Source organism: Microchirus variegatus (assembly GCF_963457635.1).
Source record: "Microchirus variegatus genome assembly, chromosome: 19".
Classification (NCBI taxonomy): domain Eukaryota; kingdom Metazoa; phylum Chordata; class Actinopteri; order Pleuronectiformes; family Soleidae; genus Microchirus; species Microchirus variegatus.
Window position 1 is genome coordinate 8,599,447 of NC_139820.1, and position 72,089 is coordinate 8,671,535.

The following is a 72,089-nucleotide window of genomic DNA, read 5'->3' on the forward strand; positions in this document are numbered from 1 at the left end:
AATGAAACACGAATGCCTGAATTTCCACGGTTTTCCTGGAACGAAAACACGGAGCATTTGAAATTCATGATGTCGCTAAGTGATATGGAACAGTTTTAGCAAGCACTTTATTTGCAATTTACGCCGAGCTACATGGAGAAGAAGGTGAATCACTGATGCTCCCAGAACCTGCAGCTGCTCAGTAAACAACAGTATGAGACGGGTTTATAATGGACTCTTCCTCTGCAAATGTGTCTCCCCTAGGCCTTTGCGCTACATAATGGGGTGTTCTTTGCCAGTGTGCCTTCTTAAACAAAGGCCATTAAGTCCTATGATGCTATAGGTGCGCAATCAGCATGGTAATTAATTGCGTTAATCTCCTCTTAGAGACCACGCATAATTGTCTGAAAATGCATTGACGAGCCACAGCAGGGACATGCCTCAACAACAAATACTGCATATAACAAGAACACGGCTTTTAACTGCTCTGAGGTAGAGAGTACATGTATTTACAGTACATGTTATATTAAATGATGCCCACTCTGATTTTCCCATGAAGAAAATACTGGCGTTTAATTTACGATTAAACACAGACTAGTTCAGTTAATAATGTACAATTCCCTGCTTAAGTTAAGTCGAGTTACGCTGTTCACTCCTGCCCTGGTCTGAGAATACAATCATTTGTTGGGAATCAATGTATTGAATGAAGTGTGTCCGCCTCTGCTCCCCGAGAGGGTGAAACTTCCCCCTTTCAGCTTATTAGTTTTAGGCTGATTCTAGTTTGGCATCATTCAGAGTCTCCACCATCCCTTAGCCTAAAAATATCCAATTCTTTAAGCTATTAGAGCATAAAATCAATCTTTTTCGTCAGTCCAGAATTTGTACTGGCCTGTACTTTTGCCACGCTTTTGCTGCTGAGCCCAGGCAATCTCATGTCGGACGATTGCAGTAGTAGTCTGAAATTGTACTAATTCAAATTTCTCAAAGTCTCATTTTCTAATGCAGTGTTAAAATTATTTACACACATTATTTAAACATTAGAGATGGCTTCTATCTCCGTTTCTTTCCACCATTTCCATCTGAATTGTATTGCTGACTGGTTACTGTGAAATCATACCACATGGATCATTTGTGTTTAAATATTCATCTCAAGCATTCATGGCCACAACTTTAGCAACTTTGCATTGATTTTATATGTAATCTCCATCCATCCATCCATCCATCCATCCATCCATCCATCTTCTGCCACTTTATCCTGAGAGTCATGGGGGACGCTGGTGCAAACTCACACTCACACCTACGGTCAATTCAGAGTGTCCAATTTACCCAATCCCCCAATCTACAGAACATGCAGAAAGACCCTTGCAAAAAAATCACTTCACATTGAATCTTAATGCACCATTAAACCAGATCGTCTCTCCATTACCGCAAACGTGACTTGATTGGTTGTGTGGCCTGGTTTGCTCAGACCCCTCGAATGTGCGCCAGTTTCCAGCCCTCGCTAGCCCTATTGGTGGAAGAAACAGGGATTGAGGTTAGGTTTTGTAGATCACTGACCATTCTCGGCTGAGCCCACCACAAACCAGTGGACACCGTCTACTATATAATACAGAAATATAGACAGTCAGGTCAGGTTGGCGGATTTGGCAGGACGAATGTGATTAGATCCTGCTAGATTGATTACAGGCTGCAATATTCTTAATGTGTTATATCTGGCACTGTTCCCTCAAACATCGTTAAAAATGCTGTAGTTATACAATTACTTCAGCATCCAAATCCTGAATCCTTCATTCTTTTCAAAAGGAACTAGAAAGAGTTGTTTGTCTGCAGCTTTCAGCCCCAACAGTAATCATTTAGGACATATTCCCGCCTGCTGTCAGAGCCTGTCACTCCACTGAAACTACTCTTGCTAAAGTGGTAAATGATCTCCTGCTTTATAGTCCGATTTGTTTCTCTTACTCTGTGTCAGTGCAGCGTTTGATGCCATAGATCACTGCATTTTTACCCAGAATGATTGGAAAACGACTGCGTTGTTAATAATCAAGATGTGAAATATGCACGACACCAGGCTTTTTTCCTCTTTATACTGTATTGACTGTATGAAGTCAAGAAATTCAAGAAATATGCACAATTATGCTGACGATAATCTGTTGTATCTTCCAGTAAGAGTTGATGGGTTCTCGCTCAAATTAAGAGGCCTGCGTGTCTGCTTTGTTAGAATAAACTGACACGCTGGTCACTGGCCCAGCTCAACATAGATACAAGTAACAAACAACAGTGTCTCACAGCAATTTGTGTGAAATTTCTCAGCGTTTGGCAGCCAAGAACTTGTGTTTCAACATGTGCTACTTGTAGTAAGTACTATTACTATTACCATTTACCTCACCAATACTGGGTTGTCTCTTCTGTACCAGATACCAATCAAATCAATGTTTTTGTCATGCAGACATTCTATTTACACAGGATGTCTTCCTCCATTTCATTTTCCCTATCCTCTCTTTTCACTCAGAGGCACTCTGATAAAAATCGGCTTCTGGTTGTTCTTTATCCAGGACTCTCAGCCGCCTCCCCCTCCCCCTCCTCCTCCTCCTCATCCTTCTCCTCTATTGGTCTCATTTAAGGGAAGTGTTTCTTTTGTCTTTTGTCACTTCAAGGGTCTCAGGTCAGATGATGCTGTGCAAACTGATAAGCAGCAATACTGGGTTGCTGTTCTATGTCAGATTCTGTGATCACTGGCATTTGGATTGGAATGATGGGACTGAACGTTGCTCTTAAATATCAGCAAACTGTCAATGAGTTTACGTCTTGAATAAGCCTGGCATTATAGATCTTATTCACAGCAGATATTTTTCGGCATGAAATAGTAGGACAAACAGGTTTAACCAATAAAATGAATAAAGGGTTTTCATGGCGCGTCATCAAACAGGAAGTCGCCATTTTGGAGGTACTCCGCAGGTAAACTAGGCGCACTCAAGCAGATCCCGAATGTCAAACGAATGGAAATGGTGAATTATTGCCGTGTTTTTGGCTGTACCCATCGGTCAGACCGCGACTACCAAAAGTTATCACAAATCAGGGAGAACAATGTCAAAAGTTATCAGAGGAAAGAAGGCGCTTGTGGTTAGCGAAGCTAAACCAGAATATACGAGGCCAAAATCTGGACAACATCCGAATTTGTTCGGCCCATTTCTTGTCAGGTAAGTGAGATGTTGATAGCAGCGGCTCCTAACTAATTTTCTAGTGTGATGATAATAATATAATTCATATAGTGTACAGTGTATAGAAATATAGACTGTGGTCTGTGGACTAATGCATATCCAACTGTGGGTCCTTGAAATGAAAAACTCTTGGCTAACGTTACACCTTGGGTATTCATGATATCATGCAGTTAAGGCTAGGTTGAATAAAGACGTTATTGCATAAACCAGGTAGTTGACGATATCAGGATACGCAATAGACGGAAGACTCTCCGGGTCGTCATTGATCCAAGACGAGGGTGCCAACTCGTATGGATCTGCACCAACAATAAACAGTAACTTTTCCAAATATCGAGCCATTTCATGCGGACCAAGTCCTTCCCTGTATGCCTTTGCATCTATACCGCATTTTGAGGAGCTTTTTCTGTGGTTTCGGACATTTATCAATAGCGGTTTTTACCTCCAATATAGCCGTGCAACCGGATTACTGCCCTGAACGTGACGTAGGTGAAAACCCGCTATAAGGTCGAGGAGAGCCAGAGATCATCAAATACTCAACATTTAACCAATAGAAGCTGTCCTTTTTGTAAAATTAAAACTTCATACATGTTTCCCGTACTTTCTGGATGTGTTCCAAAAAACACCTTGATTTTCCTCTCTGAGATTTAAAACTCGTTTTTCTTTGCTGCTTTGTTGCCTTTTCATCTCTGAGCCACAATGAAAATTGCAAACGGATAAAATGGCCTCTTATTCCATTAAAGGAACACGCTGCTCTGAGTAAAGCTGTGGGAGGATTGGTTTACTCTTGTTCTCCGTGCGTCATGACAACTTTTTTCATTTGGCAGGAAACAATTGGAGTGACTCACGTCGGTGTTGTTGTTTCATTTTTTTATTTTTTTTTAACATAACAAGGTATTTTATTATTATCTCCCGTGTGCACCTCTGGAGATTAAGTGGGGTTGGAGAGGGGATGCCAACACTAGGAGCAAACACTAACTAACAAAAGTGGTGGGGTGGGGGTGTAGTTTAATGAAACACAATGCCTCAAATGGCAAGCGGATATTGCAAAGGCCAAAGCTTTACAATAGATGAATCCATTTCTGAGAATCAGCTATTTAGTCACAAAACGGGGGAGAGGATGGAGGTAGCGGCTGATGTAACGCGGATTCACAGCACAGAGCAGACAGCGTTTAATGATAATGTCTAAATTCAGAACAGGCCCTGGGGTTTGTGCTGCATTAAACAAAAGTGTGTTTGTGGATTGTAAGCATTACAACCATAACCAACAATTTGCCACGACCAATAAAGTGAATTATAGCACAACGTGTCCGCGCCAGTTCAGAACACAGAGTACTGCTGCCACTCTTGCATTCGCTTTATTTGATCGTTTTACAGATGCATATACTAGAGACGAGGATGCTGTTGTGTGGCACGTAGAATATTAATGTCAGGCAGTTCAGGTTGACAGGTTAGCCCAAACTGATAATATGGGACACACAAAGTGATGCATTCAACTTTAAAGGGGACACTTTTAGAGCAGAATAGTCTCATGCAAACTGATTAGATATAACTTGTTAAGTGGCTGTAATTATGAAGACAAGACTAAGACTATTTCAAAATAAAATGCTGTTAATGTGAAGTTGTCAATCGGTCATCACAACTGCTAATATCACATGTTCAGCTGAGCAGGAGTCAAGTTAACAGTGACCTATGAGGACGTCGCGGAGTACTAGCACAGAGCTTTTTCTTATCCAGATCTTGTGCATACACCGATTCCTCCATGTCAAAAAGCAAGAGCAGCAAGAATGTCTTCATAAAACATTTAAAAAAATGAGCTGGCATCTAAAATTGTGCACCCTTCTTCTGTGCAGACTCTAGTGGCGTCTTTTAGCACTAAGTTAATTACAAAAATATCTGTGTTTTTATGACGTGTTAAGTTGTATAAAAAGTACAGCTTTGAAATAGTTGAGTCAAGTACTTGGGTAGAACATTATTCCTTCCTTTTCTAAAGTGCAGCTATGAATCATGTCTTCTCACTATACTATACGTTGCCTTTCATTTAAAAGGAACTGCCGCAGTTCATCTGCATCTCTTTTCACCCGTGTCCCCTGCCTTTTGTTACTCCTTTAATGGAATTTCGGCATGCAGAGTAAAAATAGACCTTGTGTGAATACTCAATTCAGTACTTCAGTGACTTTCTTAACACAATTCAGTGGCCGTGGAGATTAATAACATTAGGGCAAAGACCACACAGTAGAGCAAAATTAACCATTTGTAATTGTAACTGTCATTTGTAAAGCACACATGGGTCCACGCAGCTGCATTTATTTCCCACCGCAGCAGATTAAGCACGACAAAGCACTACAATATTAATTGTAGTGTTTGTGAATGTTCCTGTCGCTACTGCATTTCCCCAGCGTCTCATCATGATGAGGAGTGAAAGTTCATCATCCCCCTGCAAAATGAATCCGTAATCAGAGTGGAGATGCGGCACCTTTTGAGACGCCGCCGAAATTACGTACGCGCTCGCCGCAATCGAGTCACACTCCTGTCCACTGAAATGTAGGAGTGATTACCTGCCCGCTAACCTATGTACAGGAGACGGGGTGTTTGTGTTTGCATGTGTGTACGTGTGTGAGTGAAGAGGCAGCTGGTGTCTTATCTCGTGGCAGCAGTCACATCCACTGCCTTGTGTCTGGCCTGTTTTGTTTTCATGTTTCTGCTACATGTTCCCACTTAGTGAAATGGTCGCAAGGGAGAAGAGGTCACCAGATGGAAAAGGAGGAGGAGAGAGGAGCGAAGAGAAAGAGTAGAAAAGCAAATGGGGGCAGAAAGGAGGGGAGAGGAAGTGGAGTGACAGGGAAAAGAAAGGGAGGTGTAAATGAACGGGCAGAGATGAGACAACAAAAATGGAAGGAATGGAGGAGGAGGAGAAGAAAAAAAAAGTGGCCAGAACCAAGTGGTGGACAGAAGTGGAGTGCAATGATAAGCAAAAAAAAAATTTAAATGACAAAGAGATGGATAAGAAAAAGGGGAGAGGAGAGGAGGAAGTACAAGGAAGGAAAGGAAGTAAGGGTAGATAGGGGGTGGAGAGGGGTTCGATGGTACCAGAATAAGCTTGGCTGTTTATCACTTAATCCTCGGAGGAGAATTGAAATCCTGTGAGAACTGACTACTGTTGAACCGTGGACAGACTCCATGTGGAGACACACACACACACACACACACACTCTGTGGAGCCAGCTATGATCATAACTCGGCAGCAAGTGTTCCGCACTATTACACAGAAACTTAGCACCTGCTCAATCAACGTCCACTCCGACAGCGGGGGGACATTCAATTATGTTCAGAAACCGTTTTGTCAAGGCTTAAAGACTGATTTCTCCGCCTGTCAGCATTCTGATGATGACTAACAATGACTGATAGCCAGACTGTAAACATCCGCTCGCTGCTCGACTTTTGACACGTTTCATAAAACAGGAAGGGGTTTGTCGCCCGTTTCCCATGCATCCGTACGGTAAGGACATGCATGTTATGCATCACATCACATAGTTCTTGCCTAATGCTCGACAAAGAGCAGCAATTACAACTTTGATGTGTTTCTATTTCTCCTGCATGTTATGGGAGATTGATGACTGTATTTCCCTCGGATAACTCCCCCATGGCCCGGGTAAACTCCCAGAGAAACAAACAAAAAAAAAACATGAGGAGGAGAGAGCGAGCGACCATGCCAGATGTTGTCCTCGCACAAGCCCCCACCCCGTCCCCTTCCCTTCCCAGACTGATCAACACTGACTAGCTTTTTCATGCACAATCGAATCTCAAATGATTATCCCATCAGTATTCACGGCCTGGCTCTTTCCCCACTGCCGCCTACCGATTTGCCGCCCGTGCATAACCATTTCTTTCGGTCTCATTTTTCACTCGCTGCATCTCTTTTTCAGCCCAACGTCCACCTCCACCGCCACCGCCCCCCACCTGAAAGCCACGGTAAACTGAAGAACGACAGAATGTGATGAATCAACGCAGGCGTCTGACATGAAGTCTGTGGCTCACGTACGTCTGGGTACTTCGGAATCTCGGCACAAATATATCCACATGGGATGTGACGGGAAGAGACAGATGGAGGAGAGGTTAAAGGGGAAACAATGTGGAGCCTTCAGAGCAGAGCTGATCTGGGAAGCTTCACTCGCTGCCGAGATGAAAAAGTGTGGAAGCTACAGTTTAAACCTACATATTCTTTAACAGCACCCTGTGTGAGTACACTTATACATACATCCTAATGCATTCCCTAGCCCCTTACCCTAAAACCCAACTGTTAACCTTCAGGACCAGCCAAAAATATCCTCACTAGATCAAATTGTCCTAAAAAAAAATAGGCCTGAATCAACAATGTGTGCTCACAGGCTACACTACATACACAGACAAACACACACGGACGGATGGATGTACAAACATAAAAGGCGTGATGCGGTGTTGACAGTGCTTAGTTAAACCAACAGCTCTTTACACCAAAGTTAGCAGGTACACATGCGTTCTCAAATTAGTGAAAACACTTTGAATAGGCAAATGGGCTCCTCCTATTTGCCAGTAGGAGTTACTCACTGTTTATTTACCCACTCATGAGTCATGTTTAACATCACAAACCAGTATGTCAGAAGCGGAAAACGCAACGCAAAACTGAATGTGACGTTGGCCTTGGTCTTTTACCTTTTTATTTTTTTAACTCAGCGGCGAGTGAATGGTTTTGAGATTGCTGCTTAAACAGAGCAGCGATGTCGTAATATTAGGCCTGACAAAATGAAGTAGAAGAATGAAGAGAAAATTGCCAAAAGCCTTTTGCAGAGTCATTTGACCTCGGGGTGAATGCAGATTGCATCAATTCAAATACCAGATGTTAGCGAGCGTTAGCGGGTTCATTGACCTATAAAGAAAATAACTTGGAGCTGCCGACATGAATGTAATATTTTGGCTAACTTGCGGTCTGTTGCAGCCATTAGCATTCCCCTCCCACCCTGATGTCATGTCATATATGTGTGTTGGTGAGGGGGGGGGGGGGGCATTTATTCTGATTGGATAGTGAGTTTTTGGAATAATGTGACTCACGTCACTGACCAAAGAAACTACAGCCAGAGCTGGAAAGAATAATGCAATATTCTACTCAAGTAGCACTATTTTGATAACATTTTACTTAAGTACAAGTAAAAGTACTGGTCTAAAAATGTACTCAAGGTAAAGTAAAAAAAAAAGTAACATTACTCAGAGTAAAAGTTACTTAGTTGTTTTTTTTTTTTTTTTACAAGGTTTGGGTTCTTTCTTGTGTCATGCAAAAGGACACAAATCTCACAATTCGGCCAATTCACACATCCTCATCATTCACATGTCCTCATTGCTCACCTGTCCTCATCGTTCACCTGTCCTCGTTGTTTACATGTCCTCATCGCTCACAAGTCCTGGCCGTTTATCTGTCTTCATCGGCCACATGTCCCCATCGTTCACCTTTCCTCATCGTTCATGATCTCATCCTTCCCATGTCCTCATTGTTCACGTCCTCATCGTAACCTGCCAAAGTTTCCAGTGTGTGAATTATTATTGAAATATTACTATATATTTTTACTCAGTAACGGATGTGATTTAAAACGTAGAAAACAAAGTACAGTACTTATGTAAAAGTAAAATAAAATTTAAAAAAAAATTATTACAGTAAACGAGCAAATGTAATTCATTATATTTCACCTCTGACAATAGGTCCTTTAAAACTGTAGTTTTAAATTTCACAAATTTGCTACTTTAAAATAACAATTTATCATAGTTTGTACACTTGTGATTATCTCATCCATGTGAACCTGTGATGTCACAGGTGGTTCCTCATCCTCATCCTCCTCTTCCTCAGACACGATTCAGATTGATGGTGAGGGGGAGACAAGTGATACAAGAGAGATAAGGTGACGCTACAGATTTTTTCTATTTAATATGCTTGTTTCACACTCTGGCCAACATCTCTCCACACTGTGCTCTGCCCACATGACCTCAACCTTTGTTGGGAAGGAGACGTGATTAATGCATTGGCAATTTGTGGAATATAACCTGAGCAAACAATCGGCAGGGAGAGGTTACACAGAGTTCACAGGATTTCTCTCTGTGCTCCTGTTGTAAAACAATGCTTTTTGTTCGTTTCAATGGAATCTAATGTGCTGCAAAGACTGTGTAATCAGCTTATTTGAAGGAACAATGCTGACAAGGTCACAAAATCCACCTTTCGCTAGCACGTTTTTTTTTTTTAATCCAACAAAGCCTTATATTTGTCTGTCGCCTGATTTCTGTTGAGCAATTGTGTTTCATTCCAGCTCAAATATTTACAAATTCATGCCCGAAGGTGAGAGTTAAACTCAATTTGTGGGTCAATGCTTATTTGGGAGAAGCCATGCTGCAGGGGAAAAGAAAGAAGGTGTTGTAGTCAATGTTCATTCCTTTTCCTTTAAAAATCCACCCATCCATTTTCTATCAATTTATCCTGCATATGAGGGTCGTGGGGGGTGCTGTACCAATCTCAGCTGACATAGGCAGGGTACACCGTGGACAGTTTGCCAGTCCATCGCAGCGCCACATAGAGAAAAACAACCATTGGCCAATTAAGAGTATCCAATTTAACATAATCCCCATATTGCATGTTTGTGGACTGTGGGAGAACCCGGAGAAAGCCCACACACACACACACACACGGGGTGAAGATGCAAACTCCATGCAGAAAGGCCCTTGTTGGGAGTACATGCATTTACATTCATCTAACCTCCCACAAAAAATACACCACATCCTTACTAAAGACGGTCCATCCAGGACACGTAACACAGCAGTCTCATTTCACACAGTGGGCTGTTAGGAAATAATAAAAGAAAGAAAGAAAGACATTTTCTCAGTGTTCAGACATTAGTCCTTGTTCTGGGAAATACCTTCCAAACTGTGGCCTTCTCAACAGGAGGCAGAAATCCAATTCTCTTTTCTTGAGAGCTGAATTTTACTTATTACAGAAAGTTGCCCTCCATGGCTCCATCTTATTTCTGAACTGAGGCAATAATGTGAAGGCGATGCAGAAGCCTGAAGTGCAGTTCCTCTGCTCTATTTGCTGTAGTTCCCATCAAGTTTCATCTCATGGCTCAGCATCGTGCGGCTGTAAACGTGTACATGTACTACTGCTAGCACAATGCTACTACTAGCACTGGTAGCGTTGTTAGCTGCGTGCCGTTTTTTGTTGCCCCGCATAGTCGCGGAGAGAGCCGTGACGTCGCGTTCTAGTCGAACGGGGTCAGCGTCTGACTCGTGACTCCTCAAAAAGTGTTTGCTCGTCGTGGCTGTGGCTAGCGTTAGCCATGCGTTAGCCTAACTTCTGGCCGGTTAGCGCACATTCCACAGCTGATTGTGACAAGAGACAAAGGGCAACCAAAAAATAAAAATGTTGGTTGTGGAAGAGAGAGGTCTTGTTATTGTTGACCTGGTCCTAAATGTGCGATATTTATTTCTAATATTTAAACTGAAACTGAAAAACATTCTAAAAGTACCGAAATAAGGTACCGAATTCCGGGATACCGATACCAGTACCGTATCAGTTCAATTATCAACGGTACCCATCGCTAACATGTATATGCATTTTTACGGATATACATATTATGTCATTTTTGGCAGCGTTTGAAGTAATACCGTGCAACTTCTGCTGGATGCGTTTGTTGTTTTCTTGGGTTGCTTTCTCGACTTCTTTTACTTGCTGCAGTTGGAGCTGGTATCAAAACATCTGTCCCATGTGATCCAGTCACAAGTGGACAGCACTACACCTACACGTCTGAATGTTTTCACTGCAATCTGTCTTCAGGACAGACGCCTCATGTTCTGATGTCCTCTGACCTGATTGATTTGTAGCCACCACAATATTAACACGTACTTTTGTAATGGTAGTAGTGAGTAGCGCTTTGTTTTTACTCGGCTTCTCCTGACACACACACACACACAAACATGTTGACACATTTATTTATATAATTATACTGTCAGACATCGCTTTGTTCTGGAACAGACGTGACGTCAGTGCATATTTGAATAGAGGGTGGGGGAGGCAGGATCTAATCTCATGTGGTCACGGGAGAGACATCCATGATACATTTTAATACTCAGGTGTAAACCGACGTACTTCGCATGCGATCAGATCTTTCTGGAAGGATGTTAATACCGGCTCTGAACAGAGTCTGTCATTACATTACACACTTCACATAGTGTTCCGAGCAACTTACCAAACAAATATTGCAGACAAGTGCAGAGTGGGAATAGGACGAGGCACTATTATCCCTTTTGTAAATCTTTGACTCATCGAAATGATTTATTTTGCCCAAATTTATGTGGTTAAACCTCCAAACACACACACCTTTAATTTTGTTATGTTTTTTTTCTTTGTGGAGTAAACTTCTCCTTCAAAATGAGAAGCTTGCACTCTACAAATCAAGGCTCTTGCTAAAAAAAAGTACATTCATTCTAAGGCTTATGGAAAGCAGAATATGTGTTATTTTAAAAGGAATTGTATCATTGAAAAACATAGCGATAGGTAAAACTTATCCTATATCCAAAGACTAAAAGATCAAGGCTTGCTGGCTGGGATAATCCTAACCTGGTAACTATTATGAGAATCAGACCTTCTGTTATATCAGTGTGCAGCTCCCTGGATGTTGTCCCTGGGCAGTAGCCAAAGAACAACCTCTGTCAGAGAAGTTATCACCAGGTTAACCAAATATTTCTGCCATTTTTGCTTCACTGGTTTGGTGTTCTGCTCTCGTCTGCGCTGCCCTTTGAGTGAGCAATGAACTAAGTGTTGCTCTCGTAGCCAGAGTTGCTTTTAGATTAGTCAGAGTTGGGCTTTGGTTATTTGCCCTTTCACATTTTCGAGCCCTGTTTTTCAGAGAGCAGATTTAAACAACTCTTATCCTGAACTGTGAGTGAACTGTCAGTTCCAGAACGGCTAATCTGAGTTCGTTCAATCAACTCTGCGTATGTCCGTTCATGACACACACACTTCTCTCCACATTCGTTCAATTACTTTGTTATGGCTCTTGTTTCGAGCAAAAAGAAAAAGTCCCATTTTCGTTTATTATGTTCAAAACATTGTAGCCTCCATCTATTTATCTCTGTAATGTCCTCAAATCATGTTTATGTCGGTTTAGGCAAGGTTTCAAACCTGAATATCAGGATGTTTTGCAAATAAAAACGAGTCCACACTGAAAGCCCACACTGGCCATTTGAGGTCACAAACCCTTACTGTCTCAGGTACTCCTCTGTTTAATGTACACACGACTTGGCTGCCGCCTTCTGATTGGCTGAAAACGCTCCACAGAGAATACCAGTGGTTTTCTTCCATTTGTATTTGCCAGCCACACAACCCAATTCTCTCATAAATATGGGCCATCAAGTCCATTTTCCATACCTAGGCTCCAAACTAATTTACCACTGGCATTGATATGAAATATGAGCCTTTTGTGTCAGAGAAATATGATTATTCTCATTTCAGGGAAGAGGAAGGATCACATCAGCTTTGTGTGTGTGGGGGCGGGGGCTGCAATATGAGAAGGTGCCAGTCAGAATAGAGTTTGGATAAGATGGGATATAAACACGAATTAGCAGCTTGAAGTTATAGCATTTTGTCATGCAAACAAATGGAGGCTTGTTCATGAAATGAAAAGCAGCCTGTGTTCTTTCTCCCTCCCTCTCTGGATATCTCTCTCTTGTTTAGCCTCTCTTTCCAAGACACATTGGCTGCTTACAAACCTTTGGCCTTGGTCTCAATTAGCAATTTCCACGATTTCAGATCATCCAGAGTGTCTCTTTCATGATTATAATAATCCCAGTAACGCCTCCATCCCACCTATCCCCTATAAAACAAATGGCATGTGCTGCGGTAACACCCACATACAAGATCATACGCTGCACCACTTGGATTCATGCTAACTGGCATACCAATTTTCCACGATAGTAATAATTACCCATGACACAAGCTGTTGTGCTTCAGCTCCACATGTACCATGTATCTGAATTATTCATGGTTACCAGACACTGGCATGATTACTTTTGTACCGATGTTGTATTTATACTAGCAGCTATTGCTTGTTGTTAGGGGGGGGGATGCACAGACAGATAACAGCAGGGGTACAACTGAGGTTACACGAGGACTAAGTTTGATTGTTTCCACAAGTGTGCGAAATTGACGTTGTTATATTGCGTCATTTATCACCTTAATTATAAAATCATTAAGATTACAGCTCAGATAAAGCCACAGAAGAGGACGATGAGAAAACTCTGTTAGATGAAAGTAACAATGAGGACAGAGAGGAGGAACAGATCACAGTGACTGGGATACAAAGCAGCTACTGGAGGCTTCGGCTTCTTTATCCACATTTAAGGTGAAGGGAATTTTTGTTTTTAAAGGGGACATATTACGCAAAATCAAGTTTTTAATAATTTAAACCCTTATATTTGGGACTCTGGAGGCCCTATCAGCCGACAAAGTGTGAAAAAAGATGACTCAGTCTTATATTTGTGGTCCTCCTTAGTCTAAGTGCAGGAGACAAAACACGTGGTGTTGACTTCCGCGCTCATGCGGACGTCACATTGCGCTAAATTGCTGGAATTGTTCTTGCGGAGCTCTGCTTTGTCGGTATCCGAAAACCGGGAGTCTGCGAAAAGTTCTATTCTTGGTTCTTAGTTCTATTCTCCACAATGCAGCACAGAGTGCTACACAAACTTGCAGCCTCAGAGGATGTATCTGTCCAGTGGATACATGTTATATATGACGGCAATGTGCCTGCTAGAGCCTGCAAATGATCACTTTTCAAATGCTAACTTGCTGTTAGTTCGCAGTAGCCTCTGTGGCTGATGTCATGTCCTGTCCCTTAAGTTTTGTTTTACTTGTTTTTAAGGTGGACCTTTAAGGTGGACCTAAAGAGATATGACTAAACAGAGCATTCTGAACAGGGCCGTTTTGGCAGGGTGGTGTTTTGACTGTGGTGCTTCTCTCTTATGGTATTTTGACCAAAGCATATCATAGACATTTTCATTAGGACACCAGGGAACTAGGTTAACTTGGAGAAATAGGGTATAATATGGCCCCTTTAATACCAAGCCTTTCACCAGTATATATTATCGTTTCTGCTGTACTGAGCTAGTGGAGGGCCACATGGTGGTGCACGTGGCTGGCACTGTTGCCTCACAAGATTAGTGGATTCTGTGCCTGATATGAAGTGATGGGTTCCCATCGCTCCATCTTCTATGCTTTCTGTGCTTTTTATGTCAGTGATCTATCGGCGCTGTCTCTGCTGAATGATATACAGGCCGCCGTCAGGTGAATAACAACTTAAATATGGATTTAATCATTTCTTTACACATAAAATTGGAAAGCTCCATCTTAAAAAAAAAAAAAAAAAAGGAATTTAATGCTTTTTCTGCTGGCAACTGGTAAATCGTCAAGCACAATGTTAAGCGGTCTTAACTGATTATGTGCTGTCACTTTTCGAAAAAGGTGGCTCAGTTACTGACTATATACTCTGTACTACAGGCTTTCAGTTTCACCACATTGATATAAATTGTTGTATTGGTTCAAAAGTTTGGGGTCACCTTTACAATTGTTTTGTGTTCTCCATTAAAAGTCACACTTTTATTCATCAAAAGAGTTGCAAAATGAATAGAAAATATAGTCAAGGTAATCATTTTGTACATATATACACATAACTATATGTGTATAACTGCTCACTAACAGCAGTAAGTGAGCAGGATTCAACAGTTGTAAATATTTGGCTCAAAGCGCCATATGTAAGAATGTGGCCAAAAAGGGTTACTACACTCAAATTCAAAATACCAAGGTCTTTTAGGTTTCGTTTTCTCCGCCATTGTAGCTCAGATGTAACTGGCAACCCGTGGTTGCTCGGAAGCTTAGACTCTACTGAATGCAATGATTGGTAGACGGCGGTAGGTTAACATCCCCCCCCCCAAAAAAAAAACAGATTACAGACTTGTCTCTTTGAACACACTTTGTCAAAAACTCATGACAAACACAAGCTGTTATTCATGCAGCGGCTGCATTCATAACGTCACCGTCATTAAGCGCCGAAGCAATGAAACAGCGGCGTCCTCAGGTATAATCTCCTTCAAACGCCCACTGGCCTGTCCATCAGCACACACTAGACAGTCATTACAGACACTACAGCAGCCCACTTCATCTGTCCTCTCTGCCTTACACTCACTTTGCTGTTCCTGTGTCGCCTAACAGATATTCTTCTCTGCTGTCCCCCCCCCTTGCCCCCCCACCCCCAGAGACAGGAAGTTCCAGCACAAAGAGCGTGAATAATGGAGAGCGAGAAAAGTGCTCAACTCTGTTGCTTTCATCTTAAATAATTATAGAGCCACAATATGTGCCGGGGGCTGGAACTGTGTTGGTTGTTTTTTTAATCTTCCACCTCTGTTTAATGCTCTTAACCACCATTGTGCCAAAACACTTGCAGGACTCTATCACGAGCTGGTTGGCTCATGATTGACGTTGGACAACATTACCAGATTTGGTTATTTGTTCCGATTTTGATGGACATGAACCTGGAGTCGAGAGAAAGAGAGGATGTCACTACATGCACAGATTTCTCTGTGTTTGTTTTTCACACAAGCTGAAGGACGGAAAAAACAACTTCAAGTGTCATATTTTTCTGCAGCTTTTTTCTAACGACACTTCATAGAGAATTACTGTATACGTCAACCCACGATATAAAGTTATATACCCAGTGAAAAACAGATGGAGGATTTATCAGCATTGTGTGAACTTATTTGGCAGTGGCTTGAAGGCAACATTTGTTTATCTGCATTTGTTGCACGCTATAGTTTTAAGTGAGCCGAATCTGGTGAAACTGAAACTTTCCCACACATACACATAGCAAATAGGGGAACCTCTCATGTATTCGAGTGCATTTAAAGGAGACATATTATAACCTACTTCTCCAAGTTAACCGAGTTCAAAGGTGTCCTAATGAACATGTCCGTGACATGCTTTGGTCAAAATACCTTAAGGATGAAGCACCACAGCAGTTCAATCACTCTGCCAAAACAGCCTTGTGCAAATGAGACACAAGAAACTGAGGCTCCGGCAGCTAACAGCAGTTAGCATTTGGTAAAGCCATCATTTGCCGACTCTAGGCGTCACATATAAAATGTATCCACTGGACAAGTAAATACTCTGAGGCTGGAAGTTTGTGTAGAACTCTGTGCAGCCAAGAATAGAACACTTCACACACTTCCACTCTTCTGGATACTATTGCCCTCCCCTCGCGTTTTCTTTTTTAGAGACAATGTGGAGCTCCGTGAGACAACAATTCCAGGAATGTGTCATTGTGAAGTAGCAATGACTGCGGAAGTCATCATCACGTGTTTTATCTCCTGTACTTGGACTGAGGAGGACCACAAAAACATATTTTTTCACACTTTGCCTACTCATAGGGCCTCCAGAGTCCCAGATGATGATATCCCCTTTAAAGTGACAGTTGAGCTGCCTTTGCTGCGGTCATCAGGAACCAGCCAAAACATTGATGCCTATGCTGACCATGTGCCAGTGTCTCATACACTACCGTTGAAAAGTTTGGGGTCACTTAGAAATGTCCTTATTTTTGAAGGAAATGCACTTTTTTTCAATAAATATAACATTAAATGAATCAGAAATACACTCTTTACATTGTTAATGTGGTAAACGACTATTCTAGCTGCGATCGTCTGGTTTTTAGTGGAATAAGTACATAGGTGTATAGAGGCCCATTTCCAGCAACCATCTCTCCAGTGTTCTAATGGTACATTGTGTTTGCTAATCACGTTAGAAGGCTATTGGATGATTAGAAAACCCTTGAAAACCCTTGTGCAATGATGTTAGCACAGCTTAAAACAGTTTTGCTGGTTCTTTGACGAAAGGGCAAAATTATTATTTTGAATTAAAAAATCATTATTTATAATCTTGTCAATGTCTTGACTATATTTTCTATTCATTTTGCAACTCTTTTGATGAATAAAAGTGAGAGTTTTAATGGAAAACATAGAAAAATTGTATAGGTGACCCCAAACTTTTCAAGGATAGTGTATATAACCTAAATTAACCTGGAACTTTCCCCTTTAACGACAGCAAACAATGAACGGTAGGAGATTGTCACTGCGACACAAGGTTGAAGAAAAAGGGAACTACAATATTGAAAGAATAAACCAAACATTTTACCAGTTGGTTGAGATGCTAAAGAACTAAACAGAAGCAGGTGGAGGCGTGAAGGTGACTCAGTATACTCTACATTGCAAGTGTTCAGTCCCTGCTTTATACTGTGGTATCAAAGGGCTGTAACCAGGGAGTCACAGTAGTAACAGTCACTAAATCCATCAAAAATTACACTTTATCTTAAAATAAAACCAGTTGTGAGGCTACATACCTCTGCAGTGTGAATGAGGGGAGCTACAACCACATGACAGGAGGAGAAGAAGATGGCCACGGAACAGGTGTGTTCAATACCCTTTGACCCTGAAAGGAAAGGAGGAGTTATTGAAGGGCTACGCTCAAGAGCAGTGAGGTAAAAACAAACAACAACACAGCGCTCTAATTCTACTGTATGAAAAGCTGCTCAAACACATTAACTCTAGCTAACACTGAGGCGTGGCTGTGGAATGAATAACAGATTCTTAATTTATATGCTTTTACTGCAAATTCCCCAATCTACTTGTGTAATAGAAAAAACATATTTCCGGGACTAAATTGGCCATTTAGGAAATCGAGCTCTTCCTGCTCCAGCTCCCAAATGTTTTTCTTTGTGCAGGGCGCTGGAACATCAATCCCTGCACCATCGTCTCTTTTTTTTTTTTCAGGCAGAGAAAATTACCTCGCAAGTCTAATAATCATGTCGCGTAATGCTGTGTGGTCTCTGGGATGATGGGAACTGATTGCTCTCGATCATAATGAGCTCCTGGAAAATAGATTCGTCTAGACAAATTATTTTCCAGGGAAATATCCATTGGCCGGCATTGTTTTGTGTCTCCAATCAGACCCAGAAGCCCAGCAGCTAATCAGCCCGCTGTTAATAAGACTCCATTACAAATAAGACCTTTGAAACACTTTTACTGTAAGAGTCCTTTGTCAGAGAGCCAACAATGAGCTGACAATGAAATGTGTTTGTACTTGGATGATGCAAAGTACAGCTTCTCTTAATAAATACCATCAACTGTTTATAAAATGGATGTCGTCTTCCGGTTTCACTGTGTAATCTTTTTAAGACTCATGATTTGACCTGTGCCATGTCCATTTTCGTTAAAGCTAACATAGAGTGGTCCTGTTGCGCATATATGTTAGTTATGGAGGTCTACTTACATACATTAACTTGTTTTTATGGTCAAAAACCTCCTAGTTGCTGTAAACGAGCCTATAGAAATCCTCTTTTCTGACGGTGTTTCCCAGCCGCGAGATTTGAGACTCAACTCTCTCACCCAGAAGACAGAGTCTTGTGATTGGCCAGTACCCATATTTCGCAGTATACCCACTCTCAGAAGCACAGCTCCCTCCTCTGGAACGGTGGATGCACTGCTACTCATTATCAAAACATTGTTTTAACATGTTTAAAAATAGCTTCGTCACGACTCCCCGCCGCAGTCCCTTTTATGACTTTAACCCGGAGTCAGACCCAGAGTAAGAAGACACTGTCGCTCGTGAAACAGATCTCGCTGAGCCCGAGATTACAATAAAACACAGCGTTCTCAGCCGTGGCTGAACTATTTGTTTAGAACCTTCAGGGCTTCTTAAACAAGGTAATGATGCAGATACACATAAAAAACAGTGTTTTGGACAACAATGATGACATATGATAATGGGAAATAAAAGTATGAGAAAACAACAGTGAGTCATCACTGGTGTGCCTGGATGAGTAATCCAGGCACACCAGGAAAAAAAAAATGTGCAGGCGTATGTGGGCGCCTCAGTCAATATTCATTGTCATCCTGACCTTTTCACCCCGGCCACCTACAGTAAAGATACATGAAGCAGACATGGCCGACATGACACTCCCACATCTATAAAAAAAACACCCCCAACAAACACATTCAACAAAAACAAACTCAGGCCGACGTCTAAAAGGCAATGCGGATGATTCAAACGCAACTTCATTCGTTCTGTGTGATTTTTGTGGCTTTTGACATTTCGTCCCTGTCTTTTTGAGTGGTAGCTGCACTTAGCCACCATGCATATAGCCCTTTTGAGATGGATGTGCACTCTAACCTGATGATCCATGCCCCGATTCCCAGAGGCTAAGTGTGTGTGTGTGTGTGGGGGGGGGGGGGGCTCTGCTGACTTCAACAGCTGGCTTCTTCCAATAGGCTGTCAGCGAGCACATCCGCCTAATGATATCACTGCTGCTTGTTGATGTGCGTGATACAGAGAGGCAGAGAGACAGAGACAGAGAGGAGGACAAAACGAGAACAAACACAACATATATATTAACTGTGGGACATCGATGGGAAGAACACTGATAAAGCACGAGCTCAGTCAATTTTCATTGGGTTCATTTGAAAACTTCTGCCCAAATGGGCATTTTTAGCTCTGTAACAAGAATAATATATGACCATTGTCTTGTTGCAGAAACATAATACAAACAAGAGCAGCAGAGATGGTGAATAGTTGGGATTTCTTAGCTTGAACTGAGATAGATCTTCACTCTAATCCAGATCAGTTTTAGGGTTTGGGAGTAGTCTGAGAACAAGGGATGAGATTTAACAGTCCTCATTCTGTACTAAAAATGGACCCAACCAATTGTAAAGTGACACTTCAACAGCAAATTGCATGACCAGGTCATACTTTCTGTTTCTGAGATCCGCGAGGGACCATGTGCTGTAAATGTCAAAATCTGCCAAATTCCACGGTGGTCATGGCAAAACAAACGCAAGCACGCCTCCAGTTTGAGTCCATGTAGACTGCACGCGCACAGACTGTGCACGCCCAATTGTTGCACACTACAGCCCACGTGTGGACCTTCTCGCATAATCTCAAGCAAGTTCACATGGTTACCGTCTTCTTTGTTGTGTATTTTGATCATAACAATAAGACACACAATAAGAAATCAAAGTACGAGACTGTACCTAAAAAGGTACACATGCTTTGTTGCTCCAGTTGTCGCCTATCAGGGTACAAGCACTGTACATCTAAAAATGTACCTGTACACACTGAGAAGGGTACAGTGCTTGTACCCTGATAGGGTACAACTGGAGCAACAAAGCATGTGTACCTTTTTAGGTACAGTCTCGTACTTTGATTTCTTATTGTGTGTCTTATTGTTATGATCAAAATACACAACAAAGAAGACGGTAACCATGGGAACTTGCTTGAGATTATGCGAGGAGGTCCACACTTGTGCTGTACAACGCAAAGAATATAAGAAAATACAAATGCGTATGAACCCCCCTGGTGAGACATCACCGCTACTGATTTGGAATGTGAGATCGAGAACGCATGTGCAGACACTGACGTGGACTCACTTTAGTATGAATGGAGCCGCAGGTGAAGCAGCTCTTCATGGACAAAGGACTTGAGTTCACTCAGGAAGTCTTCTCTCCTCTTGCACTGGTGCACTCTCATCGCAACGCATCATCTCTATAAATATATTGCTCGTCTTCCTGCTTTGGTCAGTTCACGCCGCTGTAAAACACTCATCATCATCTCCCAGTCTTTGTAGAATCATCAGATCTATCATTCTTCATTATCCACCGCATTACTGTCAGTGTCTGGACTCCAACGGGGATTTACTTCGTTTCTGCTCGTGCCAGACGCTTTTCCGCGTCAAGTCCAAGCGCCAAAGATTCTATAAAGACAAATTTAATTTGTCCTATCTGTAATAAATAATTGCTTCTCATTCACTTTCACAGTCTCTCCCGATTAGTGAGTGTTTTCGTTTTGCCTTACCGTTCTGCCACAGTTCAGCATGGAGAACTTTGCCCGTGGAAGAGAAGAAGACTTTCTGTGAAAAAGAGAAAATATTCAACAAAAAAAAATACACTGAAGGTAAAAGTGAACATATGGAGATTAAATGCCCTCATGCAGAGTAACCCACGTAGTGAGGAGTGATGCTCTGCAACGTGACTAGAATGTGAGATAAACAATACTTTATTGACCCACAGAGTGCAAACATTAGCTAATATCGGCCACAACATCAGGCTGAAGGTTGTATATTTTATTACTTACTGTATGAATTCCCCCTTTCATTCATAAGACGCGCAATAACGTGCGATTATTTATTCTGTAATTCACGTAGTGTCTAAGACAAATATTTGGTCAATGACGTCCACAATGAAATTATGGCCAACATCTATAGATAGATAGATAGATAGATAGATAGATAGATAGATAGATAGATAGATAGATAGATAGATAGATAGATAGATAGATAGATAGATAGATAGATAGATAGATAGATAGATAGATAGATAGATAGATAGATAGATAGATAGATAGATAGCAACGTCTTCTTTTAGCTTATTAACATAGCAATATAAAATGCAATATATAAAAAAAAAAATTTAAAAGTATAAATAAGGAGTATAGATTGTAGAGCAAAATAAAATATTAGTATAAAATTGAACCAGTAAACAATTTTGTCCCCATTTAGATGAAATGGTGAGAAGAAATTATTTATTTTATTTTGTAAATCAGTTCACAAGGCCTTCACTTTACTAAATAATCGTTGTCTCTCTCTCTGTGTCTCTAACTCTTTTTTTTTTTTTTTTGTAAAGCGGATGTTTGACAACTTCTCTTTTTTCCAACAACCCATAGTCTCCCACAATATTTCCCCTATAATTTAACACGGAGCAATAACACGACTTCGGCAAACTTGTCTGTCCAGTGGGAGCTCCCCCCCCCCCCCTTGTGTTTATATGAGCTGCAAATACAGACACATGTTCTCTCTCTCACACAAACACACACACACACCCTCCCTCTTTCTTTCTCACAGGCTCCCCACACTTCCACGTCTTGTAAACGTGCAGGGAAACACTCGAGCAGCTGAATGCAGGCGCACACCAGGGTCTGCTGGACAAAGAGATTGACATAGGCTACTACAGAGAAATTCCCTGAAGGACCATTAAAGCTTTGTGAGGATGGTACTGTTCAGCTATAAAATTAATTTGCATACGCTCGCACTCTCACTTGGGAGAAGCCATATTTTGTGTATTCACGGCACAGTTGATTGTCACTCTTTGTCTCAGAGTATTAGAGAGAGAGAGAGAGTAGCCATCCAGGTTCTGGTTTGACAAGCTCTTTCCTTAATGATGCATACTATAATAACACAAAATGCCAAATGAACCATCACTTCTCCACTTCCTCTGTTTCCATCATTAACACTTGTTTCATGAGCTGGCTTGTATACACTTTAAGGGAAAAACTGCCATGTAAAAATGGGTAATGAGTAATCTAAGAGTGCAGCTGAAGAGACAACGTCGTTCTCTCTTCATCACTAAACCACCGCCGGATCACAGCACATATTATTTCCCACAGTGTGCAAGACAAAAAAAATAATAAACTTGTGTGAGTGAGTCCTGAGACCAGTTCATGTAATAGGTTTTATTCTTTAAAGAGCCATCATCATCACCTTCAGCATATTCATTCTCATCATCATCCACCATCAAAATAGAGACAAATATTCAGACAGGTCGTATAGTACAACACATATGATGGACTTCACTATACTTTCTCGTTTTATAAAAATAAAAATAATATCTACAATAAAAACACTGTGGCTTCCTGTGTGGCCGTGGATGTTTTCGGGGAAAAGAGAAAATGCTGCAACGTAAAAGCTCATTCTGCAGGAAAGCCTGTTCAAGCAGTTATACCATTGAGCGTTCACAAGTAAGTGATCCATGTATAATGGCCTATGTATACTCGACGTACAACATAGCAACAAAACAAGTATGTACACGGCGGTGGAGTCTGTCACGCGTATCTCCGAGCGTCCCGCCTGCACAATATCTTTTTGAAGGACCTCCTGAAGTCATTGTTGAAGATGGTGTAAATGATGGGGTTCAGCGCGCTGTTGCAGTAACCGAACCAGAAGAAGAACTTAAACAAGGTGTCGGGCACGGGGCACGACTCGCACACCGTCATCAGCGTGTACGTAAAGAAAAAGGGAAACCAGCAGATGACGAACACGCCGATGACCACCGCCAGGACGAAGGTGAATCGTTTCTCCCGGTTCTGGCGGCCCTTCCAGCGACTGCCTTTGTTGCACTGCACCTGCTTATGGGCATCGTTGTCTGGTTTGATTTGGCTCATTTTGGTTCCCCTCTTGGACGCTTTCTTTTTGATTGAGCAGGGATTCTTCACATTGTGGTCAGACGACGACGACTCCTCAATATCCACTCCATTTACCTCTCCTTTCTCCTCATCTGCTCCTCCTTCTCCTCCCACCGCTTTCTTAAGATCGTCCCGCTTGCCGTTCAGGTTCTCCGGGCAGAGGTGCTCCTCGGCACCCACGCCGTTTTCCTTAGCATCGGCAGCAGCAACCGTCGCCGTCTTTGGCATCCGCTTCCGGTCTCCTGGAGGCGCCCGCGTCCTCTTTTTGGCAATCTGGTAGATCCGCACATAGACCAGCACCATGATGACACAGGGGAGGAAGAAGGAGCCGATGCAGGAGGAAATGACGTACCACTTGTCGTTGTTGATTTTACACACGCCGCTCTCGCTGTTCTCTTTCTCCATGGTGATCAGCGGCGGGAAGGAGATGACCGCCGCGATGACCCACACGATGAAGATGATGCACTTGATGCGCCGCGGCGTCCTCTTTAGATTGTACTCGATGGCCTGCGTGATGGACCAGTAGCGGTCTAAGCTGATGGCACAGAGGTGAGCGATGGAGGCAGTGCAGAAAAGAACATCTAGTGCCAGATATATTTCACACCACACCTCGCCAAAGTACCAGTATCCCATGAGCTCATTGGCCAAGGAGAAGGGCATCACAAGGGTGGCCACTAAAATGTCCGCCGACGCCAGAGACACCAGGAATAAGTTCTGCGGTGCCCTCAGGGCCCGGCTTGTAAACACAGCTATGACCACCAGCACGTTACCAAACACTGTGAGCAGCATCAGGATCCCCACCAGCACAATGAGCGACAGCTGAAGGCTGTAAGGAGCCGCCTCTGGAAGAGTCTGGTTGGTCTTGTTGTTAAACTCCATTGGAGTCGATTGGACTACTTATTCAGCGAGTTCAGCTGGGGTTAAAAATATCATCCACCAGGAACGGACAGAGCTAGTGCGGCTGAGAGAGAGGGAGACAGAGGAGGGGAAGAGGATCACTCCTCTGAGGTTTTCCTGGATGGGGTTTTCTCTTTCATTGTGCACTGCCACCTCATGGAAAAGCTGAAATTGATTTTTACATCTGTCATTTCTTCATCTGGAAATATGAGAGAGAGAAAAAATCAGATCTATAAGCTACTTAATGGTATCTATTATATTATGACTGTTGCAAAGTGAGAAATAATAATTTTTTTTTTAAATCTACAGGATGTATAAGGTTTGAAATGATCTTACCTGAGGCAACACAACCTGCCACGACCTCTCCAGTGCCAGGGACGCACGGGCACTGAGGAACTGTCTAACTTCTTCAGGCAGATCAATAGAAAACAGAGAAGATCCATGTGGCAGATGAAGCGTCAAGTCTTCCCTCTGCGTCTCCTCTCTCTCCCCGCACAGTGATCCCTGTGCTGCATCTAGTAGCTGTGCTCGGCGGGCGGACCAAAGAGCGCGCTAATCATGTTATCCCGGGTGCTGCCGCGCTGCTGTGTGCCGTGTGGAGGAGTCGCTCTCTCTCCTCACTGTTCTCCAAGTGCGCCACTCCCTCTCTTTATAGCCCGCACGCTGCAAAAAGTGTCCCCTTCGCCGGGTCACTGTGCGTCCACGGAGTGTCAACACAGACACACACATGCGGGTGTGACTGCACCGGAGCGAGATATCAAGTGCATGTGGAGAGGAAAACACACACACACACACACACACACTGAGCAACAACGTGCAAAAGAAAAGAAAATCTGTCTCCATGCGCACACTTGTTTGCTTGTGAGGATCCATCTCACATCACGTGCCTTAATTGGAATTCAAACCATGACCTTTAACCCCAAAAAAGCACTTTAAAGTTCCCAAAAATGTCTTATTCTACATCACGTGTCAAACTCAAGGCCCGGGGGCCAGATGTGGCCCGCCACATCATTTTATGGGGCCCACGAGGTCTATGCTGCTTTAAGGCGCGTGTCACCAGTGAAGTGATATTCATTGTATATGCATCATGCGATGAATGATGAGATTGAAATATCCACAAAATGTCCATGAAGAGAAAGATTGATGCAGATGGAAGGCAGTTTCAAGAAAGATGGGAAGGCGAATACATGCTTGTGCTTCAAGGAGAAAAACCGGTGTGGCTTTTGGGTTATGAGGCCGTGTCGGTCGTCAAAGAGTACGATCTATGTCGGCATTTTGACACCAAATATGGCAAAGTCAGCCTTCAAGGAAAAGCAACAAATTGTCAAAGAATGAATAGGCTGATGTGGCCATGTACATGGACAGAACAACAGGTGCATCGAGTCTGCTGTTTTGCTTCTAACTAGGCCACTATGTAGAATATAATCAACAATGTTGTCTAAAAGTGTTGTGCAGTAACATAAAAAAAAAACATAAAATACATGAAAAAATCCACAACAAAACAATAAGAAATGTACAAGATAAGCAAGCACTAGTTGAGTAACACCAGTAATTACTGTGAAAGCCCATCAAAAGATAAGATAAAGGTATATTTTTTGACATAATATGTATAATTTCAAATAAACTTGACATTGTATCTGTTCCACGTTAGGCCACAGTACACTCTTAGAAATAAGGGTTCCAAAAGGGTCCTTCTACAGGGGCTGAGGTTCTACCTGGAACCATTTCTTGTTCTTGGTAACACTAATGGTTCCAGTAAGAACCATTTTGACCCAGAGCTCCCTTTAAAACCCCTTTCCCTGAATAAAGGGTTTTAAAAGGGTTCTTTGTGGAACCCTCCAAAAGGGATAAAGGTTCTACCTGGAGCCAAAAAGGGTTCTCCTATGAGGACAAGCCGAAGAACCTTATATGGTTCTATTTAGCACTTTTATTTCTAAGAGTGTATGTCTTTCACTGCCTATTCCCTATAAGACAGAGTAAATAATAATCACCACTGAGAGCTAATTAGGTGATCAGGGCACATTGATCAGTAAAGCACCTTTTAAATAAACTCGCAGTTTTCCGTACAGAAAGTGGAACAAATTGGCGTTTATGCACACGAAAAAACAGTCTATGAGTCCTAGTCTATGAATCAAGCTCTCTTTTTCTTAACATGTTGTTTCCCCTTGATCTTACGCAGACATTATTTGGATATTAAAAGCTGCTGATATTTGTTCAAAGTAAATGTTAAAATTCTCGTTCAATTTCCCTATGTATAATGATGCTAAAAAAAAAAAACTGTGGAAGAGAGATGACCTCTCCACATGTGCTTCAGTTCATCTGTAACACTTCAAAAAATATTAAACGATCTCTCTCATCTTAAAGTCATCTTGAAGGGGAAGGGGCAGACATTTTTTGCAGTGCAGCAGCTGGACTCGGTTGCTAAGCAGCCACCAGAGCCACACCACGTGGATATGAGCAGAAGCTCTTTTATTACTTTGTCCAAACTTAATTTATCGATCCCCGTCTCACACCTGATGTGCAGCCACAGGAGGGAGTCCCCCAAACATTGACCCTGAGTCACACGGATCCACAGATTTTTTTGCCCTGAGGAAACATCTAAACAACTACTTTAGTGTTTACAGATGTGACTCACTGAGAGGAACAGTGACACAAACACAATCAGATTATACTTTCATATTCCCTGTGCTGCATGTTGTGTCAAAGATATAAACTCTGGTTGGGGGGTCGTCTAAGCTTCCCTCTGTGTGTGGTGAGTCACAAGACTTTAACACTCAAATAAAAGTAAAACTATCCGGATTATTGGGCTTAAACCCTTGTGGTCTTTCTTATATCCAAGAAATGTATTGGATTAAGTCGTCAGAGATAAAGGAAAATTGGAGCCGATGAAAATTGAAAATGCTGTGCCAAAATACACAAAAACACAGCTTGTGGACACTGAGGTTTCCAGCAGAGTTAGTCTTTGCTGAACTTCACCAAACCTAAAAAGCCTCACAACCCTTCTCAAAAACATCTGCAGTGGAGATGTGCTAAAAAATACTAGTGCTGGGCACGTTAATGGCGGTTAACGGCACCAACGTTAATGCACGTTAACGCATAACGTGTTTCCATGACGACTGACCGGAAAAAGGTCATGTTTACGTGCGGCGGCACTGGAGTCCAGGCATCGTTTACCAGTTAGCTCCGTTATTTGTTAGCTCCTTCAGTGCCGTTAGTGCATCTACAGTCAAACTGGAGCACCCTGTTAATTAAACGAAAAGAGCAGCGCTATAAATAACCAGCGTACCTGTGTACTGCGTATGTGTGCCTCTGTTTTTAAAGGTTATAGTTAATTTAGAGACTCATTTTAACAATCGAGAGTCGTGTAAACGTGGCGTCACACGCGCCTTTTTCCAGTCAGTCGTCACGGAAAGGCGTTGTGCGTTAACGCAAATACAGACGGTTGAAAGTGAAGAGGAAGTTGACAACAGAAAAGTGTGGATTATTTTCTCCCGGAACAGGAAGGCAAAACAGAAAACTACAGCCAAGGTAACTCTCTCTCGCTCTCTCACACACACACACGCACGAACGCATGCATGCACGCACACACCCCCCCCCCCCCCACACACACACACACGCACACACGCACGCACACACACGCGCGCGCACACACACACACAAATTGTTGGTGTATAATTAATGTATGTAATATTATTACAGTCCATTATTGTTGCCTCCTCTCACAATTCTTTGTTGCTGCACTAGAGCAGACTCAATCAGTGCGTTAACATGCAGGTAAAAAGTCTGATTTTAATCGGACTAAGACAATAATTCAGTTTTCTTAATGTCATATAAACACATTTAGTCCGACTAAAATTGAGCTAGTCTTAGTCGGACTAAGACAATAAGGTATGTCAACACCTTAATCAGACTAAAATTGAGCTTGTCTTTGTCGGACTTAGACAATAATTCCGTTTTATTAATGTCATGTAAACACATTAGTCTGACTAAAATTGAGCGAGTCTTAGTCAGACTAACATACCTGGGTAATGAGATTCTGAGTCCTGCATGTAGTTGGTCTGGAGTCGTACTTGGCGTTCTGCACATGTATCACAATTTCCTCCCCGGCCTTTGACCTGAAAGTAGAAGGAGAGACATATTGAACTGCAGTACTGTTGTCAGAAATCACATGGTGGCGCTGTTTTTCTTCGGTCAACACATCCAATGATCTAATTTGTCTTATGATTAACAGTAGGTACGAAACAACTCAGCACGATCCATCGCAGTCTTTCCCCGATTCAAAACTGAAACTGATTCAACACATACTTATAGAGAGATACAGCGCCATCTATAGGGGCAGAGTCATTAAGCATGTATACTCATCCAATCGCCGTATTAGTCGGACTATGGCCTTAGCTCGATTAAACTGTGCTTGTAAACGTACTAAGTGTCAATCTCTGCTTGTTGTTGACATTTAAAAATTTGCAAAATAGATTTATTGTTTACAGTTGATGGTGGGACAACTGATGCAACCACATTCCACTGAATGTTTTGAATGACGCTTTTGTACCTATTATGCATATGTCACCTTTAAATTATATCAAACAGAATTGATGCCTTGTGATTTGTGGTTTGTTCTTGATCTATATTGTAGTGGTGTTTCCAAAAATGTGAACCATGGCCCACTGGTGGTTGTTGCAGATATTGCGGGTCGGCCTCAGTCATGGAAATAAAAACGATTCCATTTACCACATTATTCAAAGCATATATTATACTGTATATGAATATGTCTAATAAAATGTGATGCCTCACTTCTTCAGTCAGATTTTAAAGATGTGTTAACACAACTTAGGAATAATTCAACTATGGAAAATAACAACAATTATTTGTTCCCCCTGCAAAAAATAGGGGAAGTCATCTATCACTAAGTATATAGTGCATCAGATAAGTCACCGATACCTTCATTAATCTGCCCGGGGCTGTTTTACTATAGATCATACAACCTGTCCATTTAAAGCAAGCTTCATCTTGTTTACTCTCACCATATAATTAAAATGTGGCATGTGATATATATAAAAAAAACAAAAAAAAAACATGGCACAGTTTAATGAGCTAAATCATTTGTCACTTTCACTATTGGAAAACAGGATTACTGCTTTTGATTTACCTGAATTGCAATAAACCAGCTGTAAGCAGGAAAATGTGCAGGGGATCGTCATAATAAAAGTGACGATGCGAGACATGATGTAAAATGTAAAAACAAGGTAAATGCTTTAGCTTGACGCCAATATCAAACAAAATAATAGTCCCCTGCTTGTTTATTGATGAGTGTAGCACATATATTTGCTTCTATCCTCTCAGCAAATCAACAAAAAAAGGATAAACAGCATGTCTCCAGATTTCATCCATCAGGGGATTCATTATATTTCCAGTCTCACATCATTCCTGGAACTGGAGTCACTCTGAAACCGCAAAGGCTTTAACTCACAGTCGGCCATTTTACTATATTGTTTGTGTTCCTGTCGTGGGGAGAACTCAAACGTTACTGTGGGATTCAGAGGAAATTCCTCAGGCACCGTGGAGAGACACGGAGTGCACTCCTCTATGTATGCAAAAGCAAAGCTAAAGATATTATACGCAATACACAAATTTAAATACCTCTATAGATAGATAGATAGATAGATAGATAGATAGATAGATAGATAGATAGATAGATAGATAGATAGATAGATAGATAGATAGATAGCAATGTCCTCTCGTCTTCTTTTAGCTAACTTTAAGCTAGCAGATAGATAGATAGATAGATAGATAGATAGATAGATAGATAGATAGATAGATAGATTTGCCTTACCGTTCTGCCACAGTTCAGCATGGAGAACTTTGCCCGTGGAAGAGAAGAAGACTTTATGTGAAAGAGAGAAAATATTCAATTAAAAAAAAAAAAAAAAAGATACCAAGAAACTGACACTGAAGTAAAAGTGAACATATGGAGATTAAATGCCCTCATGCAGAGTCACCCACATAGTGAGGAGTGATGCTCTGCAACGTGACTAGAATGTGAGATAAACAATATTTTATTGACCCACAGAGTGCAAACATTAGCTAATATCGGCCACAACATCAGGCTGAAGGTTGTATATTTTAGTACTTACTGTATGAATTCACCCTTTCATTCATAAGACGCACAATAATAAGATAGATAGATACGTCTTCTCTTAGCTAGCAATGTATTATTTTAGCTAACTTTAAGCTAACATAGATAGATAGATAGATAGATAGATAGATAGATAGATAGATAGATAGATAGATGGATAGATGGATAGATGGATAGATGGATAGATGGATAGATAGACAGATAGATAGATAGATAGATAGATAGATAGATAGATAGATAGATAGATAGATAGATAGATAGATAGATAGCAATGTCTTCTTTTAGCTAACTTTAAGCTAACATATAGATAGATAGACAGACAGCAATGTCTTCTCTTAGCTAGCAATGTCTTCTTTTAGCAAACTTTAAGCTAGCAGATAGATAGATAGATAGATAGATAGATAGATAGATAGATAGATAGATAGATAGATAGATAGATAGATAGATAGATAGATAGATAGATAGATAGATAGATAGATAGATAGATAGATAGATAGATAGATAGATAGATAGATATACAATTAAATGATGAATAACAACATGATGTTGACTGGTCACAATTCCGGTTCATCGTTTCAAAACTAAATTTAAGATTGTATGTTCCACTGAGGGAAATATTCAACATACGTATTGAACTGGAACTTGTGACCAGTCAGAATTCAGTCTCAAAGGCAATATGGAAAGCCATAAAATAGACCTTTTAGATGTGTGAAATGAGTTCAGCTGGCGGTGTGATGGAAGATTCAACCCTGTGAGAACGCTGCCTCACCGTGCAGGCTGGTAAATAACACAGCAGCCGTGCACTGCTTTTTCATATCTCTCTCTCTCACACACACACACACACACACACACACACACACACACACACACACACACACACACACACACACACACACACACACACACACACACACACACACACACACACACACACACACACACACACACACACACACACACACACTCTCTCTTTCTCGGTTAAACATTTCCTTATTGTTACAGGAGGACCAGACAAAAGGATACAGTGACACCTGTCGTTTCATCCTGGAGGACGAGTACATGGGAAGAAGAAATCAAACAAACCAACAAACAAACGTGGTGTTTTTGATTGAGAGATGTGATCATTCAGAGGAGGATGAGAAGGTCATGTGTGCTCAGGATTTTTTTTAGACAAGTGATATTAGATACCATTTTTTTTTTTCTAATCTTATCACAAATCACCGGGTTGATTTTGATTTCTCTTTCACTTGGACATGAATTCAAGACCCCGACTGTGCACAATCTCAATGTAGAGCTGCTCAATGTAAATAATATCAAGTATATACATTACCCAGCAGGGGGCGGTGTTGCACTGGATCACAGAGAGAGATCAGGCCACAGCTGAGAGCACTAACAAACACATACACACTGAAAAATAAAATCGAGAAATGAAGCAGCAATACCGACTCTATACAATCAATATATGTGATTAGCAACACTATCTATCTATCTATGGTCTTGGTTAAATTATTTTAATTGACAGATAGACACACATCATGAATTTGTAAATATTTATAGGTTTATTACAGTTAAAAAGATGTATGTACATACAGAACATCACCAAACATGGTCAATTTCACTCGCTTGCAAAGTAACACTCTGCAACTAGTTGTTTTCAGGATAACTGTCTTACAACAGGGGGGGGGGGGGGGGGCGGCATCGATAAAGTTTGTCATTTACAACCAAGCACACAGATCAGTGATTTGTTTTCTTTTCTTCTTCTTCCCCCCTTCGCGTTTGCCGTATAATACTAAGTAGAGGTGTACAACCTAAACGAAAGCAGACAGAGGGACGCTAAAGTAAAATTGCTGGTCCACATCCAAGTTGGCGCTGCCAACCTGCAGCTTTGTACAGTATGTACACAGGTAGAAACACCTCAGACTGGATCTTGGGTCACTGCGGTCAGCGATGGAGACTCACATCGAGGTAGTCATGTCTGCATCTGCTCGTCCAAGAGACAGCTGACCCAAAAAAAAAATAAAGTCTGATTCAGTCTGCGGGCCCAGATCCCTTTACCGACATTGAAGAAAGAAAGAAAGAAAGAAATGATTATCCCCGTCGTCGTTGATTATATGAAACGGTCGTAAAGGTTCTGCTTGGTGCACATAAGGCAGTCAAGTATGGAGATCATATAGAGAGCTGTGTGAGTTCTTGTGTGTGTGTGTGTGTGTGTGGATGGATGGGAGTCAGGGTTAAGGGCGGGTACGCAGATTCTCCACATTAAAGGGTTATTCCACCAGAACTGGCTCACAGTAATTTCACCTTGTGTGTGTGCGCTTTCAAGGCAAACTACTTTACTTTAAGAAACTAAATTCTTAATCTCTAGACACCGATCTTGATCACATGATTTGTATCCGATAGGAACTGTGAAGTCAAATAAAGAAGCAATCGAATGGATAAAAAAAAAACATCTGACCAATTTCCGTTAATAAACATCTGCATTTGCAGAATAAAAATGCAAGTCAGTTTCAGTGGAATTCCCCTTTAATGCCAAAACATGAGCGAGACGCGGGCTAATGCACATCCACTCGGTAGCATAACGGCATCATCTCCCCCCCCCCCCCCCCCCCGTCTACTTCTCTTTTTGTAAAATTCTCATCACATTACAGACCTTCGTAATACCACCGAGTCCACCGCAGCGTCAGATTTACTGTACAGAGTAAAAGACGGAAAAGAAAACTCGACCCAGATTTACATTGTAGCGACCAGTTGCTCGTCATCAAGTACAGTCAGTGGCCATAGACACAAGGAATAGCCGAACAAACGCATAAAAAAAGACCATTAAGGCTGCTTGTCAATGTAGATTAAGTAGGATAAGCATTGCCACACAATGCTTCAATTACCCTTTGCAATATACAAAAAGGGAGCATTTGCAGATACACCAGATAGCCACTAAATCTTAAGTCCTCTAAGCAAAAAAAAAAAATGCCTGATTCTGACCCAGACAAATCATGTCATATGTCTTCAACATGCTTGGTTCCTGTACAAAATAACCAGGCAGGGAAAAAAAGAGAGAAGTTGTATGATCCAAAGAGACGGCGACGGACAAAAAAAAAAAACACGGACTCTCCAGGGCCTTAAATCACAGATGATAGAAAAATAAAACACCAACTATGATCACCGACTATTTAGGATTCACCAGCGCTGTGATCCAACAACAGGCCAGACTGTGGTCTCATCCACAACACAAACTTCTGCCTTCACCACCATCAACAACCTTCGTTTGTGTCTCGCAAAAATGGCACATGAAAAAAGTTCAAAACAGAAGAGACTTGAGTGTAAAAAAAAAAATGGGTCACAGCACTCTTGCTGCACACCTAATGCACATCTCACCCTACTCATTGAAGGCATTTCACACAATAGTTTACAGCTAAACGGAAATAAAATACACAAAAAAAAAAAAAGAAAAAAACTTCCAAAGCTTTTATATAAAACCCAGGAATGCAATGCCTCCGGTGTGTTGTTGAGCATGAACACAGAAAGCCCTTTTTACAAACTTTTTTTTTTGTCTTCTTCCGACAGTCTTGTACTGTAACTGCGTTAAGCTCAAATATGCACCTTGTTGTGTCGTCTCGTCCCCCCCAACGGTTTGATCGGTGAGAAAACCACCGCGCCGAACGCAAAAAGGTCAGCGGATTTGTCCCACGTCAGGGTTTTTCTGCGCCAGCCTCCTCCCCCCTCCCCTCCCACCACCTCCGTCTTGTACAGCATACAGCATCAGTCCACAAAAAGAATCAGCAACAGATTCTGCTGGTAAATCAGAAGCAGCGGTGCATTTAATTCACCCAACCCCACCCCCCCCCGCCCCGCGATAATAGCTCGACCCCGCGCTAAGGCGAGCTGTGGCGTGATCGTCACCTTAGGCCACCTGCAGAGGAAACCACACAAAAGTATGCCGCGCGACTGCAAAGAACAAAAAAAAAAAAAAATCGATTCCCGTATTTCAATACAAAACAGAATCATGACTGAATATAGAATCGGGATGCAACACATTTACAAGAAAAGGGGGGGGGACAAAAAAATATGTTTGATTACCTTTTGTTGGGACTTTTAATGTACAGTCACTTGAAATAATACTAACTGAATACATCATTTAGAGGAAAAAAAAAAACTACTTCTGATTTAAAACGCTGATCTGAACTAAGCGATAAGCCGTCTCCTCTTGTGATTGAGAAAGCAGGATATGGGAACTTTAAAACCACTTCATTGCAACACATACTTTTACAGTTTGACAGAAAAAAAAGAAGAAAAAAAACTTCCCCAAAATAAAATTACGAGTAAAATTTATATTCCAATTGATAAAAAAAAAATGTACATGATAAACCATTCAACAGATAATATATTTATGAAAAAAATGCCCCCATTTAACACAAGTGATGAGAGGCTACTGTGTTTGAGCCTAAATATAGGAGGGATCCAATATCTTTTAATTTAATTCATTAAAAAAAAGAAAAAAAAAGTGCATAAGAGCAGCAGCATTGCTAGGACAGTGTGGGACAAACGAAAAAAAATATCATTGGATATCAAAATTTTAAAAAAGAAAAAAATGAGAGATTTTACCTGCCAATGTTTTATAATGAAACCGTGTTTGAAGCTCTGATTCGCTGACTCACCACAACTGCTCCAAAGACCCAGACGTCGTTTTTTTTTTTTTTTTTTTTGATATGTCGTTCAAAGAGCAACTGGATTACAGCCACACAGCCCAACACTGAAAATAATAATAAAAAAAGAAAAGAAGTAAACATAACTAAAATTGCACTCAAGGCAACGACCAGGATCTGTATACATATTTAAAAAAGCATCTCCTAGCACTTATCCCATCACCTATGCATGTTTGACTTTTTCCTAAAAACCTTTTTGTCGCGCGTCGATCTTAAAGACGGAGGTCACAGCGCCACCTGCTCAAGTCTAATTTCCTCTCTCTTCCGCTCTTCCTTCCCCAAGCATTAATGATTGGCGTTTCTCGTGTGTGTATACGTTACTAGCTTAATGCTGAACCGACTACTGCTGCTGCTATTTGTTCCAAAGCTCTCCGATCGCCCTATATTACAAATGATATCGCCCGTATTAACAGATTAATACAACAGCAAAAAAAAAAAAGAAGTAAGAATGGAGGTAATAAAAAAAAATAAAAAAATGAAATAATTTATATCTTTGTATTCTCATGGATAATTGTGTTTAGAAATGAACCACTGGATCACTCTAAACATAGGCACAGTTAAAAAAAATAAAAAATGAACACACTATCATTAGACCTTTGTTCTCTATGGTCAAAAAGCAATTAACATAAGTTATACCAAGGAAGATGATAAAAAAAAAAGGGAATATCAAAAGAAAATATAACTAGACAGTTAAAATTACGGCAGCAGCAGTAAATGTGAAGTTCAAAAAGACTTTTTTTTTGTTTGTTTTTGCATACAATTGTATCCTTGCTCACATAATAGATGCTTGTAATTACTGTAAATACATTGGCAATGGGAGCATGGTTTATACGGTTAAAAGACTTGCCACTTAGCTCACAGTTACTCAATATATATAACTTTATATATCTTCAGGTTTGGCAAAGAGATGGAAATATTTTTCCTCTTGTATGATTCGGAATGAAAGATGAACAGGGGGGCGGGGGTGTGTGTGCCTGCCTGGGGTCCTAAAATGACCGTGATCACCTCTGGAGCAACACAGAAGTCAAGTCTCCAGATTTGCCTTTGTTTCTGCAGGAGGGCGGTAAAAGAAATGCTTTTCCTCTTCTTTCTCCTCCTTTCACTTCCCCCTCGACACCGAGTGCGGCGAGTCTGTTTTACTTTACAGTGGATGATACACAAAAGGGGGGAGGGCGCCAGGCGCAAGTGCAGAGCAAGTGGAGGGTTTGGATTTAAGTGGGACTGAGACTGAGCTGCTTTCGGCTCAGACCATGGCACGGTACGGTCCCTGCATCTTGAGGAACTGGATGATAAAGGAGGGCCCTCCCGCGACAATCTGGGGAGGCAGGTGGCTGAGGGGACAGTTCTCGATGCTCATGATGGACAGCTTGCTGCAGAGGGCCAACTCAAACGGGAGGCTGTGCAGGTTGGGGTTGTCGTTGAGGTATAGTTCCTCTAGGTTCTCCAGTGTACCTGAGGACAGACGTCATGCAGCGTTAGTATTCACGTTTTTCATCTTATGTTAACAGTGTTATTCGTGTCTGAAAGTTTAAAGTTAATCTTAAAATCGATTCATCGGTTTGAAACTTTTTTCATTATTAAAACAAGATTTCTGATCATTTTAGCTTCTTTCTTTGCTCCACACAACACAGAAATCATTAAAACTGAATCATTTTGGTTTGTGGGCAAAACGAGACATTCGAAAACATCGTCATTTCCAGGTTTGACAAACACTGATCTAAATTTTTTAACACTTTCTGGACCAAACGATTAATCGAGAAAATAATTGAACAGATTATTCCATTATGAAAATAATCTTTGACGAGTGGAAAGAGTTATTGTGGTTGAAGCATGTATGCACTGCATTTACACTTTGGAAAAGTGATCATTTGCAGGCTCTAGCAGGCACATTGCCGTCATATATATTATGTATCCGCTGGACAGATAAATCCTCTGAGGCTGGAAGTTTGTGTAGAACTCTGTGCTGCACTGTGGAGCCAAGAATAGAACTTTTCGCGGACTTTGCGGACTTCCGGTTTTCGGATACCGTTGCCCTGGCCTGCACTCTCGTGTGTTTTACAGATAAAGCAAGCTCCGCGAGACAACTCCAGGAATTTACCGCATTGTGACGTCCCAATGAGTGCGGACGTCAAATTTGCGTGTTTTATCTCCTGTACTTAGACTGAGGAGGACCACAAAAACATGAGTGACTGATCTATTTTCACACTTTGCCAACTGATGGGACCTCCAGAGTCCCAAATATAAGGATTTAAATGATTAAAAAGTCGATTTTGCATAATATGTCCCCTTTAACGTGCAACCTATAGGTCTTTGGGAACATTGGGCTTAAAAATAAGTCAATCGGAGAATGAAGGAAAGTGAATTGTAATTTAGATTTTTCCCTGAAGAGACTCTGGATCAGTTCCGCTTCCACACATCACTCAAGAACACTGCTGTGATAGTTTGTGACGCAGCAAGTGGTAAAGTCACGTTTTTCCTCGCCTCAGCATGTCACTGATACAAGCACAGTCAGTTGATGACATAGGTATTTACCAATCTCCTCAGGAAGGTGTTGCAGCAGGTTCTCACCCAAACCCAGATGAGTCAGATTGGTGAGGTGCCCGATGCCTCTGGGTAATGTGGTCAGCTGATTATTCGTCAACACCAATTTCTAATGAAAGTGAAAGAAGTGAGAGCAGAGGACGTGATGCGCATTGTCATAGTACTCAATGATAAAATGTCAGTGAAAGTCTGAACACAAGACAAAATGTGATTCTACAAGGTTGTACATCTACTGGTCCCACTTTACTAGAGGTGCAACAAAGTTGTGCTACTCAATACAGTAGCTTTGTATTGTGATCAAACTGAATTATGGTTAACGCAGCGGAAGCAGAAAAAAAAATCTATTCTGCACTGTGGCATTGGTTTAATTTTGCATTTGCAAACAAATCTTGCTGCATCAAACATCCTGTACTGAACCTAGTGGTACAAATGCGCACGTCGTTACACCGTACACCATTTACCGAACACACACAGGAAATTGATAAATATGGTCTTTATGGACGACACTTCATTTCAAACATTAATCATCAAACTTATGCAACAGCACTATGAATGAATATCTAGAGGAGGGCTGAGGATGTTCAATCCTTCCATAATGCAAAATACTCATATATATTAGTGCTGTCAAACGATAAAAATATCGCATGAAAGTCATAGTTAACTTGCAATTAATCGCACATTTTTATCTATTCTAAATGTCCCTTGATTTCATTTTGTCCTATTATTTTTTCCCTCATTTTAATACTCTTAACAGTAGAAAAGTGGATCAGCTTGCTATGTGTATTATTAATATTTTTTTTTCTTTTTAATGAAAACATCGGCATATACTGTAGTGTAAGCCTGAACTAATCGAAATTTTATCGAAATCGCAATAGAATTCTTATTACACATCTTATTGTATAGACTGACGAGAACATCTTGGTTTCTCACAGAGCTGCACAAATATTGGACATTAATCCTTTTAAATACGTTTTTTTTTTCTTAATGAAAATTAGATTAATGATGTAAAAATGACAATTTTCGCAATCGCATTCATTTCCAGGGTACTATTCCATCTGGTTGACACTTCCTGTGCGAGTGACTGTTTCTTCTGATGATGTGCCACTTGTTGCTGCTCGAGCTCCGCTTGCTTTGCTGGGCTGTGTTTAAAACGTCCAACAACTTTTCTGCATTTTGCCAATGCCCTGTCAAACGGGCTGTTGGTTCGAGAAACCGTGACGGCTCGGTGCACACTGTGCGATGTGCTCAAAGAGGAGCTGCCTGGCCGCCGCAATCACGTTGCGTGCACTATCTGTGGTCAGTGAGACTACTTTGTGTTCGATATCCCACTCTCTGGCTACTTGCATAAAGTGCTCAGCAACAGCAAATTGCCTAGGTTAACTACTCTTTGGCTGGCTCGCAAGCCTAAACAAGTGTGTGCAGCGTGCCCATTTTGTTTTGGTAGCTAGATCCGGTGTGGTGTACAAACTACAAAGTTTGCTAGGCCAAAAGAACGCTAATCTTGTGATAAAAAATTGACACTGTTAAAATGGGTTTGTGTTAACGCCGTTAATAGCGCAAGGTCCCATATTCTATCCTATTTCTCCAAGTTAGCCTAGTTCCCTGGTGTCCTAATGAACATGTCTGTGACATGCTTTGGTCAAAATACAATAAGGATAAAGTGCCATCTTAGTTCAATCACCCTGCCAAAACAGCCCTGTTCAGAAAGCTCTGTTTAGTACTGTCGTATCTCTTTTTTTTTTTGAAAACAACAACAAAAAAACAATCAGTAAAATGAAACTTAAGGGAGAGGAAATAACATCAGCCACATGCTACTGGGAGCTAACAGCAGTTAGCATTTGGAAAAGTGATAATTTGCAGGCTCTTGCCGGCACATTGCCGTCATATATAACATGTATCCACTGGACAGATAAATCCTCTGAGGCTGGAAGTTTGAGTAGGACTCTGTGCTGCACTGTGAAGCCAAGAATATAACTTTTCACGGACTTCCAGTTTTCGGATACCGTTGCCCTCGCCAGCACTCTCACGTGTTTTATGGAGCTCCTCGAGACAACAATTCCAGGAATTTAGCGTCTTGTGACGTTCCCAATGAGCGCGGAAGTCAACATAGCGTGTTTTATCTCCTGTACTTAGACTGAGGAGGACCAAAAAACACGAGTGAGTTATTTTTTTCACACTTAAGCGACTGATGGAGCCTCCAGAGTAAATTGAGGATCTAATATCTCAAAAGGTGCATGGAATAACAAAGTTTGGGGCAGTGCAAAATAAAGAAGTACAGAAAAATATAGAGCATGTCTGAGAATCTCAAATGTGTAATGGAAAGAATTGCATGTCTGGGAAACTCACCTGTAAATCTTTAAGATAAGCAATTTCATTGGGAAGAGATTCCAACTTGTTCTCCTCCAAGTCGAGCTCTCGCAGTTTCCTCAAGTTCCCAATACTATGTGGTAACTTCTTGAGAAGATTATTAGACAATATTAACACCTGTCAAGACAATGGACATTTTTTTGCTCAGAAACAGACCTGACGTGAAACGTCCGCATCATGACACACATCTTTCTGAGATGAATTATGACACTGGATATAAACTGGGTTGAGTTAAAACAGCCAGCAGCTATGCTACATCACTCTGCACTCATCAGCTGTGCTGCACAATCGATATTCAGGCTGGACAACAGGAATATAAATATCTAGAAAGAAGAAAAAGTGTGTGCATTTCAGCTATATTTAAAACACATGCAATAGGCATGTTGTGAGTTAAAGATGTTTAGCAAACTCCTGCGGCAACACATTTATTACATCAGCTATTAGCCTGGAGGATTCAGACACTAATGTGTAGACAGTCACTTCTTCTTTCATGTTGCTTGCACTAAATATAAAATGTACTGTATGTATGTTGGCTCTTATTCTTCACTGGAAAGTTCAACTCCCACTTTATGTGCACACGCAAGGCTCACCTCGAGAGAGACCAGACCACAGACATCCTCCGGGATCTTTGTCAGCTGATTGGTGGCCAAGTTAAGCTCGACCATGCTCGTCCACGTGCCAAAGTCCAGCGGCAGAGATGTTAACTGGTTATCCTGAGAAAGACAGCAGAATACCACGAGTAGGTAAATAACTGACAATGCACAGGGTCAACACAAGGACAGTGCTGTTTGAGAGGACGAGCAGCCCACTGGACTATGTCAGCTATGTTACCAGGTGCCACACAGACTTATAACTACACACACTTAGCAGTGAGCAGTGGTTGAGAAAAACACGAGTCAACAGTTGCTCTCCCCTTCTAACCCTAACCCTACTGTATATAAAACAAATAATAAAAAATAAACTTTTGGAAATGCCTGCAACTATGGAGTTGCATTATGTCAATACAAAAAGGAACATTTCAGTTATTATTTCAGAGTAATCCATGGACCAAAGGACATTTGGATTCTACAACATAACGAGACAATCTCACCCACCACAACTGGATGGGCCTGGGAGTTAAGCCTGGGAGGGGGATTTACGAGGTGGCATCCTTACTGAAACTTACTCAATGTGCTTGTTAATGTTATGTTGTCACTATAAAAAAAGAATGCATCTACAAGGTCACAGCACAAAATGCCAATGATGAATAACATGATGGATTTGGCATCATAGATTTGGTGTTCTTAAAACATGCCTTTCTGATCATTTTAGTTCTGACAGTATAGTTGGGGTCTTATTTGTAGGCCATGTCACTGAAGATAAGAGAAAAACATGTCACAGTTGGAAAACACTGTTGTTATTAATAAACTGAAGGCTGGATACCATTGATATGCTTCAGTGTCACGACTTACTGAGATCAATCAATCACAGCAGTTAGAAACACCAGTCAAAAAAAACTATCACAGATTTTATTATATTCTAATGTTGAAACACACCTGAGGTTTGTAAAAATAAGCGCACACAGGTCAGCGTTTCATAAACATGTATATGTTTGTACCTTCATGTTAAGCTTGCTTAACACCTTGGCTCTGGAGAAGATACCAAAGGGAATCTTGTTGATTCGGTTGTGCTCCATGTTGAGAGAGTAGATCGTGGAAAACTGGGATGGTCCACCCACAGGGTATGACTGGAAGCAGTTCCTCGCCAGTGTTAGACTCGTCAGGTTCAACAAACTTGAAAGCAGACCCTGGTCAGATACAAAAAAAAAAAGAGGCACGACAGAGACCACATAATCAGAAAAGGAACAACTATATCAGTATAGACAGAGATGAAAAGGAATGGGCTTGAATAAGCTATATGCGTGGTATACAAGTATATATCATGATCCTGCAGAGTTTCTGCACTGTCCTTGATGCAAATACATTAAGGTTTGTGATCATGGTTAAGGTGTACCAATGCATGCATACATTTAAAAACATTCATTTGAGAGCAGAGACACAGCAGGGTTGAGGTTCTCAAATGTTGTATTTAAATTGTCAAAAGCACTGCAGAAGTAAAACGTATATGTAGCATCGGCTAAAAATACAACAAACTAATTTGTCTGTATTCATATTTGAGATTAACTTCCAATTCCGACTTACCTCTGGCAACACTGAAATGTTGTTGTTTTCAAGGTTAAGCTCCTCCAGTTCTCGACATTTGGCTAATGATCTGGGGATGGCTGATAATCTATTATATCTCAGGCCTAAGCGATTTATGCTGGCCAGATTCCCTGAAATGACACCAGAAATCTTGTTACATTCTGTTGCTTTGACAAACATTATGTTACCTATGCATACGAGTCATAAAATATCCTTACGTTACCTATAGTCTCTGGGAGGTCCAAGAGCTCGTTGTGCTGCAAATCGAGGTTGGTTATCTGTGTGCAATTCCCAATCTCTTTCGGTAGATGTTCCAACTGGTTATGGGCAACGTCAAGAGTAATAAGACTGCAAAGCTCCCCTAGAGAAAAATGTAGACACAATTCAAATATTTGGTTACTTCAAGCTGCAAGTGCTTGTACTGCTCTTAGTATAAATACAGAAAACCATTTTTGTAGACATAACAAATTTGTCTCGGTACAACGTAAAAGTGTTTTATAAACAGAGCTCTCTGCATAATAGTGACAACATTATGAGCACAAGATACCTTCACAATAGCTTGTGGCTACTGGCAGGAAGGACTACTTCTTGCCCTACCAAAACTGTAATCTGTACCATCTTTGAACATCAGTTTTACTCACCTATCTCTGCAGGCAGCTGTTTAATCTTGTTCTCACGGATGCTGAGCATAGTCAGCTTGGATAGGTTTCGGATATCCTTCTCTACTGTTGTGATACGGTTGAAGCGTAGATACAGCGTGGCCAGAGATGACAGCCGGTAGACAACAGCCGGTATCTCTCTCAGCTTGTTGTGCCGGAGGTCGAGCATCTTAAGCTTCTTAAGGGAGTCCAGGGAGTCAGGCAAACTGGTCAGGGAGTTCTCACTCAGGGCTAGTGTGACCAGGCCCGAAAGGCAACCCACCTCAGCTGGCAGGCTCTGTAGCTTGTTGCTGTATAAGTAGAGTTCAGCAAGCTGCGTCAACTCCTTAATGGAGGTGGGAAGCATATGGATAGACCTTTTAGAAAGGTCCAGTCTCATTGAGTTCTCTTCCCTACATTTATTAAATTCTTTGATCACCTCAGCATTACTGGACTTCTTGCGTGTACCTGGTGCCGGGTTTGGTCGCTTTATCGTATTGTCAACAGAGAAGGCAACACCCGGTGTTGAACTGCTGGTGTCCTTCTTTCCTTCTTTGGCATCTTTCCCTTTGGTCTTCGATTCTTTGCCACCATCTTTGACCAAGCTGGCCAGTGCCTTGGCCTCTTTTTCCCTTTCTTTCCCTGCTGGACCACCTTTGGGGTCCTTTTCTTTAGAATCTTTTTCTTTGCCTAAAGTACTACTCATGTCGACGTTATCGGGTCTCCTGCAGAGTTGCTCATGGGAGTCTCTTTTGTCCGGTTACTTATTTGGGGAAAAAGGGACTCATACAGCCATGGAGGCTTCTAAAGAAAACATCCCTGTGCAGACCCACACATTTATGATGATCCTTCAAACAAATGCCTTGTGATCCAATGCTTTTGATATTTAGTTCCTTTGTTAAAATGCCATGGAAAAAGAAATCCTTTTCAGTTGCTGGACTGTGGCATCCATGAGCCACATGCTTAAGTGTTTGAACTGCACACAATCTCAGGACCTTCAGACAGAAGTTCTTTCAGGCTGCAAAGGTCACCAAAGTTTTCTAATCCTTCGGAGATAAGCTGTTGGGAGGGAAAGAAAAATTATTTTCAAAATGTTCAAGCAATTACTCTCACTTTTCAGCAGCCAAGTCATCCACCTGAAAGTTTGTTAGCTCAGAAATACCCCTGTTAAATCATAAGCAATGCCCAGTACAATGAGTGACTAAACTCAAAAAGATTTTTTATATAACACCAGAGACATGCTACAAACAGCAATACATGCAGGAACATGCGGCAGACAAATTCCTTGTTCTGCAACACTTTGCAGGAAAACAAAATTTTGCAGGAAAATTTTGCAGGAAGACCACACCTTTAAGGAAATGTTGTTATTTTTAAAAAACAAAAAGCTTTTATTATACTGGAAAGAAAGTGGGCCTAAAAAACAGCCAGTCAAGTCAACTCCTCTCCTAAAAAAGACCATGCACAATTCCACAGGAATCTATGCAAAGTACAATGTAGATTTTAAAGGAAATGATCAATTGAACTACTTTTAAGGAATCTTCTGAGGGATAGATGTGTAATATAAGATGCATGTTGCAGAAAATAAGGACGTGGAAAAAGACCAGTTAAATAGTCTTCCTTCAATGTTGCAAAGGAAAAAACAATTCAAACAGGTTTGGTTGGTTATTAGTACCATGAGATAAGTAGTACGGAGTGTGCCAGTCAGCACAAATTTGTTGAACGTACGAAGCATAACTTAACTGGAACTTACTCCTACTAAACAAACACAACCCAACTGGTGTTGACATTACTGTAAGCTTACAGCCCCACCTAAGCATGCATTTTGCTACCTATAAAGTCTGCAAGGCAACAGTTACATTGAAAACGTTTGCACCAAAAGTCAGCCAAATGAAACGACCAACCACTTCGATCTTTATGTGACAAAATGAGCCAGAATATTTCTGGCAGCCCATCTCTGTTTAGTCTGCGTTTTTTTGTTGTACTTCAGTAACTGTGTAATGCTCTCGAGCTTGAGTACAAGATAAGCTGCAGCAAAAAAAAGAGAGACGCAGGTTTGGCTCAGGATCAGAGGTAGGTGAAAAGGTTAGGACTGCTGAGAGTAATCTTTAGAAGTGGCCTTCAAAGCATGTAGTCCCCACAACAACAGGTCACGTGACCTTTCGGTCAAAAGAAATGTGGGGTTAAAGGAAGCACCCCTTAACATGGTGACTGAAAGCCTAAAAGTGTATTCTGTAAATTAAAAAAAGTTATCCACTGCTAGTACCATAAATAGGATATGAACATATAACGCTGACTGTATTAGACATACCTGTATAAATAATTATTAACATAAAGTGAGAATAGCCAGACCAGTCCATTTGCTGGGGTAATCTAAAACAAACAGTGCAAGCAACTTCCTTTTATGGTTGTTCTCACCATGTCCTGCCCTTGTACATCGCCTGCGTTTAACAAACTGAATGTAAACATCATCTGGTCAGATTTATCTCTGTATTTCAGAACATAATCTTATGAAAGACCAAAAAAATACTAAAAGAAAGTTTAAGATCCTATTTTGCTGGTTTCTTTAAGTTTAAAAAAAAAAACATTTTTAGACTATCACATTAACTAATTAGCACTTGTAGTTCACACAAAACATGTGAGGACATTTGTATTTCTTTGTCTAGATCATAAAAACAAATACTACAAAACCGCTGAACCAGGGGTTCATGAGATTCAGTAAATAATATTGTCCAAAAGACTCTACAGTTAAAAAACTACGAGACTCCACGGTCTCAAAACTCTGTGCAAAAGTAGATGGAGATGTAGAAACAAAAACCTTATACGTCATGCACAACAGTGGAATCACTTAATGGCTACGCAATCAAGTGTCTTTCATTGAATAAAAACTGAACTATTAAAAGGCAATTAAAGCCTTTACATTGGCCTTCACAGCTGTCTACAACAGAGGTGTTGTGGTGAAAAATCTATGGCATAACATTAGATCTAGTTATGCAATTCATTCATAACTTAACACAGGCAGTGAGTGTATTAGTTCAGACCAACTCTTATAAAGCTTTGAAGGAAATCTAATCCACAAGACCAATGTATTATCCATTAAGAATATCTTAAACCCATTTGATAATACCGGTGCACTTGGGCCCAAGCATTTACTATGGCGTTTTAAACCATTACAGTACATTTTGGATCAGTTTAATTGTTTTATCAGACACTACATTAGAAAACGTACGTGAAGCCAATGTAGCAATATGATTTTTTTTTTTTTTTAAACCAGACACTGACTCAGGAAATGCCTAAAAATTAAGCTTTTGTTGTCATATTTTATAATACTCGTGCGCAAACAAACCGGGATTAAACTGGGCCTACTAAACTTAACTGACATCCGTGTAGCGTTATTATTGAGGCAACATAGCAAAACAGAGGTGAGTTGGCAGCTCTCAGCTACTGCTGCTGCTACTACACAGCACTCCACGGGACGCAGCTAGCTTTGTGGCTACATGGTCCTTGCAAACAGACTACTGATTAAACAATACCAGAAAATAAACTCGCCTTTTGGGATTAACTGAACAACATCATGTGAGCGCCCGTGGAAAAAAACACGGTTCACAGTAAACGGTCACTGGCGTGGCAGAAATAGCCTCCTTTGACGCGGACATTCCTAATGCTACATGTTGAGCTTTCTGTTAACTAGGTATGCTAACTAATATTCGATAGCCAACCTAACCGAAAACATCTAATATAAGTCGAGGCAGCATTTGGACTGACAGAGAAAGCAGCTACAGTGTTTGTCTCCAGCGACCAATCCTCAAAATGAGAGAAAAACATTGTGACTAATCCTGCTAACGACTGACAACAAGACAGGGGGGAAAGCAGCTAAGCTAAACGTCAACAGCAAAGCAAACGTCAGTAATGCCCAGAATGCTAACGTCAGCTAGCAGACGAGTTAGCACACCAGCTAACTGGGTTTTGGCGAGCGATAGAACGAAGAAGTCACAGACAAAACGCCTTTAATTGAATGTACCAGAGTATGTGGAGGTTTCCCCTGACACATTTAGCTACACAAAGTGGTATGTTCTGTGTCGAAAACGGCTAGCTGTGAGTGTAGGCCCGATCAGAGCGGCTGTCGGACGCGGACCGACCCGTCGGCCGTGAGTCCGAACGAACAGGGGGAAACCTTTGCTGCAGCCAGCGGAGCGCGACAGAGCAGCAGGCACCCGAGGAGCACAGGCAGCGGAGTCGGGCTTTGTGTTCCAGCAGAGCGACCGCTGGAGGCGGCCGAGCTGTACCTGCTGTGCTCCCGCATTGAATATTAGCAGAGGGGGGGGAAAATAAAATACTGTGGAAAAAACAGCGGCCATTCCGAAGCTGAACAAAAGAGTGCGTTCGACTCGCCACCGCAAAAAATGACACTCGAGCGTTTTAAACACGCGCCGTAACAAGACACTGGCAGCGGCGAGTGTGTAATCTGCGGAGGGACGCGTTAGCATGCTGCGGTGGTGGGGTGAGGTTGAGGGGTGACATACGTCCTCTGTTAATGTGATAATATATAACTGTTTTACCTTCAGAGGTGTGACTCCGCCATCCTCGCTACTGTAGCTGCTGCTTCCTCCTCTTTTCCTACACTGCTGCTCTGCTCTGCTCCCCTCCCTCCCCCTGAACCAAACTGCGTCATTCGCACGTCTAACCGCTGTTATCACGAGAGTAACGTACGAGACTTGTGAGTGTGTGTATATATATATAGATGTGTGCGTGCGTGTGTGTGCGTGTGTGTGCGTGCAACTTATAGTAAGGTTTATACAGGTTGTGACAAAGGTGCAGTACAGTTAACACAGTACCATACAACAGTGGCGTGCACAGGCATTTGGAAGGGCAGGGGGGGGGGGTTAAAAGAGCACCTGCTGCCACGAGCATATCATTTCCCACATTCTCATACACCTGTGTATACCTATATAGGGCATTGATGACTTTTGGTTTTTTTCAGATTGACATATCTGTTAATAAATTCGAGTCGTCAATTAATACCTTGAATTTTCAGGCAATTATTTTTAAAGGTGCATTATGTAATAAATCTAAAGCAACTGGCCATAAAATCCTCCTAATATGTCACAGAGACTCAGGAATAATGTTCATATAACAAACCGAACTCACCAACAACAACAGCACCGCCAAAATATTTGCATTAAAAAAATATTTTGCAGACTGCAAATCATGTTTATGTTTTGAAATCATGTTTTGGCATGTGGCGCCACCTACCGCCGTCTACCAATCATTGCAGAGCAACCGCGGGTTGCCAGTTACGTCAGGAAACAAAACCTAAAAGACCTTGGTATTTTGAATTTGAATGTAGTAACCGTTTTTAGCCACATTCTTACATATGGTGCCTTTAAATATAAAACAATGCCTGCATAGGTGGAGCGCAGGTGTAGTTTAAATTGTATTTATCTCAAAATACCATTGCTTACCTGTATCAACAACATGGTACAATAACTACAGTAAGTGCTTGATTACAAAACCACACAAATGACAATTATGGCCCTCCAACCATATTGATATCACCGGTCCCTTCGTTATCACTCATCTCCAATCCCATCTTCCTTGTTTTCAGATCGGCATTTACTATACTCAGTTTCAGGCGCGCATATTTTTCCCAAACGAAATATGACCCTATCGGCTTTCCGTATACGTAAAATACCACTGGGGCGGGTGAGGGGAGGTCACGTGACTCTTACGTTGGCAGGACAACCACTGTAATCCTCCTCGCCTGGTGCTTTAAAGGTGGGCTGTTAAACATTTAATTTTACCAGCTAGGTATTCGATTAACCGTGGTCGCACACGGAAGCGGCCTCATATACCACTGTTTTGTTAGAAATGATTGTTGCTGAAAGAAAAATATATTTTGTTTGGCTGACAGTAGCGTCTGTAGCTAGTCGTGTTTGCTAAACGTAGCTAGCATTGGGCCAAGCTAGCTATTGAGGAAATTGCTACCTCTTTGAGATTATCTAAGCATTCTTTAATTAGATTAGAAAATAGTAATTCGTTGTATTAGCAGCAGCTTCCTGCGTGAGTCCCGAAGTTCGGTAAAGTTGGAAAGATATTCACAGATTCGAACTTCCGGAATCAATAAATCTGAAGCGAAACGTTTTTCAAACACAAATGATGCCTCTGTCCCATCGTAATAGCATAGACTACGACCTACAAGGATCAAAACCCCGATTTTTTTCTGTTTTTTTTTTAACCAAAAAGCCGGCCCATGAGCTCGACGGACAACATTGATCTATGCGCAGCCGGGCCAGTGCGCAGGGACCGTCTGCAAATTGCAACACAAGAGCAAGATGCTGCAAACAAAAATCAATAGCTCCACTGTTATACAGTACAGAGACTCCAAAATCACTACACACACCGAGGGTCTCGTGGCCTCATGGTCATACTACAACAGCTGTTTGTGAAAATGTGCCTTTTTAGAATTTTTGTGATTTTTTATTGATATTAGTTATATCTTCCTATATAAATCAATAGCTCCACTGTTATACAGTACAGAGACTCCAAAATCACCACACACACACCAAGGGTCTCCTAATGCTCATACTACAACAGCTGTTGTAGTAAAATTTTTCGAAAAATGTTACATTGTTACATTTTCGAAAGTCCGAATCTGTCAATATCTTTCCAACTTTACCGAAGTGATCCAGTTGTGTCAGTGTTTGTTATAAATCATCTCTTTTGCCGTTTGCTTTGTAAAAAATATAAAAATAAAAAATGAACATGTGCTGAATTAAATTAAATTCATTGTAATAAACATATTTACCTTTCAGCAGGCACCTGGGAGACACAATGCCAGAAGTCAAGTCAATATTTAGAGAAGTTCTGCCCAAACAAGGTTTGTTCTGAAGTTATTGGACTTGGAATAGTTGAAAACAAAAGGTTGTTTGTGGAGCCCAGTACAACAATGTGAACTTTGTGAAAGTTTGCAAAAGTGGTCAGTGCATACGCTTGTGCTGCCTCTTTACTGTTTCTGTAATGCTGGATAATAATAGTAGATTTTTTCGTGATAAAGCTACAGTGCCTTTCAATGTGGACGGGCTGTTCAAGGACAGAGCACATGTGGATTCATTGTTTTGGTTCATTAATCGGAAAGAGATGAGCCACAAGTTGTGGTGTCCTCACAGAGGACTATGCATTAAAAACAAATGTAAAATATATTTTTTTGCATCTACAGGGCAGCTTTCAATGGAAGATGTCCCTACCATGGTTCTGTGCAAGCCAAAGCTGCTCCCACTCAAATCAGTCACACTCGAGAAGCTGGAGAAGATGCAGATGGAGGCTCAAGAGGCCGTCAAACAACAGGAACTGGCAATGAAGGAGCAATCTTAATAAATGCACAATGTAGGATATGCAAAGGCAGGAATGGTAGAATAATTCTATTAAATATGGTGGTATTTGTGAAGACGATGAAATGCAACCAGACTTTTGTTTCTGTCCATCAGTAAATTATTTATGTTTAGACATAGCAGAGTGGAGCTAATTATGTTTGTGACATTCACAAAAACAGTCTTGGAATATTTGTAATAGTGGTTTAATGAACAAATAAGAGGCAATACCAGGTAAATTACACAAACCAGTATTGTCAAGATATAAAAATAAACACCATTTTATGAAGTTACCCAACTGGTATTTGTTTTGCACTGTACCCATGTTGATACCTTCAGTAATGACATCTTTGTGTGATTTAAAGGGTAAAAAGAAAAAAAAAGGACGAGCACAGCATAGAAAGAGCAGCTATTTAGGGAGCCAGCAATGAACGAACGCAATCCTCTTTATTTTTTTTCAATCCCCTTTTATAAAGCTCTTACCACAAAACGTGCCATCTCTGTACAAACACTGCTTTTTAGAACACACAAAAATAGGGGCAGTGAAGTCAACAAAATACTGTACATAACAACAAGGAATGACTGACACTGACGGGTGTGGCACTTTTAAAGGTTAGCTTATGCAAATGTTTGTATTGAAACACCTTGGAGAAAGTGATCTTCAGTCTTAATCAAAAGTGCAGGTTTTTTTTTTTTTTTTTGCCCACCTCCACTACATTCTTTTAACTGTATCCAACTATCCTGAAAATTACACAAGTAAAAAAGTAGCTTTATATACTTCTCTTCTGGCACATAAAAAGCCTGCTCAGTAGCTTTCAAGTTTGACAACACCACCATCTCCCTCACTGACGAATCTCTTCCGGCCCCTGATGAGAGACAAAACAAGCAGAAAATAAATAAATAAATAAAAAAGTCAAATTAAAAATAATGAAATAAGATGTGTGCCCTTACCGACATGGACAAAGATCTCTTAACTTTACATCAATGACTTCAATAATGAGGCTTTTGTCAACAAACTGCTCCAGGATGAAGTATGCACGTGGGACGTCTATGTTGATTTCAGCAATGTCCATGTAAATTCTCTCGTAGCCCTATGAAATAAAAAATATGTATAAATCACAATGACTGCAAACACACTATGAGCCAAATGCAGTACAAAATCTAAACACCAGGTGGAACCTTACCCTTCTCATTTGGTCCACAGTGATGATGGAGGACAGGGACAGTGACTTGAGAAGCTGCAGAACCATGTTGAATGTTTTCTCTCCTTTGGACTCCAAAACCATCACGATTGCCTAAGGGAAAATAACGGCAATATTCACAATCTTGTATTGGGACTCTGGAATCTTTCCTAACAGCTACTGGAAACACACACTGCAGTAGGACAATGTTATTTACACTCCTCATATGGTGATGGATTGGCTTGAAAACACATATTTTAACTGAACATACCCTACTGTTCAAAAGTTCAGGGTCACTTGTATTTTTTAGAAATGCACTTTTTTTTCCAATGAATTTAACATTAAATGAATCAGGAATACACTACCACAAATAACAATGTATAGAAACGATTATTATAGCTGCAAACGTCTGGTTTTAATGGAATATGTACATAGGTGTATAGAGGCCCATTTCCAGCAACCATCTCTCCAGTGTTCTAATGGTACATTGTGTTTGCTAATCGCGTTAGAAGGCTATTGGATGATTAGAAAACCGTAGAAAAACTGTAAAAATCTTTTACTCCTTCCATTGCAAACAAAGCCCTGTACTTGCCTCATAAACAAACTCATGGTGAAAGTGGGGAACCTCCAGATCTCTGAGGCATCTCTCAGCCTCCTTAATGTCTCCAGACAGGATGTACTCCTTCAACAGTAAGTTCATCTGTAAAGGCACATGAATGATTTTTTCTTTTTAATTCCTACATTACACAAGCAACAAACAAAAAGACAGGTACAATAGCAAATGCAAAAAAAAATACTAAACTACTATTTGACAAAAAGCCAAACACATGATGCGGCAAAAATGATAGAGAGCAGTTCACCTCTTTGATGAGCTGTATGACAGGTCGCTGGCCTCCGCCTGTCCCCCACTGGCTGTCAATGCGAAGGCCTCCCAGACTCATCTTCAGCAGCACTGCTGCTCGATCCAGTGCCGCTCTGGAGGACAAAACACAGACACATTTAGTGGACCAAACCTATCAAACTACAACGGTTATGCCTCCCTGAAAATGTGCTGTGCCTGCTCCAAAAATCTTTATTGTGTTTCTTTTGTTTAAACTATATTTGTACTCCTGTTTATAAATGTTAAATTGTAAAGTCTGCATAAAAGCAACATTCAGTTAGGGCTAGGGTTAGTAATCAATCCTCATTTTCATACTGGCTATTTAAGTAACCAGTGGCCCCCTTTACAGCTGCTATTATAATGTGCCTTCTGTGTTTAGATAGCGATCGAATAGCTCTTCACCGCATGCATTTACACCAGGTGTTAACATGGATCTCCGGTGTCACTGTCACCTCCCCTTATGTCACCTCCCCCTCTGTGCGCTACAATATCAACATTTTATGTTTAAATAATTTTGATTAATGGAAAAAAAATTGGTCGAATACTCAATTACAAAAATATTCGATAGCTGCAGCCCTAAAGGATTCAAGCAAGCTAAGCCTTATTTTTCAAGCATGCACCCATTTTTAAGAAAGACTTGAAATTTGTGAAGATATCCTTAAAGCCTATTGATAGTATCCTATATGCACTTGAAACCCTATATCATTTTCGACGTTTCCCTTGAACCATGAAACAGAAAATGACAATCATGAGCAGCAGAGCTTTGCCATCAGACACTTACCTTGTGTATTCACAGTCAACTCTGCCTTTGTAACCTTCAATGTAGCCCTTGGACAATATTTGGTCGCTAACAGCACGTGCAATAAATTGACCCACCAGCTGGAGGAGAAGCACAAGAAAAATAACATTATCAATCACAAACATACGGCCCAAGTTGACCTGATGTTTATTTATGACTGCCTTCAAAACAGATTTTGGAGATTTCGATACTGAACTAAATATTTTGAGTTTTTATTAGATTTGGGGCTGGAAATATTTGGCTCGATCTGGCAACAACGTCGATAGTTGCGATGCTGCTATTACTCATTGGAAACTCATTCAGTCTAAAGAACTAGAGACCCACTGAAAACACTGACTGGCAGTGGCCTCAGGGACACGTGCGGGTTTGTTTACAGTAGTTCCAAGCATGTGATTTAGAGAAACAATAGCGCTTTGCTCGTCCGACCTTGACAAAGCCCTTACTCATCACTGATCACTGTTTCCGTACAGAGAAACATGCAAAAAGAGAGTGTGAGAGTGTGTGTGTGAAACTAAAAAAAAAAAAGAGAGAGTGAAACGGTGACACAGGGCAGGGCAGAGTCTAAATGCCCCTTTAAAACCACAGAGCACAGAGAGAGAAATGACTCGTGAGATTGAACGAGGCGGTGGAAGGATGGGCGTGTGGTATGTGTGGGGGTGACCAATATCCCTTTGAGCGTCCTTTGCTGAGCTTGCAATATTCATGCGCATGCAAGACAATGAACAGAGGTCTCATGTCTGTGTCTACACCGAACAGAGAGAAAGCCCAATTGCTCCAACGAGCTCTCTCTAACACAACAAACCACAGCGTTGTTCCCCTGTTGGTCCCCCACAGACTTTGCACAAAACTCAAACTGAAACTAGTCTTGTAGCTTTTGGTTTACTTTGCTTTTATTTTATGTTTAATTTCATTGCACTGGAGAATGATGCATGACACCAGGCTCAATTAAGCTTGATTTTCAACCTTTTTAATCATTTAAATCCTTATATTTGGGACTCTGGGGGTCCTATCAGTCGGCAAAGTGTGAAAAAAGATGACTCACTCATGTTTGTGGTCCTCTTCAGTCTAAGTACAGGCGATAAAACACGCGATGTTGACTTCTGCACTCACTGGGACGTCACAATGAGCTAAATTCCTGGAACTGTTGTCTCACGCAGCTCGGCTTTCTCCGTTAAACACGCAAGAGTGCTGGCGAGGGCAACGGCATCCAAAAACCGGAAGTCCGCAAAAAGTTCTATTCTAGGCTCCACAGCTCAGCACAGAGTTCTACACAAACTTCCAGCCTCAGCGGATTTATTTTTCCATTGGATACATACAATATATAATGGCAATGTGCCTGCTAGAGCCTGCAAATTAACACTTTTCCAAATGCTAACTGCTGTTAGCTGCCAGTAGCCTATGTGACATTGTGCCTGTGTGTCATTTCCTGTCCCTTAAATTTCGTTTTTTACTTCTTTTTTTTTTTAATGTGGACCTAAAGAGATACTGCTAAACCAAGCTTTCTGAACAGGGCTGTTTTGTCAGGGTGAACTGCTGTGGAGCTTCATCCTTATGGTATTTTGACCAAAGCATGTCACAGACATGTTCATTAGGACACCAGGGAACTAGTTTACCTTGGGGAAATAGGATAGAATATGGGACCTTTAATTGTGGCAGTGCACACATTTAACCACACTCACCTGAGGAGCCCCAGGTGTGTCCAGGACCAAGTCTGGCAGCTCTTTGAGAATTTTGTCAAAGGAGCTTTCCATGTCGCTGTGCGACAGAACAGGCCCACATAAGTCAGTCAGCAACTTGGAGGTGAGTTCCCGGTGGCTGGCTTTGGCCTCCAGGGCCAGCGAAACAGCCAGTGAGGGCACCTCACTCCGCATGGGCCCCAGGTTCAGCTCTGCAAGTAGCTCCTGGATATGAAATGAGAGAGGCGTTCACTAAACATGAGATCTGTACAATAATGTGTACACGTGTTCTCCTGCAACACAGGGCATGCACGATGTTGCGACACTTACAGCTACTTCATTTGTGTCGCCATGTTCAAAGTACTCCTGCACTATGGGGGTGACCGTCTTCTCAAAGTCCCTTTCATTCAGTGGAGGAGCCACAGTCTCATACACACAGTTTTCCTGTCAAATGCAATCACAATCCAGGTATGGTGTTATCCAAGTGACCCCAAACATTTGAACAGTAGTGTATAAGATTGTGTTCATATTTTATCCACTACATGAAGACACAACAGAAAATATAGGCAATATGATGCCTTAGAAACAAAGTCTTTGAAATGAAATCACTCCATCAATTGCTGGAGTCATTACCTGAGCTTCATCATAGTTGGGGTCTTTCTGGTCGACCTCCTCTGGCCCATAAACTTCACCAGATCGGCCCCAGACACCTTTGCCTCCAGCTCCACCTGCGAACAAAGGTCAGCGATAATCTTAGCTATACAGATATCTAACAACATTTCATGTTAAAAGCAATATAACAAAAGACATACTGGAACACATAGCTTAGTTTCTTGGATAATATGACTTGATTTCTTTGTCTTGTTTATTTAGTGCTTTACAATTCCTAGTAACTGACGAATAAAAGTGACATAGAAGCTTAGCTTTTGTAAACAGCATCTTTGCTCGATGGCTCAGAAAATGCTACTCAAGAGGCTTTTTCAAGCAAGTGAATTGAAACGGGTGGATGTGATACAGTACACATCAGGCACACAGAGAATACTGAGGAACTGAAAAGGTGTTGCTGATTTAATTTCATTATAATTGACTTCCTTTTTAGGAGTGACAGACCAATAGGGGGATAACTTGAAGCAGAGTCACAAAGCCAGATCACAGACACCCAGTTTGTTTTAAATACGAGTCATATTTTTTGTTATAATCCCCTAAATGTCACAGATTCTTTTTGTGTGGTTGCAGTTTTGATGTCAACAGGTACAACCACAATAGATGTCAGTACACACACACACACACACACACACACACACACACGCTTGCTCAGTAACTGACTTCCTTCTTTCAAAACAGGAAGACTCTTCGCTGTAGTTTATAACACAAGTTTGACCCCAGAGAGGAATCGTGCAGTATAATTCTAATGTTACAAATGTTATATGGATTATTGTATTTGTATGTGGCATTCACAGATTCACACTCTAAATCTTTTAACCCAATGACCAAAACAAGTTGTAATATAATCTCTCTATTCTGGGAGGTGACACCCTGGTGCATGTTACACTGACAAAACATCTGCTGGGTCCAAGTCCAGCACCAACAGATTGCAGACAGTTTAAGAAGCCCAGTATCAAAGCAGCCTGTGTGACACGCTTTTTAACCCCCATTAGTCCCATATAGTATGTCACATACTGTATACCCTTCCACTATATTTAGCACAGTACAAATTGGTTGAGGGACCATGTCCTGCTTCTTCATAAAACATGTGTACTGTACATCCATGTCCACTTTGTTTTTCAAAACTGCCATGCATGGAGGAAAAGCTCATTACAGGGCACCATTGGCATTGCAGTTTTGTTATGTAATCAGAAAACAGAGACAAGATGCCAAGAGGAAATTCACTTGCTCGTGGGAAGAGCCGAGTTGTGCTGCAGTCTGCAGGGACATGGAAATGGAAATAGGTATTTTGTGTAATAAGAGACAGCTGGACAGTCAGAGGACGTTGACACATCTGTCAATTGTGTTCAACTTGTACTTTTCTGATGTTCAGGTGTTGTGTGTATGAGACAGTCACGGGCTGCAAAGGTGAGGGCAGATCAGGGGAGCTATATGTGGCTGAATATATAAACTGGAAACAGAATCACAGCCAACCATTATGCAACATCTATAGCTAAATGCTGCCATCACTGGAAAACTGGAAAACAAGATCCTCTAACTTTGGCACTACAAATGAGTTGATCATTAATAATTATCCCAATAAATATGAGACAATCTAAGAATTAATTTTGCTTCATAGTGAAAGTCAATTGTGGTTTAAACCAAGAGATATTTCACATATCTGAGCTAAAACATTCAAAGTCAATATATGTGTGTAGTGGCAAAGGTACACTTAATTCCAAAGCCAACGTTAAAAAGCCACAAAAGTTAGCTGAAGGCAGATTCCTTTGGCCTTATGGACTCGTAGGTAATTCCTCAATCACCAAGGCATGAAAGAGTCATGTGAAGGGTTTGCACAGTTATTTCCACTTGCCATACATCCAAGTTACATTTCGACCCACATATTACGTTGTAACGACCCTAAACTAAGTAAAACGACGACGAAGGGACAGGAACTGACATCAGCCACAGAGGCTACTGGGAGCTTACAGGAGTTAGCATTTGGAAAAGTGATCATTTGCAGGCACTAGCATATTATATATCATATATAACATGTATCCACTGGACAGATAAATCCTCTGAGGCTGGAAGTTTGTGTAGGATTCTGTGCTGCACTGTGGAGCCAAGAATAGAACTTTTCGCGGACTTCCGGTTTTCGGATGCCATTGCCCTCACCAGCACACTCGCATGTTTTACGGACAAAGCGGAGCTCTGTGAGACAACAATTCCAGGAATTTAGCATCTTGTGACACGGAAGGAGCACGGAAGTCAACATCTCCTGTACTTAGACTGAGGAGGACCACGAAAACATGAGTGAGTCGTCTTTTTTCACACTTGGCGACTGGTAGGACCTCCAGAGTCCCAAATATAAGTATTATAGTATAAGTATTAAAAAGTGATGAGGGCTTTCTTCTCTTTGAAGCACTGGGCACCAAAAACACCAGTGGCTCAAGCATTTGTTGCTCAAGCATTTGTTGCTCGTGGTAATGGCCAGACAAAAACAAAAGACTCTCCTGAGTCACAGTGTGGCAACTGTGCCGACTCAAAATGTGAGATATTCTTACCTTTCTTTGGCAAGCCTCTGCCCTTGCCCTGTCGAGACTTTCTGTCCAGCAGCTTGCTCTTAGGGCTGGTGGGAGCCACAGAGGTTCCCCTCACCACATCCCCATTTTCGCTGAGGGAGTCCCCCCTGCCAGAGTCCCTGGAGGAGTTCTTTCTCAGCCTCCGCTTTGCCTTCGCCTTGAGACGAGCCTCGTGGATGCTGTTGCTCGAAGAGGACATCCAGTTCCCATTGATCTCGCCGTTAATGTTTTTGTTGCATATAACCGACCTGCCATTGCCTTCATCGCCAGATACAAAAGAGTCGCTCAGGTCCTCAGCCTCTGTTGGATTAAAACAATGATAAGAGTGAGTTGATGCGGGCATATATTTGTGAGACAAACAACAGATTAGCTTTGTGCACAGAAAAGATCAGTACAAGAAGGCTTGACCCGATACCCATATAGCTATAATGAAAACACTTCTCTGATATGTGAAGGTCATCGTAGTTCCTTGACACACTAAGGAAAGGAAAGCGTGAATAGTGCGTCCACAGCATCAGTTACAATCTGCGATCTCAGGTGTCAGCAATTCCTTAACTGGATTCAGACATTTGGACATAAATGCAACTACAACATGGCCATCTGGAGCTAAGCTAACGAGTTTGTCCATCTGTGTTATGAGGGAGTGAAAAAATATGCAAATGTTGCACTTTAAATGCAACACCAGCAAAAATGTCCGTCTGGATGTTAGGGCAATACATTTCCATGCACAGACGAGTTGAGCTACTTTCGTAGCTTGACTATGTTGTTCAACTTCGCTATCATCCTTGTCGTCTACAAACACTAGCGGGGAATTGGTTTATTGAATTGTGTCCGCCTCCGCTATGCTCGGTAGCAGTAAGGTTTTCTGGTAAACCCATTACATCACAGGCCACAACAACTATAAATGACAACTAGTTGTTAGCATGTCAAACACCACTCTGCCTATTCCTACCACCCATTAAGTTTAAAAATTCAGTTCTGGCAAAGAATAAACTTGGCCTGGACTTCGCCGTGTGCCTTTGCTTTTGTCTTCCCAGGGGTAAGAAATACAGAGCATGTGCAAAGCACCAAGGCCAGTTTACATCCAACTGAACCAATTTGGTCTCACATGCGACCAAAAATCTTTAGAGCGTGACTTTCAACTGGTAGGTCAATTCCCAGATCCCCTAGCCTGCATGACACGCTGCACTAATGCCCTGTATGAATGTGCAAGTGAATGGGTGTGAATGGGGAAAACTAGTGTAAAGTAGCTTTGAGTGGTCATTAAGACCAGAAAAGTGCTATATAAATACAGACCATTTACTCGTCAACCTTCACCATAGCCTTTAACTTATGTTTATCTACAAAACGTGTGTTCTCTGTGAGATCTTGCCCGAACTCGCACGCAAGGATGGATGATTGTTGTGGTCAAAATCAATCACAGAGAGAAGGGGCACCTCTGATTGGCCGTAATCCAGACATTCCTTCCTGTACACTGCCCCATGTGTGTGTGCAGCAGTCATGAGAACAGCAATGGATGTTAATCCAAGATGAAGACAAGTTGACTGTGTGGTGTAGTCTATGTGATACACAGATTTATGCCATATACCCGCTAGATAAGGTATTACCACCTAAAACTGAGCATTGACATGCACATTACAGTAGACCATACTACACTGTATTTGTGCCTCAAAGGATTCAAAGGATTTAAAAGGAGTTTAATGTTATTCCAGAAGACAATAAATCAACTAAACTACAGTAAAGGCACAGTATAACGCACAAAATACTCGACAGCAGAATATTAATGTACAAATACGGTTTAAATAAAGTGTAAAATGGCATAACAGATGCATTCAGGTGTCTCAGTGAGGTGATTGTGCACATATCATCTATCAATCTCCTGTAGGAAGCAACCTAAACAACACTTCAACAAGCTCAGTTCAGCAATCTCACAGCTGTTCCTCAGTCTGGTGGTCCTACTCTGGATGCTCCGCATCAAATGAAGACAAACACTAACCAACACCTTTATTAGGGATTGACCGAGCCGATATTCGGAATTTTAACGCAAGACGACATATGCCTTTTTGTAAAATCCGATGGCCGATAATAGATCAATTTAAAACTGGCTTATTTTGGCTCCGTCTCTGCAGTCCCTTATCAATTTGAGACACACATTTATCTGCAAACCTTATTTAACTTTGTTTTAGGAAGCCATTTATTTATTTATATAAAATTTCAGTTAACTTTATAAGAGATGCTGCTGACCCTGGGAACTCCCTGCACTTTTTGTTTTTCTCTTTACTTAAACCAAAGAGAAGTGAAATAAAATAGCATTTCAGTTCTATTTAAATTGTGGAAAACTTTATTTACTGGAGAAAACTTTAGGGACCTATTCATTTGTTTAACTTTATAAGACATGCTGCGGTGCCTGGGAGCTTCCTGCACTTTTTGTTAGAATTTTAAAACAAAGACGTGTTGCAAATCTGAAAAGCGGTTTAATAAACATAAGCTTAAAAGTCATCTGGACAAAGTGTTGGTGTTTGTATTATTCCATTTTATTTTTTCATTTTTACTGCAAATGAATATCGGTTCCAAATAACATATATTCCCTCCTTGACTACTAATAATTGTTTATTTACATAACTATGAATGTATATGGGAAATGTATGATGGCTAAATGACATAGTTAGGCGCACCAGTGCAACCGTGCGAAAAAGTTCCTCTAGAAGCCAGCTTGAGTCCGACTCTGGCAAACATGCAGTCACAGCTCAACTCCAAAACACAAGGAATTCTCACACACTCACTCACCTACTACTTTAAACTCCCCATGAGGGTCGAGGGCTGACATAGCTCACACCCTGGACAGGTCGCCAGACTCACCAGTCCATCACAGGGCCACATATAGAGACAAACAACCATTCACTCTCACACCTAGGATCTAGGATTTTGAATGCCCAATTCACCTAATCCCCATATTGCATGTTTTTGGACTGTGGGAGGAAACCTGAGCAAACTCCATGCAGAAAGGTTTTCAAGGTCTTCTTGCTGCAAAGGCATGAGTGCTAACCACTACACCAGGGCTATTCAACTAAAATGTCCAGCTATTCAGAAGGCTGTCCAGCCAGTGGGCCGGTCAACCCCTGTACTACTATTTTGTGTTGCATGTACAGTAAACTGTTACAAATAGATACAAAATGTTAGAAATTATTTAGCACTTATTTATTGAAATGTCTGCTAGTTTTGTGCAAAAAGGTTACAGTTACAGTACCACCAACATTTATTACAGTCACAATTGGATCTTGAAAAAATTAGAGGTTACAATATGAACAACATTAAGGTGCAATGGCTATTTTTGCAGAAATATAAGTAACAGTACCACTAATATTCATGTACAGTTGCTACAGTTGGCTCATAGTGTGAAATATTCTGGTACATACTGTACATAGGTTGTCTACAATTATAGCTGTACTAGTATTTGCCAAAAAGGGACGCAAAGTGTCGCAAAGTGCCAGAAATAGGCGAAGCTACGGTTTTATTAGCTTTTTAATAATATACTCAACAAAATTATAAACGCACAAACTTGAAACGGTGAACAAAAATAGAATGTCATGACATTTTCTCAGATTCTTGATGCATTTGTTTATGGAATTATTTGTTTTTGCTCAAACCCAGTAGTCCAGTGTCACTTGGCCACTCCTATTGACTACAATCTCAGATCGAGTATTTCAACAGTCATGGAGCATGGCAGAGTGGTGGTCAATATGCGTGACCAGTACACAGACACTCCTGATGGTCTGGTCAATAAAAAGGCACACCAAAATGTGGACTTTTGTCACTTGTCAATATGCCACAGATGTCCCAAATCATGAGGGAGTGTGCCATTGGCATGCTGAGTGCTGGGTTGAGCTGTGGCAACAAAACTGAACGTGCATCATTCCACCGTCAGCTGCCTGTGGACTCGTTTCAGAGAGACTGGAACGACAGCGAACCGGGTTCCGGCCGCCAACTTCAAGTGGCCCTGCAGGAGGAATGGGACAACATCCCCCAGGCCACGATCGACAAACTGGTGACGTCCACGCGTCGCCGGTGTACCGTTCTGCGTGAGGCTAATGGCGGACACGCGCGCTATTGAAGTTTGTGAACTTGGATCATCGACCCCCCATTGTGTTCTTACTGTCATTACTCCAGGACTTTTGTTTTGAAATTGATCCTAATGCTCGCAAATTAAAGCCACTTTATTGATAAAGTTGTACTGTCATTTTTGGATAGTTACTCTTAGTTTTGTCACATAACAATAACAACAAGTTTTTCTTTGTGCATTTATATTTTTGTTGAGTGTACATTCATTATTTATGGGTTAATGGGCCGTGGGCTGGTCCAAATTGATTGGGCCTTTAAATAGCTACCATGATAACATGTTAAAACTATTACTTAATTTGAATTAACACAATAATTCTGTTTTATATACTGTCCTGTTAGGGATACAACTATCAGAAAATACTCGTGGTTTAGGACTAGTATTGGACACAAAAAAATTGTATCAGTCATTTCTACAGTGAGTGCATGTGTGCAGCCAGACAATAACTGCATTATGAGCAGCATCAGAACGCAATCGACACTAAAATCAAAGTGCAAGAAAACAGGCAATGAAATTCATGACAAAGTCCCAGTGCCCCACATCAGATTCAGCTGATGTTATCTCTCGTTCACACTTACCAACAGGGTTTGAGTTCAGCCAGGCCTCGCAGTCAGTTGCCATGTTTGTTTGTTTTTTTTACAGTGTAAAATAGGTTTTGCAGCAGGACAACACAATTGAAACGACACCTGCAAAGTTGAAGATGGAGCATTAATAACTCAGAAGCGTGTCAATAACATGACCAGACATGTTAAAGGTGCCTCCCCTCCCCCCTCATTCATTCAAAGTCACACTGTTGATAAACAATGGCTGACGCTGCGTTTGCGTTAATGCTCACTGTCAACAACGACAAAAAGGAGCTGCGCACAGAGGCCAAACTCAACAATAACCGCACTTAATACACGACTACGAGTACTTTACTGCATTTAAAACACGTACTTTACACTTTTTAGACATTTCACACTCGACAAATGTTTGTAATAGTCAGTAAAAAGGTTAAAAAAAAACCGGACAGCCTAAGAAGCTAAGTATGTACCGTCAAACTCAGTGGACTGGTTAGCCGACAAAAACGCTGTCGTTACAGACTTTACAGCCGCTCTGTGTAGATGAAAGGACATAAATATCACAGAAATATCACTGACCGTCTGTTGCGTTCGAGCTTCTCACTCGCTCCGATGTTTGCGGACTCTATTGTTTTGGTTTTATCGACCCAGCAACGCAGGCACGCAGTTCTGTGTTCGTGTCATCTGATTGGCTGGAGGTCGACTGGTTTTTAAAACGAAGAGCCAATGAAAATGCAACACGGGATTTTTCTTCGAGTATATTCCGTGGGGCCTGTGGGGGTTGCGTCAGCGTTGGTTTATAAAGGGCTGCCCCCTGTGGTTGGAATGGTGGAACTGCAACCCAGAGGTGGAATACTGTCAATGACATCAGCCTGAGAAGACTAAATTTAGAACATTAAAGATATAGTATGCAGGATTTTTATGTTGGCATGCATTCAATTATCAAAAACAAAAATGATTGACTGACTTTTGTGGAACAAATTACAACAAATTATTTAAAGAGGATAAAGCGGTAGAAAATGGATGGATGCTCTCTAAGCAATGCAGAACTTAACTCAATTGCTTGAAAAAAGAAAGAAAACTTTCCATGAGCGAAAACTTCCATCACCAGTTTTTATAGTGTTGGGAGGGTTCAGAGAAATGTGCATTTTAAACAAAAATTAAAAAAAAATTAATTATTAAACATGTAATTTCAGGGGCATTTTGAAATAGATCTACAGCAAAATTACTGCAATCTAATCGCTCTTCAACGCCTCTGCAGTGGCTTCCTGTAGCTTCGAAACAAATGTATTATTATTTTCTTTCTTTCTTTCAAAGTGAACACTTATTTTTTGGGGATCACATCCTGTGTCTGCAACAAATGTGACGTCAAACATTGTACATTAAGCAGGTTTTCTCAAGCAAAAACTGTATAAAATCAATATCTATTTATATTTACATTTTACAGGGGAAAAAACAGTAATAAAATGTCTACATTTAACTTTTTTTTCTACTTTTAAAGATTGCATAAATGCAACAAACTATGTTTTTATATAGTACATCTATATATAAAACGTTATACATGATGTTATCTTCATTTTATGGATCAAATAGGGTTTGCTCTTTTAATACAAAAGGTTGCCGACCCCTGGACTGAGTACATTTTTTGGCACACTGGTGTTTTTTTGCCTTAACACATGGGGGCGCTCTTACACAACAGTCCCATTGAAAGTCCTGTTAAGTAAACACACAAAATGGATGGTGTACCTTCCCCTGCATATAATAAGCATTTTAACACACAGTAGTTATTGAAATATCGATGAAGCAAATGAAATATTTGAAACATTTATTGAAGTTTTTTTGTTGTTTTTCATCAAAAAGTCACATGAAAAAAAAAAAAAAATCATATGAAAACAACACTATCTTTGTCGTCACAGGATCATTATTCACAGTATACAAAAACAGAGTCTGGCGTTGATAATCCACCTAAAATAAATTACTGTCATATGAAGCATTGTTGATAAATTACACACATGGTCCAGTGAAATGTTATAAATATTTAAGGCATTATAATGGTGACGGATATGATGGATTTTCTAGCATAGTTGTATAATTTTCAGTCTAAATGATGTATTTTTTTTTATCTGACAGAAATACAAACAGCAAGAGCCTTTAAAGCCCCACATACTGAATAAATAATAACGAAAATCTTCAGTACCATGCTATACATTAAAGTCTGTTCAACAAATAACAACAAACCTGAGAATCTGCCTCAGCTTTTCAACCGAGTAAAAATAACAACAACAGCACAATCCTTAATTGGAAATTTCAAGTTATTTTGCAGCTGTAATATTTATCACTGTAACAGGAGAAATTTACAAATCAAATTAAAAATAGAGAGAATAATCAAACAAAACTTGGACTATGAGGGGACTAATATAAGACGTTAAAATAATTTCCATTTCAGACACACAGCGCAGTCAAATAAACTTGAATAAAACAGATAAAAGAAAACAGAAATAAATACTTAACATTGAGATTACGCATTGGCGGCATCCGTGGCTGGGATTGTCGACGCCATTCTCGGCGAAAAAAAATACCCACCGCACCTGTGCAAAAGTCCAAAAACGTCTCTCTTTCCATTCTTTATGCCACTGTTTGGCTGAGGTCAGAGGTCAAGCTTGGTGTCACTGCGCAGCTGTGGGCTCGCAAAACGCCTCTGAGAGACTTTGCTCTGCCAGCTGTGATAGATATTTCTGTGCAGGAGAGGGAGGAAAAAAATCAATGACAACCTGCAATCTAAAACACACGTATAAATAAATACTAATAACAGACGTCAAAAAGGTGTGTAGAACCGAATCATGGCATCGACCAAGGCTGGCTCAAAATTCACTTCCGGGGGGACTTTCGAAGGTATTTTGTTGACATATTATCGTTTCCGAGAAGTTGTTATACAGAATTAGGTAACTTAATTCAACAAAAATAAGTCTTATAAGGGTTAAATAATTTTTTTCAAAACATGCTCTACCAAACGGTTGAGTTGTCATTTTATGGTAAAGGCGTGAATAAAATGTCCATGAATGAATGATGCAATTCATCATCGCAGAATTTCGCCCAGTATTTCAAGTCAAAACATAATAATGTTGGAACATAACTATGTACTAAAAAGTGCCTTAACCCTTTAAGGTACTACTCAACCATTTGGTTGACCACACTTTCAACAAAAATAAGTCTAATAAGGGTCAAATCGTTTTTTTCAAAACATGCTCTACCAAACGGTTGAGTTGTCATTTTATTGGAAAAGGCGTGAATAAAATGTCCATGAATGAATGATGCAATTCATCATTGCAGAATTTCGCCCAGTATTTCAAGTCAAAAAATAATAATGTTGGAACATAACTATGTACTAAAAAGTGCCTTAACCCTTTAAGGTACTACTCAACCATTTGGTTGACCACACTTTCAACAAAAATGAGTCTTATAAGGGTCAAATCGTTTTTTTCAAAACATGCTCTACCAAACGGTCGAGTTGTCATTTTATGGTAAAGGTAGAGAGGCTAGCTAATGTGATGACATATGACAATCACATGGTGCACATGGGTGTTTGTTTGACTAACAAAAACTGGAATCACTTCAACCTGGCGTTCCAATTGAACAGCAGCAGCTGAGATTTGTTGACTTTTAAAAACGAGAAATGAGAAGACATGATCATATTTAATTTAAAACAACAACAACATGAGACCAACCGTGAAACAGTCAATTCGAAGGCCAAGAATGTAGTAGTTGTGGTATTGGACTTAATGAAACAGCAGGACAAACACAAAGCCAGAACCTTTGACAGACAGGACAAATGTGTTAAACTGCGCCCCCCCCCCCCCCCCCCTTGGAATGTAACCCATCAAATGTTAAGGAATTGCTGCTGCTCTGGTTTTTCCTCAGCTGTGCTGCTGGGAATAAGAGAAATTCAAGATGGCTCGGTGTAGAACGGATCGACAACCGGAAACCTTATACAGCGACAAATGCACAGCCATGTTTGGGAGCGCTCAGCCGTAAAAATAAGTGCACGACATTTAAAGTTCGACTGCGTTTATTTTATATTCTATCTTTGAACGAAAACACGAATATCGAATTAGACACGCCAATGAAAGTGTCACGTCGGATGCACACACAGCTGTGCATCATGGGCACATGTGCACACTCGGTTACTGAGAGTTGCTTCACTCCAGAAGTTCCCAGTCTTCCCTCACATCATCATCATCATCATCATCATCATCATCATCATCATCATCATCATCATCATCATCACTGTGCAGTGTGTACCTGCAGGTTCCTGTAGTGCACGGTGCTGCGGCAGTGTGTCGTCTTAGCATTCTCCTCACTGGTATAAAACAATCCACACAGTTTGCAGTAGAAGCCGGTCCTCGGCACAATGAACTCCACTCCTGTGAGACAGCAAACAAACAACAACAATTTGAATATCCCAGAATGACAGATGTAAGGCCCTATGAATTCCGTTTTTTTACATTTAAAGGTGCCATATGTAAGAATGTGGCCAATAACGGTTAATACATTCAAATTCAAAATACCGAGGTCTTTTAGGTTTCGTTTTCTGACGTAACTGGCAACCCGTGGTTGCTCGGCAGCTGAGACTCTACTGACTGCAATGATTGGTAGATGGCGGTAGGTGGCGCAACATGCCACAACATGATTTCAAAACATAAACATGATTTGCAGTCTGCAAAATATTTTTTTTAATGCAAATATTTTGTCTGTACTGTTGTTGTTGGTGAGTTCAGTTTGTTATATGAACATTATTCCTGAGTCTCTGTGACATATTAGGAGGATTTTATGGCCAGTTGCTGTAGATTTATTACATAATGCACCTTTAAATGTTTTAGAATTTACCTTTTACACTTACTTTACCACCATAGAATGTGTGCTATTTGTGTCAGTGGGTAAAATGTCCATGAATGAAATGCAAAAATCCTTAAATTTATCGATGTAATTCATCATTGCACAATTTCGCCCAGTATTTCAAGTCAAAACATAATAATGTTGGAACATAACGATGCACCAATAAGTGCCTTAACCCTTTAAGGTACTACTCAACCATTTGGTTGACCACACTTTAAGTCACTATATCTCATTGAAAAACGCATCAAGCTGAACTCAACCTGAATGAGCCATCTCTACCGTTTGATGTAGTTGTGCAATGCTAAAAAAAAACACTAGATGGCAGAGTTCCTTCAAACAGCAAGTGACACAGAGAAAATTCAGTTGTCCGTTGATGACGCATATCAGCGCGACTTTCGAAGGTAAGACTATCTTGTTGACATATTATCCTTTTTGAGAAGTTGTTATACAGAATTATGTCACTTAATTCAACAAAAATAAGTCTTATAAGGGTCAAATAATGTTTTCAAAACATGCTCTACCAAACGGTTGAGTTGTCTTTTTATGGTAAAGGTAAAGAAGCTAGCTAATGTTGGTAAAATTAGGAAAAAAAATGGTTAGTGTTGCATGTATCTCGATATTGCTCTGGACATCATACAGCAGAAATAGCCTCACAGCTCATGACACACGCAGCTCCTGAGTCTGTGCCGCGGTCTATTGTTGCCACGCGGAATCAGGGCTTACGCAAAGGCTTCACACGGCACTGATAGGCCATGTGCTCGGGCCATGTCATTCCAGCCCCAATCATAATATAAATACTCATCTCTCTGGGGTTCATTTCACAACCTGCACACGGAAATGGGTCAGCAAGTGGCCAAGCAATTCCAGTCAATTAGAGCGCTAATGCATCAGGTTGTCAGTGCACTTATTAATGGAGGACATGATAACACCGGACTGAGACCGACGGGGCTGAAGACTCCGTGAACCTCCACGTCCTTTGACAATGATTAAATATAGACCCGTCTGCTGGGACAACATCCAAACACAGAAACCCGATTCAATTTGTATCCCTAGTTCTCCCGCAATTGAGAAATGTAAAAATGTAAGCTGATATTGGCGGACACAACAGAAGCCACTCACGCGAACGCGTGAACGCGCTCGGTGATTTTTGTCTCTGCTCTAACTGTAACGGCGGTGAATTGCGTGTTGTGACTTTTACCCAAAGGTATGCTGTGTTCGATGACGACCTTTTCTTGTTCACGAGGTGGCGGGGAGGCCTCGATCTCTGCAAAAGGGATGAGGAAAAGTTATAGGGAAGGCAATAACAAAAATCATGTCGTGTATACACTAACGATACAAGTTTTTTTGTATTTTCCATTAGAAATAATGATTTTTATTCAAAAATAATAACTTAGCCCTTCGTTAAAGAACCAGCAAAACTGCATTCACATGTGCTAACATTCATTGCACAAGGGTTTTCTGATCATCCAATAGCCTTCTAACGCAATTAGCAAACACAATGTACCATTAGACAAATGATGACTGATTTTGACCGGTATTGGACAGTCCAATTTCGACCGATACTGATTCCCATCCCTAAAAGAAACCAATTTCATAATCAGATAAGACGATTGAAGCTTTAATCTATGGATAGAATAGAGGAATTCCAGAGCACAGGTCTGAGGACCAAAACATGAATTAAAGGTCCAGCGTGTAACATTTAGGGGGCTTTTTGGCGAACACTAGTTGTTTAGATGATCATTTTCATTCATTCAATGTCTACTGCTTTATCCTCTACATGAGGGTCTTACTTTCTCATCGATAACAAATGGAGCCAAAGCTGATACAAACCCATGTGCATTTGCAGAGTGATTTATCCTGGGAATTAATCCTGATTGAACACATTACACACAACTGGTGAAACCCTGTTTAAACCCTGGATTGTGAGTATAAGTGCAAGGGTATAAGTGAGATTGTCCATCACAAGTACAAGTGATGGACAATATGTAGGATATTCACATGTAGTTCTGGTCAAATTTGGAGATATATACTTCTACAGAAAGATTATACACTTCTGAGAGAAAATCGGATTCAAATACCCGTTTTAAGAATTCCATCCTTGCGTTGTACTCCGTTAGTGATTGTTTTTGTGACCTGTCCTACATCCTCTGACGCTGTGACGTCATTTTCCATCGGCTCTTCTAAGGGCTCAGCGTCTGGAACTTTGTCCTCTGAACACGTCTCCTCCAGTGCCGCCTTGAACTCGTCACTGGGGAAGTCGCCGAGGTCAGTGACGGGCAGCTCGGCAGCCACTTGACCCGTTCTTTCCTGTTCTTCGGGACAGCTCGCGAGTAAAACGTTCTCCTCTTTCTCCGCGACGTGCGTTTCTGCCTGGTCAGCAGCTTCCCCACAAGTCTTCTCCTGGTTCGATTTCTTGTCCGTCTCCTGCTCCTCTGCGGAAGAGGCGGACATGGATATGTGCTTCTCTACTGCTTCTTCCTCTACAGCCTCTTTGGGGCAGGTTGCATACTCCTCCAGCTCAGGAAGGTCTGGCTCAATAATGGAATCATCTTCTCCTCCCACTTCGTCAACAGTGACCAGTTCCTCCATGTTCTTTGGATACCAGCAGTCCTCATCAGTCTCAACTCCACTTTCCCTCTCTTTCTCCTGGGAAAATGAATCAAGAATAGAGTGTTTAATAGTGGTTACCTGGGGGTTTAATTAAAGGACTGTTTAGATGGTTACTCACAGTGTCTTTATCTTGAACACATTCAGTAGCCTCTTTTGGTTTATCGTTTTGCTGCGGTGAAACAGATTTTTCTTTCACCTGGCCATCCTGAGAAAATAATTGACTTAGTTGCGAGAAGAAAGTATGAATTCAACATTAAAGCTCCCATAGAGTGGTCCTATCGCACATATATGTGAGTTATGGAGGTCTACTTACATACATTAACTTGTTTTTATGGTCAAAAACCTCCTAGTTGCTGCAAACGAGCCGATCAAAATCTCTCCTCACTGAAGCTCTCGTCAGCCGCGCTTTTTTCAGGCTGAAATCTCACTCCCAGAAGACAGAACTGTGTTGTGATTGGCCAGGTACCAGGACGTGACGTAATTAGCATGTCAGCTCTCAGAAGTGCAGCTCCCCCCTCTGGAACGGTGGATGCACTGCTACTCGTTATCAAAACATTGTTTTAACAATGTTTAAAAGCGGCTTCGTCACGACTCCCCGCCGCAGTCCCTTTTTACGCCTTTGAGCCGGAGTCGGACCCAGAGTCAGAAGACACTGTCGCAAGTGAAACACCTCCACAACGGACGTTCTTCTTCTTCTGCGGTTAAATGTACGCAACCGGATGTGCCCGGACTAGTGCCCAGAGCAGGAGGATCTGCTGTTCAGGAGACGGGATCCTTATTTTTCACGATTCCAGGCTTTTTCAGACCCCGAGAATACAATAAAACCCAGCGTTCTCAGCAGTGGCTGAACTGTTTGTTTCAAAACTTTAGGGCTTCATAAACACGGTAATGGCGCAGATACACACCAAAAAAACAGTGTTAATTGGAACTTCCGGTCTATGGGAGCTTTAATGAACACTGAAAAGTTACTCACCGTGTTTTCAGTGGTGTTTTCCCTGTCATGTTTTTCTGCCGTGTGCCTCCTGCTTGTCTTTTTGCTCCTGCCTCTGCCTGGTGAGCTCTGCCTTTTTTCCTCCGGCGTTCTGCGAAGAAGTGGCTCCTCGCTCATGGCTCCAAACTCAGAATGTCTTGACCTGCCGTGATAGTCTCCACCATCTCTTCTCTTGGGCTTTGTGTCGTGCCTTTGGTATGGAGGCCTGGGCGGCTTGTCCGACTTGTGCTCTTTCATGTAAAAGTCGTCCTCCACGTTCCTGTACGAGTTGAAGGACGCGCCCTGGGGGCTGCCTCGTTGGTGCCAGTCTCTGTTGCTCCTCATTGCTTCACCTCCTCCGCTGCTCCCTCCTCGCTCATCTGCAGATCTTGAGCTGATATGATCCAAGGACTTCTGATAGGCCTTCCGACGGTCGGCCGCTCGTCCATTTGACCGATCGTCGTCCAAGCTTCCACCATTTCTCCATAGGTCATCCCTCTCTCTTTCATCCTCACCTCTTCTCAGGTGAGATGATGACCAATCCCAAGTGCCCCGGCAAGGGCCAAGGCCATTAGTGCTTCTCTCTGGACCCCTGCATGTTGCGCTCTGGGGGCTGTGGGCTGAGCTGCACGATGTAAAACTGGGACTATGCGAATGGGGACTCAGCGAGCGGCTGATGGGGCTGCGAGAGCGAGGTCTCTCTGGTATGTAGCTGCAGAGAGATGAGTCGTCGATTACAGAGTTTCAAAGTATGCAGAAAACACAAAAATATCCTTCTTGGACGGAATTTGGGAATGAGAAGTTGCCTTACTGTTCAGGTTCAT

At 41.2% G+C, this 72,089-nt stretch overlaps 5 protein-coding genes across 8 annotated transcripts in view; 1 reads left to right on the forward strand and 4 right to left on the reverse strand.

Annotated features, from left to right (window-relative positions):
* Positions 1 to 23,172: 23,172 nt before the first annotated feature.
* On the reverse strand, positions 23,173 to 24,411 carry adra2a (adrenoceptor alpha 2A; the record flags this gene model as incomplete). Its single annotated transcript, XM_083906306.1, has 1 exon — positions 23,173 to 24,411. One exon carries the CDS (start codon positions 24,409 to 24,411, stop codon positions 23,173 to 23,175), a length of 1,239 nt encoding a protein of 412 aa, XP_083762432.1.
* A 12,094-nt stretch (positions 24,412 to 36,505) lies between these two features.
* On the reverse strand, positions 36,506 to 43,759 carry shoc2 (SHOC2 leucine rich repeat scaffold protein; the record flags this gene model as incomplete). 2 transcript variants are annotated; one of them, XM_083905515.1, is made up of 8 exons in its annotated part: positions 42,992 to 43,759; positions 42,574 to 42,711; positions 42,351 to 42,481; positions 41,768 to 41,956; positions 40,761 to 40,883; positions 40,150 to 40,287; positions 37,795 to 37,912; positions 36,506 to 36,714 (listed from the first exon to the last, which is right to left on the reverse strand). In XM_083905515.1, exons 1-8 carry the CDS (start codon positions 43,692 to 43,694, stop codon positions 36,506 to 36,508), a joined length of 1,749 nt encoding a protein of 582 aa, XP_083761641.1. In that variant the 5' UTR covers positions 43,695 to 43,759. The 2 variants fall into 2 exon arrangements, with proteins under 2 accessions (XP_083761641.1, XP_083761642.1); XM_083905516.1 differs by lacking the exon at positions 42,574 to 42,711.
* A 4,949-nt stretch (positions 43,760 to 48,708) lies between these two features.
* Positions 48,709 to 50,356, forward strand: bbip1 (BBSome interacting protein 1; the record flags this gene model as incomplete). 2 transcript variants are annotated; one of them, XM_083906203.1, is made up of 3 exons in its annotated part: positions 48,709 to 48,760; positions 49,798 to 49,862; positions 50,202 to 50,356. In XM_083906203.1, exons 2-3 carry the CDS (start codon positions 49,817 to 49,819, stop codon positions 50,354 to 50,356), a joined length of 201 nt encoding a protein of 66 aa, XP_083762329.1. In that variant the 5' UTR covers positions 48,709 to 48,760; positions 49,798 to 49,816. The 2 variants fall into 2 exon arrangements, with proteins under 2 accessions (XP_083762329.1, XP_083762330.1); XM_083906204.1 differs by having other exon boundaries at positions 48,715 to 48,760; positions 49,801 to 49,862.
* Positions 50,357 to 51,084: 728 nt separating this feature from the next.
* pdcd4b (programmed cell death 4b) lies at positions 51,085 to 63,464 on the reverse strand. Its single transcript, XM_083906202.1, has 12 exons — positions 63,372 to 63,464; positions 62,811 to 62,918; positions 58,098 to 58,415; positions 55,522 to 55,616; positions 55,219 to 55,332; positions 54,892 to 55,113; positions 53,195 to 53,292; positions 52,394 to 52,508; positions 52,126 to 52,233; positions 51,537 to 51,647; positions 51,304 to 51,443; positions 51,085 to 51,218 (listed from the first exon to the last, which is right to left on the reverse strand). Exons 2-12 carry the CDS (start codon positions 62,851 to 62,853, stop codon positions 51,158 to 51,160), a joined length of 1,425 nt encoding a protein of 474 aa, XP_083762328.1. The 5' UTR covers positions 62,854 to 62,918; positions 63,372 to 63,464; the 3' UTR covers positions 51,085 to 51,157.
* A 1,139-nt stretch (positions 63,465 to 64,603) lies between these two features.
* rbm20 (RNA binding motif protein 20) overlaps positions 64,604 to 72,089 on the reverse strand; it is a 58,538-nt gene continuing 51,052 nt past the window's right edge. For both annotated transcript variants that reach the window (XM_083906284.1, XM_083906283.1), the window contains exons 9-15: positions 72,077 to 72,089; positions 71,269 to 71,977; positions 70,414 to 70,500; positions 69,764 to 70,331; positions 68,884 to 68,949; positions 67,092 to 67,213; positions 64,604 to 65,527 (exon numbers count right to left, since the gene is read on the reverse strand). The exon at positions 72,077 to 72,089 is cut by the window's right edge and continues 67 nt beyond it. In XM_083906284.1, the coding sequence (XP_083762410.1) occupies positions 65,459 to 65,527; positions 67,092 to 67,213; positions 68,884 to 68,949; positions 69,764 to 70,331; positions 70,414 to 70,500; positions 71,269 to 71,977; positions 72,077 to 72,089 (1,634 nt within the window). In that variant the 3' untranslated portion in view covers positions 64,604 to 65,458. The remainder of the gene's footprint in view (positions 65,528 to 67,091; positions 67,214 to 68,883; positions 68,950 to 69,763; positions 70,332 to 70,413; positions 70,501 to 71,268; positions 71,978 to 72,076) is intronic.

Bases quoted from the DNA above. Each gene is read 5' to 3' on its own strand.
- pdcd4b (XM_083906202.1), bottom strand. From the start codon at position 62,853: ATGGCAACTGACTGCGAGGCCTGGCTGAACTCAAACCCTGTTG. The intron at 58,416-62,810 runs GTAAGTGTGAAC...TTAATCCAACAG, and splicing joins GCTGAACTCAAACCCTGTTG to AGGCTGAGGACCTGAGCGAC. The intron at 53,293-54,891 runs GTGAGTGTGGTT...CTTCTCCTCCAG, and splicing joins ACACACCTGGGGCTCCTCAG to CTGGTGGGTCAATTTATTGC.